General features: G+C 41.4%; 1 protein-coding gene across 3 annotated transcripts; it reads left to right on the top strand.

Moving 5' to 3' along the window:
* Positions 1–3,451: 3,451 nt before the first annotated feature.
* On the top strand, positions 3,452–50,309 carry ZNF682 (zinc finger protein 682). 3 transcript variants are annotated; one of them, XM_003817713.5, is made up of 7 exons: positions 3,452–3,931; positions 9,372–10,275; positions 12,075–13,180; positions 13,971–15,063; positions 30,596–30,722; positions 31,886–31,981; positions 47,448–50,309. In XM_003817713.5, exons 4-7 carry the CDS (start codon positions 15,061–15,063, stop codon positions 48,716–48,718), a joined length of 1,497 nt encoding a protein of 498 aa, XP_003817761.2. In that variant the 5' UTR covers positions 3,452–3,931; positions 9,372–10,275; positions 12,075–13,180; positions 13,971–15,060; the 3' UTR covers positions 48,719–50,309. The 3 variants fall into 3 exon arrangements, with proteins under 3 accessions (XP_003817761.2, XP_014198029.2, XP_034800040.1); XM_014342543.3 differs by lacking the exons at positions 3,452–3,931; positions 9,372–10,275; positions 12,075–13,180; positions 13,971–15,063 and adding an exon at positions 15,071–15,232; XM_034944149.3 differs by lacking the exons at positions 3,452–3,931; positions 9,372–10,275; positions 12,075–13,180; positions 13,971–15,063; positions 30,596–30,722 and adding an exon at positions 38,854–38,922 and having other exon boundaries at positions 31,913–31,981.
* The last annotated feature ends 266 nt before the right edge of the window (positions 50,310–50,575 follow it).

Genomic DNA, 50,575 nt, shown 5'->3' with positions numbered 1-50,575 from the left:
GCCTGCCTCAGCCTCTCAAAGTGCTGGGATTACAGGCATGAGCCAACGCGCCAGGCCTCATTTGTATTTCAATAGGGTCTCATTCGGTCAACCAGGCTGATTTGCAGGGCTCACTGCTGCCAGAACCTCCCAAACTCAGATGATCCTCTCATTTCAGCCTCTCAAGTAGCTGATTTACAAGTATTTGCCATCACACCCAGCTAGCTTTTTTGTATTTTTTTGTAGAGACAGAGTTTTCCCATGTTGCCCAAGCTGGTGGTGAACTCCTCAGGTCAAGTGATCAGCCCATCTCGGCCTTCCAAAGTCCTAAGACTACATTTCATTTTATTAAGTAGTTTAATTAATTTATATTTAAAATAATTTATTAAGGAAATGAAGTTATTATTACCAGTTATATTGTTATTGTTTTATGTGTTTCTAGTAGTTATATTTTTCTCATTTTCTGTTTTACTTGGTTTCTTTTTTTTTTTTTTTTTGAGACGGAGTCTTGCTCTGTCACCAGGCTGGAGTGCAATGGCGTGATCTCGGCTCACTGCAATCTCTAACTCCCGGGTTCAAGTGATTCTCCTGCCTCAGCCTCCCGAGTAGCTAGGACTACAGGCACGTGCCACTAAGCCCAGCTAATTTTTGTATTTTTAGTAGAGACAGGGTTTCACCGTGTTAGCCAGGATGGTCTCCATCTCTTGACCTTGTGATCCACCCGCCTCAGCCTCCCAAAGTGCTGGGATTACAGGTGTGAGCCACCACACCCAGCCTGTTTTACTTTCTTAATTTTTATTTAATTTTCTATTGGCATGCTTTGATTGTATTTTATTTTGCATACTTTCTATAAATATTATCTTTGTAATCATCTTGAAAACTGAAGATTACACACACCTTTTTTTTTTTTTTTTTTTTTTTTTTGAGGTGGAGTTTTCCTCTTGTTGCCCATGCTGGAGTGCAGTGGCGCTATCTCGACTCACCGCAACCTCTGCCTCCCAGATTCAAGTGATTCTCCTACCTCAGCCTTCCGAGTAGCTATGATTAAGGCATGCGCCACCATGCCCGGCTAATTTTGTATTTTTAATAGAGATGGGGTTTCTCCATGTTGGTCAGGCTGGTCTCGAACTCCCTACCTCAGGTGATCCACCCACCTCGGCCTCCCAAAGTGCTGGGATTACAGGCGTGAGCCACCGCGCCCGGCAACCTGATGGGTTTCAAATGACCCCCCGGGTGCTCCACATCTCAAAAGTTGCTCCCACGAATCTGGAATGCTATCTGTTCCTTGGGGATCAGGTCCCACCTGTGTCTCTGAGACACTGACTTGAGATGAGGCCAATGAGTTCAAGCATAAATTGCCTAAATCATCATCAGCTTCATGTTGTGTTCTGGAGCTTGTCCACTTAAGAGGGTTGATTAAAAAATGGCTCACAAGACACATGCCTGGGAAACGGAGTTTTCTCCTTTGCTCTTAGCAGATCTTGGGCAACCCAATAATTAACCTTCTTGATTTCTCAATTTTCACATTTGCGAAAAAGGCGCTAATGCCCGTGACATTTCCCTGAAGACACAGTCCTTGTCACCCCCTACAAAGCTCTGAAGTTGTGCACAGGTGGGCCAGGTGGCTGATTTCTCTCAAAAGCAGCTGAGCTCGCGCTCTGGCTAGAGAAGGCAGAGGGCTGCGGCACAACGGACATTGTCTCAGACATCAGGACAGTTTCCATTGCAGTTTAGGAAAGAAGGCAGCTCCCTGGGCTGGAAATGACGCAACACTCTGGAAAGACCCTTGGGTGCGGGTGAGAGAGGCAACCCAGCTGCATAGGGCCAATGAGAGGAGGCCGAACCACCCGATTTGGACAAAGGTGAGGTATATTTCCTAGCCTAATACCCTCCTCAATGCCCAGCCCAGACCTACCCTTCACGTCCCTAGCTGTATTCACTCTCCCTGGCAACGGGGCGGCATGGAATTGGCTGCCAGCAATGCTTTGGACACCGGTAAGTCCACACCTCTCTGCCCCTACCTCCAGGACTACGCACCGCCCCGATGCATACTGGGATTGTAGTTCTGAAGCTACCTACTCATTGGCTAAAAACCGTGAAGAGACTACAGCTCCCAGCATATCAGGCGCGGCGCGCACCGCCCTGCCCCTTCCTCTAGTGCTGCGAACTGCTCCCGATCCTGGTACAGGCTGGGATTGTAGGTCCCGTAGCCTTGTGGCCAAAAGGCTGGGAGTTGCCATGAGACTACATCTCCCAGAAAGCTCAGCGAGGCGCGCGCCGCTCTGCCGCTTCCTCCAGTGATGCGCACAGTCCCTGATCCCTGTGCGCGCTGGGATTGTATTCCCGCAGCCCTGCCATCGCTGGCCGGCATTGGTTAAGATTTTAGCTCCCGGCATGGTGGGCGAAGGCTCCACCTTCAGCCTCGCTCCTCCATGCCTTCAGAGCAGTTCCGCCCTGCGAAGGGGGAGCCTTCCTGTTCTTTAACCTCTCCTACCTGACGGGAGTGAACGTAGCCAAGGCAGCTTGTCTCAGCAAGTAACTGTGATCCCGCCTCCCCCAACGTGCTGGTTTCCTGACTTCCAAAGTTTGATTTCTCACAAACCCTCAAGGGTCTGGGATCGTTTCCCAGCCTGCTCAAAGTTGCCATGGTACTCACCCTCTGGGAAGTTGGAACACTCAGTGACACCATGTGTTCCTTGAAACTAATCTGTGTCACCTTTTAGGCTTTTGAGACCACTTGAACTCTGACTTTGGCATTTATTACCAAATCTACTAAAATGGGTCAACTGTCTGATTTTACCTCCTTTTCCACACATGTTGGTTAGGTAATTTGTTGATTAGACATGGTTTCCTCCAAAAGGGGATTATCTCTTCCTGATTGCCTCCAAGAGAAGGATGAAAGGGTTGGGGGCTCTAAGGATCTATTTCCCAAATTTGAGATTCCACATTGATCATTCCTGGGCAAAATGTGGCATTCTTTTCCATAACCACAACCTTAGGCCAGCCTGAGTGCCATCGCAGCCCAATAGGGCTTATGGGACTCCAACTTAGTTCTGGTTAAGTTTTATGTAAATATCCTTGTCTGTATTTCACCTGGCTCTACTGGATAAAATGTCTAGGAGAAAGTAGGAGGTAAGAAGAATATGGGTGAAATTATACGTAATGGAATAGGACACACTGGTTCTGTGGAGGTAGAGAGAGAACAACAACCTAAAACCCAGGGAATGAACAACTTACCTCAGAAGTTATGGAGAATGAAGGGGCATTAATAAGTTTTTGTCTTTCTGAATTACTCCTTGTGCAACCCAGAAAAGAGTATGGGAATCCTTTTGGGCCAGGATAGGAGTAGTATTTGTTAGACCAGAAGGTAAGGCAGAGGCTGTGAATTCATCTCCTCCTTTTGGCTGCCCATATTACCCTTAAGAATCCTTTGAGACTATTCTATCTCTCTGTGATGTAGATGTGGAATTCTAGTGGGCAGCGTGCACACTCAATGCCTAGCTGCCTGAGACCACAGTTCCTTCAAATGATGGATGATATGGTTTGGCTGTATCCCCACCCAAATCTCATCCTGAATTCTAGCTCCCATAATTCCCGTGTGATATGAGAGGGACCTGGAGGGAGGTAATCGAATCACGGGTGTGCGTCTTTCCCAAGCTGTTCTCGTGGTAGTGAATATATGTCACGAGATCTGATGGTTTTATAGAGGGCAGTTGGCCTGCACATGCTCTCTTGCCTGCCACAGTGTAAGATGTGACTTTGCCTCTCCTTGCCTTCCTCCATGATTTTGAACCGACCGCCCACCTCCAGCCATGTAGAACTGTGAGTCAATTAAACTTCCTTCCTTTATAAATTACCCAGTCTTGGGTATGTCTTTTTATTAGTAGCATGAGAACAGGCTAATACTATGGAGAACAGCTGCTTTTTTCAGAAGAGACTCAGTCCCCCATAGGTAAGCTGAAGCTGGAAGCTAGGCAGCATTGATTACATTTTCTCCTTCTGTGAACTGGGGCTTCTCTTTCTGAGAACTGGGGCTCCTCCTTCCCTTTTCCTACCACTTAGAGATGAATCTGTATTAGTCAATATTTGCGTAAATTAGAGACATAGGTAAGGGAATCTTAGACAGCCCCCAGCATAGCTTGACTCTTGCCTATTCTCTTCCCACTTTATGAAATCAATTATGTTGGCACAGAGAGATACCTTAAGATGGGGTCTCTCAGGAGCAATTAGAGCAGCATACTTCTAGAGAAGCTGATAAGACAGAGCAGGTGTGCCAGTGAGGATCAAAGCTTTTGTCCACATTTTTGAGTCAATCTGTGTGTGACAGATGACTTTGGGAAAGATCCCAGATCCCTGGAAGGAACCATTAAGAGAGGATTCATGTAGATCAGAACACTTGGGCGTGTGTTCATCAGTGACCTGCTAAGTCAAATTCTCAGGGTTAAGTCTGGTAGGGCTGCAGAGCAATGCTTCCCTGTGAAAGCTTCTGATCATGTGTAAAATTTGTGGCTCTGGCACGGGGAGACATCTTTATCTGACAGAACATCATACTTTCGTGGATGTGGGATTCTTTGTCCTTCCTTAGCAGTGCACCACTGACTGACTGTTTGATAATCGTGCATACATAGGCCTTTTTGTTTTGAATTTCTTAAATATTGGAACAGGAAAAAACATTTTTATCCACTTTCAAATTGAGTAAGAGCGTGAGCAACTTCAGGGAAAATGTCACAGGAGGAAACTCTGGGGCCCTGCCCATCCCCAGAAACCTCCAAAATCCTGATACAACCTGTAGAATTCACCTTATCAACACCAATTTATTTTTCTGTATAGATTTATCTTTCATTGGACCTTTATTTTCTTCTATGTCATGAAGAATGAGTCATTTCTTTCCTTTGTGATAGGAACATCGGTTTTTCACACGTCAAGTATTAATGATGCCATCCTCCACTAGTTTTTCCTGCTTATTAAATTTTTGCTGTGGTTTAAGTATTTGTGTCCCCCTCCAAATTCATATGTGGATAGTATTAGGCATGCGACCTTTCGGGAAGTGACTAAACCAAGAGAGCTTCATCTTCCTGAATGGAATAAGTGAGGTTGAAGGGAGTGTCCTTGTCTCTTTTGCCATGTGAGGACACACCAAGAAGGTATCATCTGTGAGGAACTGGGCCGTCACCAAACACCAAATTTCTTGGTGCCTTGATCTAGCACTTTCCAGCCTCCAGAACTGTGAGCAATAAATTTCTGTTATTTTTACATTACCCAGCCTAAGTTATTTTGTTACAGCAGCCTGGATGGACTAAGACAGTTTCTTAGGCACTTTAGTCTATTTCTGAATTTTTAGTTCCAATGATCTATTAGCTTTTTTAATCAATCAAGATTTTTCCCACGGCTGGCCAATATTATCTGTGTTTTGTTGTGTGTTTTTTTTTTCCACAGTTTTCTTGGCTTTTCTTGGCTTTTCATCTATATGCTGTTTTATTTATTTATTTATGTATTTATTTATTTTTGAGACAGAGTCTTGCTTTGTTGCCCAGGCTGGAGTGCAGTGGTGCAATCTCGGCTCAGTGCAACCTCTGCCTCAGAGGTTCAAGCAATTTTCCCGCCTCAGCCTCCCAAGTGGCTGGGATTACAGGTATCCACCATCATGCCTGGCTAATTTATGTATTTTTGTAGAGACGGGGTTTCACTATTTTGGCCAGGCTGATTTTGAGCTCCTGACCTCAGGTGATCCACCCGCCTCAGCCTTCCAAAGTGCTGGATTACAGGTGTGAGCCACTGCACCCAGCCTATATGCTATTTTATAGTAAAATGCCTACCTCCAATATCTAATGATATCTATATTAGAACAAAATTAAATTTCTAAATTACCTTAAAGACAATTGATATTGATAGTATATTGAGTTTTTCTGCCTAAGAACATGTAAGTTTTCTATTTGCTTATGTCTACATTCATATATTGTATGAACATTCTGTCTTTTCTGATATTCTGTAAACGTTTTTGTAATATGGATTCCTAGATAGTTTATTTTATTCTGCTAAAAAGTAATCTGAGATGCAATAAAATTGTAAAGAGTTTGAGTAGGAGCAATTGATTAATTATAGGACACCAGTCTAAAAGAGGTTTAGTGTTTCATTGACAGTGTAAGAGGCAACTATTTATTGGGAAAATGTAGAAACAAAATAAATTATTCAATTAGTGGTAGTTAGAAACTTGTTTCTTCTCAGTTTTTGGTTTCTTTGCCTTGTTGAAAAGTTCCTAGCTATATAAGGTTGTTGGCTACTTCTGATTGGTTGAGATTCATTTCTGTTTTTCTTTAAAATAGGCAGCTACAAGAAAGAATTCAAGTTAAGTTTTGCTTATGTTTGGAAATCAAGCAAGGTTGAGGTTACTTATGAGGCCTAACTGATTTGGTCTGCTCAGGAATTCTTCAGGCCTGACCTCCATTTTAATTTACCTTAACAATCTTTTTGTCATTTTATTTTCCATTCCAACTGAAATTTACAAATTATTATTGTTGTACATAGGTTGGTGCATGTTGTGTATTTCTTGAAGGCATGTCCTGCTTTCAAACTGATTTGTAGTATGTTATTGAATTTGCCACATTTATTGGAATAATAAACTGCTATCCCCCAGTTACAGCAAGAGCTATCAGTTCTGGGGAGATCAGGTTGAAGATGAAGCAGAAGCGAAATCAGCTCTTCAGGCCAGGTGCCATGGCTCATGCCTTTAATCCCAGCACTTTGGGAGGCTGAGGCAGGTGGATCACTTGAGATCAGGAGTTCAAGACCAGCCTTGCCAACATGGTGAAACCCCATCTCTAGTAAAAATACAAAAATTAGCCAGGCGTGGTGGTGCGTGCCTCTAATCCAGCTACTTGGGAGGCTGAGGCAGGAGAATCACTTGAGCCCAGGATGGGGAGGTTGTAGTGAGCTGAGATCGCACCACTGCACTCCAACATGGGCGACAGAATGAGACTCTGTCTCAACAAATGAACAAAGAAGGAAACAGAAAACAAAACCAGATTTTCAACCCACACATGCAGTAAAAAATTCCATGTGGATCAAATGAGTCATTATCAAAAGTTTAAAATACTCTCAAAACATTAATGTTTATCTCATCACTATGTAATATGGAAATTATAAGACCAAAAAAACAAATACCCAAATACTTTTTATTTTATTTTATTATTTATTTTATTTTATTTTATTTTTTTGAGACGGAGTCTCGCTCTGTTGCTCAGGCTGGAGTGCAGTGGCGCGATCTCGGCCCACTGCAAGCTCCGCCTCCCGGGTTCACGCCATTCTCCTGCCTCAGCCTCCCCAGTAGCTGGGACTACAGGCGCCCGACACCAAGCCCCGCTAATTTTTTTGTATTTTTAGTAGAGATGGGGTTTCACTGTGTTAGCCAGGTTGGTCTTGATCTCCTGACCTTGTGATCCGCCCGCCTCGGCCTCCCAGAGTGCTGGGATTACAGGCGTGAGCCACCGCGCCCGGCCCCAGACTTTTATTTTTTAAATACAGATAAAGTCATTTATATGATGAAACACTGCATTATTTCAGTGTAAAATGCCAATAGAAAATATACAAAATTAAAGAACATAATATATAAAATAACAATGCCGGTATTAGATTTAATATCCTACAATAAAATAAGATCAATTGAACCTATAAAATGGAAGAAAGTTTAAAATTAGGCAGATATTATGAACCAGGTGAGGAATAAATACATGTGTCACTAAGTACTTAATGTATCTTGTCTTAGATTTTATATTAAATAATAAAAAGTAAAAAAAAGTAGCATGGTAATTTCACCATGATTTTATCAAACTGCAAAAAATAGAAACACTTCTCTATTAGAGAATGCTAATTAGTTTGTATCCACTAATTTGTGGATATCCGTCCTCCCTGGACTCAGGCTGAGAGAGTAAAGAGCTTCAGCTTTTTCTGAATTTAAGGGGGAGAATATAAATATACATATTCATTTTGATACATTGTACAATATACAAACATATATGCATGATTACATGCTAATTTTTTTTCTGATTATAAAGAAATGCATAACTGTCATAAGGTATCCAAAGGACATCAAATGTCTTACATGAAATATAACACATGAAATGTCAGTAGTCTTGGCCCTCAAGAAAACCCAGAGTTCGCCATTCTGAGTACACTGTTCAAGTTTTTTTCCTAGGACCACCACAGGTTCTGTCATTTACTACTACAATGAGTGTAAAAGTGTCTGAGAAGTAGCAGATCTTTATTTTTTCTGCAGGAGCTACATTTTCTGTTTCCAGAGTATTTGAAATGTTTGTTTTTCAGTGCCGTAAAGAAATAGCCCTTGAACATAAATTTAATTTATTTAGTAAGGGCGTTTTTACTTCCTGCAGAAAGGGTATACTCGCCAGCAGTTTTGCCGCAAGAGTACATCGAACAAAAGAGACAGGGTTATTTATAACCTGACGTATCCACCCTACTGCTGGAATGGGACCTCACATTCTGCATTTGTCCCGATTGGCTAGCAACTTAGAACTTTTTAAAAGAGACAAAGGCAGAGGAGAACAAAGGAAGCAGGAAGTAACTTGTGGAATGCTGAGAAAAGTAAAAACACCTTCAAATAAGGAAGAGGAACAGGCTATGACCTAATGCTTGCTTGGACCAGTATAAGCATGCCAGGGCAAATATTTAGGAGCACAGGTCTTTGAATAAATTTTGCTTCTAAGAGAAGTTACTATTTATTCATAATTAGATGGGGAGGAAAGTCTTTGAAGAGGAACCTCTACTTTACTTTTTACACAGAGTCCAGGATCTATAAGGCCCTAGTTGCTAAAATAACTCCCAGTTTCCTTCCCAGGGAAGACTGTGTTAATCCATCCTCTGTTTCTCCTCACCTTGGAAGAGTCAAATTCTTGCCTAACCTAGCAGTGCTGTTTCTGGCTTTGAGTTTAGTTTCTTTGGCATTACCCTCATTTGGATTGGGCTGCGGTAAAGAGGAGTTTAGGTGACTCTCCTCTCTCTAGGCACAGAGCCCCATAGTCTATCCCTAACCTGTATTTGTGGGTCATTCTCTCAGCTGAGGCTCTTCAGCCAGTGTCAAGAATGAACATGAAGAACATAGCTCTTGGGGATGATTGCCACATTTCTCAAAGCCCCCTGAGGGCTACAAGCCATTTCCCATCCTCAATCTCAAAATGAAACCCAAAGATGCAGATTAGTATCCCTGATCACACACCAACGAAACACATTTATTTTGTAATTTATTTTCTCCTGATCACCGTTATGGTTGAATGCCTCTTTATGCTAGAAAACTCCGTTTGTATTTCTTTTACTATGGCATGTTTTTATAGGTTCTGTCTTATTTTTATTAAGTTCATGTTTTTACTCTTCATTATCAGGAGTTCCTACCATATTTTATTTGCAAGCCATTTCTCCCACATTATTCTGGAAGGCTGAAGCCTGTCGATGCATCCAAAAATAGATCTGTCCTGGATCTTTTCTCACAAGTCAGCCAGCTGTCAAGACACCTGAGATGTGATTCTTTAACCTGGCAGAGCCTCTCGTCAAAACATGAACTGAGCTTCCTCTTATCTTATGGACAGCTGATGCGTGGAGGTGGATTTATGAATTGGCCTCATGCTGCACTCAAGCAGTTTGGCCAGGACTCAATGCTCATTGCCAAGATGAAAATCAGCAAACTAGCAGTTTGCTTTTATGATGTTCTCCAGCCTGCAACCAAGACACTTATCCTGGCCACTTCTTCAACTCTGACATAAGGTTGTGCTGATATAAATGCAAACCCAGCTCTATGTCTACCAAACACCTATACGGCTAGGACTGCAAATGGAGCATTTAAGCACCAGGCAAGAGGTCTTCCCAGTTTCCAACCAGACTTTGTAGAATTTCCCCAAAATACTGACTTGGCCTCTTTCAGACCCTATCTCCCAAAGAGAATCAGAGAGGGGCTCTGGAAGCCATTTAGACTGTCTGGCCTCTTCCCTAGTGAAAATGGACTTGGATACAAAAAGGCAACCTACTGACCTCAAAGATACCAGCCCAGATACTGAGCATGGACCTCCTGCCTCCCCAGGACAGACGTCATCTAAGCCAGATCAAAGCCCACACTGTTCCTCCATGTGCACCTTTCAGACATGTTCCTGAACAGCCCTCCAGAATTGTCTGGAGATGGGACAAGAGGTGATGGAGCTCCAGGTTCAGAATGGCTGCCTCATCCCTCCCTCCTGAAAAGTCTATACCTGCTGATTAGAGCTCTCACACCTTAAGGGGCTTAGCCCTCCCCAAGTAAGTGTTCCCTAAAAGGACCTTCTGGTCTTTTTCTACTCTGAGCAGAGTGCTCAGGAATGACACCCTCTATGCTAGGGAATATATGACCTCCACTCCCACACAACTTGGTTGACTGATGAACTGATGCCCTGAAGAGGATAAAGAAGCAGGAACAGCCTGTTTCCCCAACCGTGATGTCTGTTGGAGGAACCCCAAATAATATTGGGTGGTAAACACACAGGCACTGCCTAATAAAATTAAGGAAATTTAAGTTGAATGTAAAGGGAACTTATATGTCATATACAAAATTTAAGTTAGTGAATTTTAGAAGAAAACTTTGTAAGGGCATTAACATATAATTTTAATATATAATTTTAACTTAATTAAAATTAATAAATTTAATTTTAATAACATAATTTAATAGGAAGCTATAAAAATTATCTGCACTTGCTGTGTAAACAACTGAATTTTGGGTAACTATGTAAAGGCCATCTATGGGCTTCAAAAGGTATCTGCTACTTAATGTTATAAGACATTTACTTTCAAATATTTGCTATTTTTAACCAGTGCCTTCCCATGATATGAATTTTCTTCTTTTTTTCTTTTTTTCTTTTTTTTTTCCTGCGATGGAGTCTCACTCTGTCACCCAGGCTGGAGTGCAGTGGTATGATCTCAGCTCACTGCAAACTCCGCCTCCCAGATTCAAGAGATTCTCCTGCTTCAGCCTCCTGAGTAGCTGGGATTACAGGCACCTGCCACTGTGCCTGGCTAATTTTTGTATTTTTAGTAGAGACGGGGTTTCACCATATTGGCCAGGCTGGTCTTGAACTCCTGACTTCGTGATCCACCCGCCTCAGCCTCCCAAATTGCTGGGATTACATGCGTGAGCCACTGTAACCGTTCCTATATGAAAATGTTTTATTGTGAGGGAGCATTTCTATGAAAACAATAGTAGGAATTTTGCCAATTTGCATTATTAAAATAATAAAACTTTTTGGTGAGTTTATATTTTTCTTAACCAAATGCTCCTACAGATAGCATATTGCACAGATGTTTTGATTTGTCCTTTCACCTTAGGTCAATTTTTCTTAATTTTATTCATCCAATTGTATTTACTTTAGATAAAAGAGACTCTGTAGTTACCATGTGCTCTATGGATCCGTACTTTGTTAGAAATATGAATTCTCAGTCCAAACTCAGACCTATTTTATAAAAATCTAGATTTTAAATAATACTTTGAGGTAACTTATGGGTACATTAATGATTGTTAAGTGGAGTAATTCTGTTCTTAAAAGAGGAGATGTTTATATGAGTGAGTTGATTTGTCCAAAAGGTACAGTTAAGATCGTACCTTTCAATGTATATACATTTTATCTTAAAAAAAAACTAAAAAATTAATAAAGGGATGGGAAATGGGTTGAAATATCAATGAAACAAAAATGGCACATGTCAAGTTGCTGTTAAAGCTGGGTGACAGGTCTATTATACACCTTCTTTGTATTTTGGATATGTTTTTAATGCTTTATAATAAAACACTTCTACAAAATGACAAAGTTGATCTACACTTAGCTCTTAAGCTCTTACTTTTGTGAAGAGAAGGAGAAAGTGACTGTCGGGCATGAGCAAGTCTGATTCTATTTCTTGGTTACACGAGTTTGGTCTGTAATAATTCATCAAGTTTTCCATAAATGTTTTGCACATATATTTATGTATGCATGCTATACAGCAATCAAAATTTAAATATTACATGTTTGCATAATAGTTATAAATTAATATTTGAGAATAATAGTAATGCTTTATTTTGTTTTCTTTTAAAGGCAGACACGTGGCTGGGTGCAGTGGCTCACGCCTGCAATCCCAGCACTTTGGGAGGCCGAGGCAGGCGGATCACCCAAGGTCTGCCCAACGTAGTGAAACCTCGTCTCTACTAAAAATACAAAAAATTAGCTGGGCGTGGTGGTGCATGCCTGTAATCCCAGCTGCTGGGGAGACTGAGGCAGGAGAATCGCTTGAACCTGGGAGGCAGAGGTTGCAGTGAGCCGAGATCCGCGGCACTGTACTCCAGCCTTGGCGACAGAGCAAGACTCTGTCTCAAAAAATAAAAATAAAATAAGGTAAGATAAAATAAAATAAAATGGACATGTGTGCTTAGGGCACCATCAGATGTATATTAATATTCCAAGTTATTGATTCATGTTCTAACCTTTGGGTGACCCCCTAGGTCTTTTAATTTTCACCTCAATTCGGTAAGTAGCATGGTTTTTTGTTTTTGTTTTTGTTTTTTTTTTGAGACGGAGTCTCGCACTGTCGCCGGGGCTGGACTGCAGTGGTGCAATCTCGGCTCACTGCAACCTCTGCCTCCCAGGTTTCAAGGATTCTCCTGCCTCAGCCTCCCAAGTAGTTCGGATTACAGGCGCCCGCCCCCACGCCCGGCTAATTTTTTGCATTTTTTGCATATTTAGTAGAGACGGGGTTTCACTACGTTAGCCAGGCTGGTCTTGAACGCTTGACCTCGTGCTCCACCCGCCTCGGCCTCCCAGAGTGCTCCGATTACAGGCGTGAGCCACCGCGCCCGGCCAGTAGCATGATTTTAACTTTTTGGGATGTGATTTTGTTTTCAGCAAGGTTCTCCCCCGAGAATGATGCTCACCGGGACCAGGGCACACAGCACAGTGCCCTGTGCATAGTATGCACTGAGCACACATGGAACCAGGTTCAATCAGGAACAAAGCGAGTAGCAGAGGTTGGTTCTGCAAAGTATAGTAAGTGGGAAATGAGTTAAGATTGCAAGGTCACAACTCAGTAGCAAACGTTTTTACATGCATTTGAAAAACCATTTATAACTAATTCATCAAAACTGTTGATGAAGGCCAGGTGCGGTAGGTCACACCTGTAATCCCAGCACTTTGGGAGGCCGAGGCAGGTGGATCACGAGGTTGAGAGATCGTGACCATCCTGGCCAACATGGTGAAACCCTGTCTGTACTAAAAATACGAAAAGTTAGCCGGGCGTGGTGGCAAGCGCCTGTAATCCCAACTATTTGGGAGGCTGAGGCAGAAGAATTGCTTGAACCCGGGAGGCGGAGGTTGCAGTGAGCCGAGATCGCACCATTGCACTCCAGGCTGGGCAAAAAGAGCAAAACTCTGTCTCAAAAAGAAAAAAAAAAAGAAAAAGCTGTTGGTGAAAAGCAATAGTTTGGGTACTTGGCTACACACTGTAATCACCCTGAGAGCTTTAAACCATATTGTTGCCCAGATCCAACTCCAAGGATTCTAATTTAATTGGTCTGTTGCAACTTGGGCTTCAGGGATTTTAAGTTTACATCCTGCCCCGCCCCTCCAGTCATTCTCCACACCCCCTGCCGCCACCACCACCCTCCCCACGAAGTCTCACTCTGCAATGGCGCGATCTCTACTCACTGCAACCTCTGCCTCCCACGTTCAAGCCATTCTCCTGCCTCAGCCTCCCGAGTAGCTGGGATTACAGGCGTGTGCCACCATGCCCGGCTAATTTTTGTATTTTTAGTAGAGATGGGGGGGGGGGGTTTTCACCATGTTGGCCAGGCTGGTCTCGAACTCGTGACCTCAGGGGATACGCCCGTCTCGGCCTCCCAAAATGCTGAGATTACAGGCGTGAACCACCGCTCCCAACCCCGCAGGTGATTTTTATTTGCCAGGGGTAAGAAGCACTGGATCTGATGAGGAATGCATTAGCTGTGAGTGATTTTCATGTATGCTGCGGGGATTTGCCCCATGGCAACTCTGGAGACTGGGGTTTTAGAAAACATCCTTGCCCTGTTAAAAATTAGAAGATGACTTCAAGACATACTCAACTGCTTGGCTAAATTGCAGAAAGAGAAAATGCCTTCTTCAGAGATCTTTTTTTTTTTTAACTTGGTTTCACTCTGTCACCCCGGCTGTAGTGCAATGGTGTGATCGTGGCTCACTGCAGTCTTGGTCTCCCAGGGTCAAGTGATCCTCCCGCCTCAGCCTTCTGAGTAGCTAGGACTACAGGCGTGCACCACCAGACTTGGCTAAATTTTTAATTATTTTTTGTAGAGATGGGATCTCGCTATGTTGCCCGGGCTGGTCTTAAAACTCCTGGCCTCAAGTGATGCTCCCGCCTCAGCCTCCCTAGTAGCTAGAACTACAGGCACAGGCTACCACGCCTGGTTTCTTTTTTAAAATGTGGCTACTAGAAAATGTAAAATTCATATGTGCTTCACAGTTTATTTCTTAGAGAATTGTCTCCCTTGCGACATCTTAGGCTGCCTGCTCAAAAGACTGGAGGCTAGGAAAATGATGAAATCTGAGATTTTAAAATAATTGTCCTTATATTGTTTCCATTTGTGAATAACATATGTATACTATTCACAAATAAAGATAACTTTATATACAAAGTTAAATGCAAATGTTCCCCAGGAAGGGCCAGTTTCCAATTCAGGAAGGAAGCGCGCCAGAAAAGGGTTCACGAAAAACCTGTAACTCTTGCCTTATTCAACGCATTCTCAGATCACGCCTCCTGTCACTTATGACCTGAGGGGGCGGGGCATGGAATTGTATCCAATCATGGGCGCTGGAGTGGGAACTGTCCAATCAGGTGCGCAGCCAAGGTAGAGGGGGCGGTGTCCTGGAGCTGGCGGGGCCTTTGTCTCGCTCCAGCCAGAGCTCAGGGTCCATCTTCATTGCTTAGTATCCTCTGCTCTAGTAGGTCCCGGTGACTGTCGCAGCCTCTGTTGCCCTCTGACTTGCAGATGCTGTGAGATCCAGAGCTAAGACTCCAGGACATCCCGGAAGCCGAAAAATGGTGAGTGTGCCAGGCCGCGCATCCCGAGGTGGGGGCAGGGCTGGTTGAAACCGGCCGGAACCGGCAGTGACGGGACCGGGGCCTCCCAGCTGTCAGCTCCGGAGTCTGCGGACTGGAGTCCCGGCAGGCACAGCTCGGCCCTCGGTCACCTCCGGGCACAGGATGCGAGGTGGGCCAGCAGCCGGGACCCTGGGCGGGCATCCCGTTCCGTTCTCCCGCTTCCCGCCGGGAGCCCACCCTGAAGCGCCCCGCGCGTTCTTGCGTCTGCCCCGACTGCGGGGACAATGGAAGCGTCCTCAGGGCAGAGTCCAGACCCCGTGTGTGGTTTGTGCGTGGGAAGTGCTGTGATCCCGGGGGTCCTCAGTCTTTTCCTTCTCCTGTTTAAAAACAATGGGAGTCACCTTTAAAATGGTGAAAACTTATTGAAGTTAACAGTGATTCATGCTCAGAGAGCACCCAGCCACGGTTTGTGGTTGGGGGTCCAGCCGAAGGGCTTGAAGGAAAGTTTTTTATAAAGTGCAGGATGAAGCAAACCGAATTCAGTAACTGACTCGTTCCAGTTATGTAGTCATCTTATTTAGACTATTCAGGTTGTCATTGCCTGGTTATGTAATCAGAAGTTAATTGAAGGTTTGTGGTTGCTTAAATCTGAAAAATCTGAATTTTGTTTCCCCCTAAGGTAGCAATTTACAAGAAATGTATTTGCCTTTGATTTTTTTTTTTTTTTTTAATGTAGGAACTCAGGGCACTAGAGCCACCTCAGTCTAACTGCCTGCTATTTATTTAACACTCCACAGAAGTGGTTTTCTCTTGGATTTTCCAAATGTGTGACAAACACAATCTCAAATCTACCACTTTGTTGCCCCAGCCTAACTCTGACTTGCAGCTGAATTTTAAATTTTCAGTTCTTTCCTGACATTCTTCAACACCAACTTCCCCTCTCTAATTCACAACATTATCAACTATTAGTCCTTTTTTGTACATTTCAGATAGTATTTTGATTGATCATTATTTCAAAGAGCAGCGGATGGCACTTTTTAGAAAAAAGAATTGTTTTTCATTTGCAAACATTTTACAGGAGATGAAAGCAGAGAATAATCCCAACACTCCACCATAAAAAAAAAAAAAGACCAAAAAACAAAAACCTTTGTGCCAATCTCCCTTTAATCTTTCCTAGGCACAGACTCCTTATCAGAATGTTTTTGGGTTGAGGTTCCACTTTGGAAACTTCACAGGGCAATGTACCCTCAGCCACCCTGTGTTATTTTCCTGGTTTTGAGTTTCAGAACTGTCTGGGGATGACATGAGATGCCCACAGTGGCTGTGTCTCCTGAGGTGTCTAGTGAATATCAGCCCCTGGGCCATCTCCTCTCAGGGGCAACCCTGCGAGGTATGGGAATGTGGCCTCTCTGTGGAGTAGTTGGTGCATTGTGCCTGGGAGAAATCAGGTATACCTTTCCTCTGAAAGCAAATCCATTAGGACATTAAGATTTTCTTCCCCAACTCCCAGTTTCCATTTCTTAGAGATACAGTGCTGGCCAGGCAATTTGGATGCTGGTATTGAGGAGAAAATTTTCTCAGATTGGTGAAGAGAGAAAAAAAATATCCCCAAGGACAAGGAACACCCAACCCAGTGAGGCAGTGCAAAAACCTGCAAAGCAAAATGCATCTAAGGGACACAGTGGGGCACAGCACAGTGGCTCTTGGTAGAATGGTTATTGTCCACTTCAGTGAGCAGGATGGGGGCGGGAAAATGTCCCAAATGATAGAATGGCTTGACTTGACATCTGAGTCAGATATGTCTGTGTTCCAATCAGCATTGCCGCTTCCTGAGTTTGTCACCTTGGAAAGATTTCTTTGTTTATTTTAACTTCAGTTTTTAATTAAGTGTAAATTGCATTTTATCAGTAGAGCTTGAAAGGTAGTCTGTACTGGCAACCTGGTTTTTTCACCAACCCAGGCTTCTGTGCCACCTGATTATAGTCTCATCTGCCTGCATGGACACAGGAAGAAGTCAGAGCATAGCCTCTCCTGGGACACAATCTATAGCATGAACCAGTCCTTCCCTAACCCTGCACTGTCCCACCCATGGCTTCTAGATAGCAACTTTCCCTCGTTTGCCTTTTAGTTCCCCCACAAACCCTTTTTTTATGTGCACACAGTGTGCCCAACGCCACCCCTCAGTTGTCAGATGTCCAGTAGTTCAAGACCATGGGCCTAGACCTACCTTTTGCAGAAGCAAATACAAATTAGAAATAAGGGGCTTCATTCCCCCACTTGAAAATGAGGGAAGACATTTTGTTCTTTTGCCTTTTCCTGAAGGATATAATTTAGAAAACTTTTATTATTGATTGATTGATTTTTTTGAGACAGAGTCTCACTCTTTCACTTAGGCTAGAGTACAATGGCATGATCATAGCTCACTATAACCTTGAACTCTTGGGCTTAAGCAGTCTTGCTACCTCAGCCTCCCAATTACCTAGGACTATAGGCATGCACCAATTTGCCTGGCTAATTTTTTTTTTTTTTTTTTGATAGAGACAGCATCTCATCATGTTCCCGGAACTGGTGTCAAACACCTGGCCTCAAGTGATCCTTCTGCCTTGGCCTTCCAAAATGCTGGGATTACAGGCATGAGCCACCATGCCCGGCCTAGACAACTTTTATATGTACCATTTTTCTCTGCTTCTTCAAAATATATGTAAATCTTTTTTTTTTTTTTTTTTTTGAGATGGAGTTTCACTCTTGTTGTCCAGGCTGGAGTGCAGTGGCACAATCTCGGCTCACTGTAACCTCTGCCTCCTGGGTTCAAGCAGTTCTCCTGCCTCAGCCTCCCGAGTAGCTGGGTTTACAGGCGCCTGTCACCACACCTGGCTAATTTTTTGTATTTTTAGTAGAGACAGGGTTTCACCATGTTGGCCAGGCTGGTCCTGAACTCCTGACCTCAGGTGATCTGCCCACTTCACTCCAGCCTGGGCAATAGGAGCAAAACTTTGTCTCAAAAAACACGAAGGATAGGATTTAATTCAGCAATCCAGAAAGCTAAAGGGTCACAGATACAGAAGGGTATCTCTTCAGTATCTGGAGAGATAAAAACGATAGGTGTTTTCAATAGAAAACTGCTGCTCCAAGGTAATTACTAATATGTGCAGACTGAAGGGCTTATGCTGCGATAGCAAGACCAGCTCAGAGTACGCCCTGTACCTTGGTTTCTATTTATATTTTAAGAACAGTTGGCATAGTTATATGTACTCTTGTGTAGACAAACTGCATCCATTTAAATTAAAGAGTATTTTTTCGGCTGGGTGCAGTGGTTCACACCTGTAATCCCAGCACTTTGGGAGGCTGAGGTGGGAGGATCACCTGAGGTCAGGAGTTCAAGACCAGCCTGGCCAACATAGTGAGACTTCGTCTCTACTAAAAATACAAAAATTAGTTGGGTGTGGTGGCGAACGCCTGTAATCCCTGCTACTTGGTAGGCTGAGGCAGGAGAATTGCCTGAACCTGGGAGGCAGAGGTTGCAGTGAGCCAGGATCACACTACTGCACTCCAGCCTGGGCAAGAGAGTGAAACTCCATCTCAAAAAAAAACAAACAAACAGTATTTTGTACAATAGTGTGAATATAACAGCACAATATTTATTTTGGACAAACTGCTTTAAAATAATGATTTTAATATTCTGTAATCTTTTGAAATATAAATTATTTTAACTGAATTAATATTACAGATAATTTTCTAATACTACGTACATTATGACTAATATGTTAAAATTGTTTATCCTAAGATATTTATATCTTATATCAAAAGAAAATCGGCCAGGTGCGGTGGCTCACACCTGTAATCCCAGGAATTTAGGAGGCTGAGGCGGGTGGATCACGAGGTCAGGAGTTCGAGACCAGCCTGGCCACCATGGTGAAACCATGTGTCTACTAAAAATACAAAAAGTTGCTTGGCGTGGTGGTGGGCGCCTGTAATCTCAGCTACTCGGGAGCCTGAGGCAGGAGAATTGCTTGAAACAGGAAGACGGAGGTTGCAGTAAGCCAAGATCATGCCACTGCACTCCAGCCGTGGCAACAAGAGCAAAACTCCGTCTCAAAAAAAGGAAAAAATATAGTAACAAATTGTTACAATAGATATTAACCCCACCTCTGTCACATCAATTAATATGCTTATTAATTAATCCAACAGGTATGATTATAGGTCAGCATGATTTTAGTGTCTATATGTATATATGTATTTGAGACAGAATTTCAGTCTGTTGCTTAGGGTGGAGTGCAGTGGCATGATCTCCGCTCATTGCAACCTGTGCCTCCCAGGTTCAAGCGATTCTCATACCTCAGCCTCCTGAGTAGCTGGGATTACAGGCACGCACCAACATGCCCGGCTAGTTTTTGGATTTTAGTAGAGACAGGGTTTCGCCATGCTGGCCAGGCTGGTCTCGAACTTTGGACCTGAGGCTATCTGCCCGCCTCAGCCTCCCAAAGTGCTTGGATTACAGGCATGAGCCACCGGGCCTGACCTTATTTTTTCTTTTCTTTCTTTTTTCTTTTTTTTTTTTGAGAGGGAGTTTTGCTCTTGTTGCCCCAGACTGGAGTGCAATGGCACAATCTTGGCTCACCGCAACCTCTGCCTCCCAGGTTCAAGTGATTCTCCTGCCTCAGCTTCCTGAGTAGCTGGGATTACAGGCATGCGCCACCAAGCCCGGCTAATTTTTTTAGTAGAGAGGGGGTTTCACCATGTTGGTCAGGCTGGTCTCAAACTCCCAACCTCAGGTGATCCGTCCGCCTCGGTCTCCTAAAGTGTTGGGATTACAGGCGTGAGTCACCGCGCCTGGCCCTATTTTTTCATTTTACTAACTTAGGCATGCAGCATTTACAGAACTAATAAATGCAACGGATGCAGTCACCCACCCATGGATATAATAGCTCTTCAGTTAGCTATGCCACAAGCTCAGATATAATTCCAATATGTGAACAACGTTGGTTTCCTATTCCTCATCAAAAGATGCCGGTGGATGTTGTTAGATGGCTTCCAATATAAATCCCTAGTCCAATGGCCAGCGGATGAGACAGCAGCAAAGATGGAAGAAAAACCTCTAGAAATTCTGGATAGAATATGTATCTGTTCTTCAGAATGCGTGTGTTTCTCATGCTGAGAGTAGCTGTGCACTTTGGTTCTTTAAAGAGAAACATTGGGGGGAATTTTTTCTTGCTCACTTAACCAATCCCGTATCTAATCTGAGTATTCCTTCAATATGCTTTCAATTTCTTTCTTTCTGTCAATATAATCTTCCACAGACTAATAACTGTTTTTCTCTCCAATGCCTTGGGTGTTTCAGAAGCTCTGTTGGTTCCTTGTGTCTGTGAGTGAGGTGGGCTGTCGCGGTGACAACTCGTGGAGCAACTCCATCCAGACTTCTTGCTGGGCATCCAGTAGTACTTTTTCCATGTCATCGTTGTCAGTAGAAACTGAGGCTGGAGGCCGGGCGTGGTGGCTCATGCCTGTAATCCCAGCACTTTGGGAGGCCAAGGCAGGAGGATCACTTGAGGTCAGGAGTTTGAGACTAGTCTGACCAACATGGCAAAACCCTGTCTCTACTAAAAATACAGAAAATTAGCCAGGCGTGGTGATGGACGCCTGTAGTCCCAGCTACTCGAGAGGCTGAGGGAGGAGAATCACTTGAACCTGGGAGGCGGAGGTTGCAGTGAGCCGAGATCACGTCCCTGCACTTTAGCCTGGGTGACAGAGCGAGACTCCGTCTCAAAAAGAAGAGAACCCCAGAAACTTAGGCTGGAACACCACTTTCATTTCCATTATTGTGAAAATACAATTCTAACCAGGAGTGCTCCAGGCCCTCCTCCTGCAGCCCAGGGCTCTGCTCTGTGGCATGGTGCTGGAGCGCAGATGCAGCAGTGAGGGTCTGTGTGGGCTGCAGGCTGTAGGCTAAGCTTCACGGGCAGAAGCACCATGGCCCAGTACTCTGAGTCAGGAACCATTGATTTAATATATAAATAGCCAAGAACATAGATCCCTCTTCCACAGTTTCTTTTTTCTTTTTTTGAGACGGAGTCTCCCTCTGTCACCCAGGCTGGAGTGCAGTGGTGTGATCTCGGCTCACCGCAACCTCTGCCTCCCAGGTTCAAGTGATTCTCCTGCCTCTGCCTCAGCCTCCCAAGTAGCTGAGATTACAGGCGCCCACCACAACGCCTGGCTAATTTTTTGTATTTTTAGTAGAGACAGGGTTTCACCACGTTGGCCAGGCTTGTCTCGAACTCCTGATCTCAGTTGATCTGCCCACCTCGGCCTCCCAAAGTGCTGGGATTACAGTAGTGAGCCACCGCACCTGGCACCACAGTTTCTACAGAGAAGTAAAACCCTACCTTCAGCAGGTACCTGAATTTGGCTCCAAGTTGCAAAACTACCTCCTGTCATGAAGATGTGGGAAGTTTATCTTTCATAGAATATAATCAACTGACCTCCCCAGTTCCCAGGTGGGTTTAGGATAAACTATCTACGACAAGTGAGTGCTGTCACGTGGTCTTCTTGAGGACTAATTATGACAACCTTCTTTCTATCTTTGCAATCTCTTAGCAAATTGCCTGCAACTAATGTCACATTCTGGCTTAATTGTGTAATCATATGGTTCTTGCTTTGTGTTCTGCCATTGTGGAGAGTTTTTCTGGGGTTGGAGATGATTGTGCTTTTAATTACATTTTTGAAAACACTGTCTGAAATGACCAGGTATGATATAAACATGTAAGGTACCCATCAGACTTCACCCTAGAGGGTCTTTCCCTCTTGGGCTTCAAGTCACAACCCACAATTGTGCAAACCCCAAATTGCAGGCAAAATGGTCTCTCTGCCTATTTGTGATCGATAGTCCCTTGTAGAGCAGTCAGATCAGATTTCTACAAAAATAACCTTACAGGGCAGCAACCAACCATTCCACCTCTTTCAGTGTCCCTGGCATCTTCAAATCTGAAATGAATTCAGAGACAAACCCTGTCAGGGTTACACATATGCATTGATTAGACCTAAGAATTTAAAATGTTCTTTTCCTCCTCCTGTACAAATGCCTGAGAATGTGCAGAGGGCACCTGCTACTTTCTCATACCTCTGAAACCTAAATCTGAAACCCCCAAATTTGAATCCAGGCCCTGGGATTTGAGAAAGTAAAAGAACTTTTATCTGAGGGATGCAAGTTCTGTTAGTTATCAGGCTCAGAGAAACATTAAAATGAATCCAGAATTATGTCCTACTTCTCCTTTGAGCAATGTATTCATCTCTTGAAACTGCTTGTTACTGCCACACATAGCTATAAATTAATCTAATAATGCCACACAGGACACTATAGCCCACACCTTCTAGCTTAACCCTGTATGGCCAATCATTAATCAATGTTATTCCTGTAAACTAATGAGAATCCTTGACAAATAACTTTTTATCAGCCCACTTTCTATTCCCCTTTTTTACCTTTAAAAATCTACCTCTTGACTGGGCGCAGTGGCTCACGCCTGTAATCCCAGCACTTTGGGAGGCCGAGGTGGGTGGATCACTTGAGGTCAGGAGATCGAGACCAGCCTGGCCAACATGGCGAAACCCCATCTCTACTAAAAATATTAAAAAAATTAGCCAGGTATGGTGACGCATGCCTGTAATCCTAGCCACTCAGGAGACTGAGGCAGGAGAATTGCTTGAATCAAGGAGACAGTTTGCAGTGAGCTGAGATCATGCCACTGCACTCCAGCATGGGTGACAAAGTGAGACTGTCTCCAAAAAAAAAAAAAAATCCGTTTCTTATTGCTGCTATTCAAAGTGTACATTCAAGCCAACTTGAATCTATGCTCCTGGGTTGCTATTCTTGCTATTCTCAAACGTGGCACATATAAACTCTCTCTACTTATATTAATTTTACCTCTTTTTTTTTTGGTTGACATATCATTTATTTATTATTTATTTATTTATTTATTTTTTTGAGACAGAGTCTTGCTGTTGCCCAGGCTGGAGTGCAGTGGCGCAATCTGGGCTCACTGCAGGCTCCGCCCCCTGGGGTTCATGCCATTCTCTTGCCTCAGCCTCCCGAGTAGCTGGGACTACAGGCGCCGGCCACCTCGCCTGGCTAATTTTTTGTATTTTTAGTAGAGATGGGGTTTCACCGTGTTAGCCAGGATGGTCTCGATCTCCTGACCTCATGATCCGCCCACCTCGGCCTCCCAAAGTGCTGGGATTACAGGCGTGAGCCACCGTGCCCGGCCGACATATCATTTATAATGTGTTAGAGCAGTCTCCATGACAGGATCTCTCCTCTGGTTTTGCGCAGCGTGCTATAACACCCAATAATGCACAGCCAGGTTGATGTCACTAGAATCTGCATATAAGCACTGGCTTCTGGGACTCATGAGACAGGACCTGACTTTGGATTGAGAATGTACAGAAAGCCCATAGGAAACATTTTCTGCATCGTGACAGGACAACATCGACATTTTAGAGCCCCACCCTTCAAAGTGTGGTACTTGAAAATTTCCAGATCTTGTCCTCTGACCTGCTGCAGTTGTGTGAGAGGCTCTTGGTGTAAATAGAATCTGATGGCAGAATCACCCCAGCAGTGGGGGGTCCAGGCCACAAAATATCTACAGCCATGACCGTAACAACCACACCTACCTGTAAGCTGTGATACTGGAGTAAAATATTCCTGTCATTCCTCTTACCCAAGCTAACTGATTAAGGACAGGTGATATCACATATGGGTTTAGGATCTGAAGCTCTACCAGGGAAGTTCCATTGTCTATTCTGTTCCCACAGAATCAGTCTCAGTGTTTCCTGTTTGCATTGCCATGGGGACATCAACCCAGAGTGACTGTAGACCCTCTTCCCAGCACCTGAGAGTCTTTGAGACATTTGAGGTTGTTGTGTGCAGACTGGGGTGAGGCTGACAAGAGGGTCTAATTCTGCTACCATCTAAGAGGGAGGGGAATAAGTCATTCAGTGTTTCTTCTCTTTCTCACAAAAATAATCTCTTTGGTTGGTTCCTAGATGGGAGTTGTTCCAGTTTTCACTTGGGTGAAAAACAAGGAGAGCTGGAGACTGATCAACCAATTACTTTCATTTCATATGGCGATTAGAAAAACAGATGAGGCAATCATAATCTCTGCAATCCAGGAACTGTGTCTGTGGCAAATAAATAAATGGCTGAATTTCACACCATGGAGTCAGTACAAAAAAGGGACGTGTGCAGGGGATTTAGGGCCACTTTCCTTATGTTGGGAACTCTGATGTCACCATCTGAAGGGCCACTCATGAACAGAAGAGTTGTTATTATAGTTATTTTTTCTTTTCTATTTTTTGAGGTGGAGTCTTGCTCTGTTGCCCAGGCTGCAATGCAGTGGTGCAATCTTGGCTCACTGCAAACTTCGCCTACCGGGTTCTAGTGATTTTCTCCTGTCTCAGCCTCCTGAGTAGCTGGGATTACAGGCGTGCACCACCACGCCCGGCTAATTTCTGTATTTTTAGTAGATATGGGATTTCACCATATTGGCCAGGCTGGTCTCGAACTCCTGACCTTAGGTGATCCACCCACCTCGGTCTTCCAAAGTACTGGGATTACAGGCATGAGCCACTGCGCCCAGCCCTATAGTTATTATTTCTATTGCTTTTACCTTGTGAAGACTAAATATTTAGCTTCTAATATACATGTCCTAGAAAACACTATGCATTTTGGTTAAATTCCTTGTTACTGTATGTTATAAAATAGACAGGGAATTGGGTGAAATAGATTAAAATCACACAAACTTGGGGAGTCAAGTTTCTCTTGGGCAGGCTTAGAAAACACAGAATTGGAAATACCCCAGTGACACAGAGATCAGAATTCTACCTAGGGCCCTCTCCCTGTCCCAGCCTTACCCACATTTCACCTCTTCTGAGGCCTCCTTCAGGTCTGGCTCCACCTTGGAATCTCCATACAGAATTGATTAAAGGAGATCAGAGTTTGGCTCCTGCTGCCTCTCCACAGTGGTTGTTCACAATTCTTCCAAACCCAAAAGCAGATAAATGGAAGCAAATAACTAAATATTTTTGGTCTTTAATTTTTTTTTTAATTAGAACCAGTGTTTCTAGAGGCATACCACCTAGCAAACCATTTTCTATTCCTGCATATCCAGCAGTTGCTCCAGGAATCACAAGAAAGTAAATATAAACCCAATGCTGAGAAATCCCTTTGAACTACACTTAATTTTCCCGTTCTGTATTTCATTCTTGGGTCTATCTTCAGCTTTTATTTCAAGCTTTTTTATTTTTTTTAATTTTTTTTTTTTGAGACAGGGTCTCACTCTGTCACCCAGGCTGGAGTGCAGTGGTGTGATCTCTGCTCGCTGCAACCTCTGCCTCCCAAGTTCAAGCAGTTCTCCCACCTCAGCCTCCCAAGTAGCTGGGGCTACAAGTGTGTGCCACCACACCCAGCTAATTTTTGTATTTTTAGTAGAGATGGGGTTTCACGATGTTGGCCAGGCTGGTCTCAAACTCCTGACCTCAGGTGATCCACCTGCCTTGGCTTCCCAAAGTGCTGGAATTACAGGCATGAGCCACCGTGCCTGGCCTATTCCATGCATTTAAAAAAAAAAGAAAACAAAAGAAAGGCTGGGTGCGGTGACTCACGTCTATAATCCCAGCACTTTGGGAGGCCGGGGCATGGGCAGATCAACTGAGGTCAGGAGTTCGAGACCAGCCTGGCCAACATGGCGAAACCCCATCTCTACCAAAAATAGAAAAATTAGCTGGGCATGGTGGCAGGCAACTATAATCCCAGTGACTCAGGAGGCTGAGGCAGGAGAATTGCTTGAACTGGGGAGGTAGAAATTGCAGTGAGCCAAGATCATGCCACTGCCCTCCAGCCTGGGCAACACAGCAAGACTCTATCTCCAAAAAAAAAAAAAAATCAGTGATAGAACAAGAAGAAATTTAAATGCTGGGCTTTTCATATAAATCTAGGGAATTATGGGACAGTTAGTACCCACCTCCCAGGGTGTTATGAGGATAAATTCACATTATGTCATCTTCCCAGCACAATGCTCTATAGTGTGCTTCTGAGCACACAGCGCATGCTCCATAAATATCGCATTAATGCATGTGCGCATGTTGTTTTCCAAATGCAGACTTACTCAGACATGAGCTGCCTCTGGAAACTTTAAAGGACCAACAGAGAATGCCATGTTTTAGAATAGTGATTGGTGGTTTTTATTTTGGACCAAAAGCATTTGTGTTCGAAGAAGAGTGTAGATATAAGGGACTGTGTGCTGTGGCACTTTGTCTAGTTGAATGCTGTTATAAGTGATCTAGGGCAAGCAGGGTCAGCATTAGCTGTGAATGAAGCCAATCCATGGACCCCTTTCAAGCCTGCAGAATTGGCTGGGCACGGTGACTCACACCTGTAATCCCAGCACTTTGAGAGGCTGAGAAGGGCGGATCACCTGAGGTCAGGAGTTCAAGACCAGCCTGGCCAATATCGTGAAAGGCCATCTCTACTAAAAATACAAAAATTAGCCACCCGGGCATGGTGGCATGTGACTGTAGTCTCAGCTACTTGGGAGGCTGAGGCAGGAGAATCACTTGAGCCTGGGAGGCAGAGGTTGCAGTGAGTCGAGATCACGCCAGTGCACTCCAGCCTGGGTGACAGAGTAAGACTCTGTCTCAAACAAACAAACAAAAAAACCTGCAGAATCAAATTAGTCTGGGGCTTGAAATACCAGATGATTTCTCCGAATATTAAAGTTTAAGAGGCAATTCTTAGCTAAGTGATTGTCAGCTCATCACATTCTAGTTAGGATTAAATGGCCAGTTTGAAGAAATACCCTTACCTGTGTCCTCTCGACGGATTATGTTGGCCTGGGTGGAAGCATCCATATTGTTTTAATTAAGTGTCCCATGTAATTGTAAGATAAAGCCAGAGGCAATCATGAGGGCTCCCAGACATAATGTGAGAATTGAGTTCAGCCTTTTTGTGTGTGTGAGACAGTCTTACTCTGTCACCCAGGCCCCAGGCTGGAGTGCAGTGGCGCGATCTTGGCTCACTGCAACCTCTGTCTCCCGGGCTCAAGTGATTCTCCTGACTCAGCCTCCCCAGGCTTTGTTTTTTTTCGTTTTTGTTTTTCTTTTTTGTTTTTTTAGATGGAGTTTCGCTCTTGTTGCCCAGGCTGGAGTGCAATGGTGCGATCTCGGCTCACCACAACCTCTGCCTCCTGGGTTCAAGTGATTCTCCTGCCTCAGCCTCCCAAGTAGCTGGGATTACAGGCATGCGCCACCACACTCGGCTAATTTTGTATTTTTAGTAGAGACAAGGTTTCTCCATGTTGGTCAGCCTGGTCACAAACTCCCGATCTCAGATGATCTGCCTGCCTTGGTCTCCCAGAGTGTTGGGATTACAGGCATGAGCCATAGCGCCTAGCCCCCAGGCTTTGTTTTAAAGAGAGGTCATGGGGCCTGCTGTGCTTGGTTTTCATGGGAGCAGGGGAGTGGGGCCCTATGGGCCCTTTGCTGCAGCAGAAATTGCTGCCATCTCTGGCATGGAAGGGCATCTAAAGGCAGGAAACTGGAGACTCACATTTTAGTCTTTAGGTAGAAGCTCACTGTTCCTGAAATTCTCCTGTGACAATGACAAAGGACAAGCAAGTGTGGCCTTTTCTGCGCCTTTAAGGTACATCTGCCTGTGGGTGTGGTGGTAGCAGGTGAAGGGGTTTTGCTGATGCTTTAAAAGGCGTATTCTCAAGTTACAGATGTGATTTTCCAGATAATATCACCTGAGAAGGAATCCCAAAGGAGGAGCAAGAGGAAGAAATGGCTAGTTCTCAGGTGAATGTGTCCCAGCTCAGGGGTGATGTTCTCTTTTCGTTCTTGAATGTCTTGGCTTTAGAACTTACAAACTTTTACTTCTCTACTTCTGATGTTCCTACCTAACCAGTTTGTTTTAGATACTTTTTTTCCTCCTTTTCTTCTTATAAATATTACTTCTTACTATAGTAGTTAAGAGGCACTGAAAAATACTTCTCTTTTATATATCAGAGCCTTCTCCTTTATTCTTTGTATCCAGGCTTCTTACATACCATGACCGGTTCTCACCATCGAGTGTATGACCTGCAAGAATAAAAATGTTCTCTTTGTGACTGGGCACAGTGGCTCATGCCTGTAATCCCAGGACTTCGGGAGGCTGAGGCAGGAGGATCGCTTGAGGCCAGGAGTTTGAGACCAGCCAGAGCAACATGGCAAAACCCTGTATCTACTAAAAAAATCCAAAAAATTAGCCAGGTGTGGTGGCACGTGCCTGTGGTCCAGCTACTTGGAAGGCTGAGGCAGAATCGCCTGAACCCAGGAGGCGAGGTTGCAGTGAGCCGGGATCATGCCACTCACTGCACTCCAGCCTGGGCTATAGAGTGAGACTGTCTCAAAAATAAATAAATAAATAAAGTTCTCTTTGTGTCACATCAATGTGGAAAGGTGTAGATACCTAAGATCTCTATTAGGGATGGTATAGGGTCCTCAGATATTAGTGAAGAGGGGAATGTGTATTGTTTAGGTTCCATCTGGATGTTCCATCAGCTCTATGCAGAAACAGGATGTTTTTTTTTTTTGAGACGGAGCCTCGCTCTGTTGCCCAGGCTGGAATGCAGTGGCGCGATCTCGGCGCACTGCAAGCTCCACCTCCTGGGTTCACGCCATTCTCCTGCCTCAGCCTCCCGAGTAGCTGGGACTACAGGCGCCCGCCACCACACCTGGCTAATTTTTTGTATTTTTTAGTAGAGACGGGGTTTCACCATGTTAGCCAGGATGGTCTCGATCTCCTGACCTTGTGATCCACCCGCCTCGGCCTCCCAAAGTGCTGGGATTACAGGCGTGAGCCACAGCGCCTGGCCAGAAACAGGATTTTAAAAATGCACATTTAAAGAGGATGTCACTAATTGCCCAGAATAACTCAGAAGATTGTGGAAAAGAGAATAGTTAGATAAGACTTGCTCTTTAAAATGCTGAGGAAAGACTATTTAAATACATTATTAGAGGTTATAAAACCTGGGAGATATCTGTAGCTTGAACTTTGCATAAAGATGTTTCTTTATGCTTAGATTCAGGTTATAATTTACTTTTTGTTGCCAATAATATCATAGCTCTGATGATTGTCTGCCCATGTGTGTTGACACCGTACATCAATTTGTTCTATTGTAGTTCATGTTAATTTCTTTTTTTTTTTTTTTGAGATGGAGTCTCGCACTGTCGCCGAGGTTTGAGTGCAATGGCACAATCTTGGCTCACTGCAATCTCTGCTTCCCACGTTCAAGCAATTCTGCTGCCTCTGCCTCCCGAGTAGCTGGGATTACAGGCACGTGCCACCATGCCCAGCTAATTTTTTGTATTTTTAGTAAAGATGGGGTTTCACTGTGTTAGCCAGGATGGCCTCAATCTCCTGAGCTCGTGATCTGCCCACCTTGGCCTCCCAAAGTGCTGGGATTACAGGTGTGAGCCACCGCGCCTGGCCCAATTCATGTTAATTTCAATCACTTGGTTAAGGCTTTCTGTGACAGATTTTTTTAAATTATAAAGTTAATTATTTTTATCTTTATTATTCGTAAGTACCTTGGGAGATTTACTGACTGATGTACATAAACCATCACATTTAATCTGCAAACTTCCCTTTCTTTTTAGATTCTCTTTGCTTAAAGCTTGCTTTGGAAAATGAAGGCTCATCTTTGTTTACTAGTCAGATAAACTGGGGCTCAACCACTTTGTGTTTGACAAAATATTCTTGATTCGGACGCCTTGGTATCACTGGCTAGCTTGTAGAAATTCAGAAACTCAGGCTTCACCTGACATCACCTGGATCAGTCTGCATTTTAACAAGATCTGTAGTTCATTGTTACATACATTAAAATTTGACAGATACCTTCTAACCCATCATGACTTCTCTGTATGAATTATATTTACAACTTATTCTATAATCTGTAGACATAAAACTCAAACTGTATATGCCTGTGTTGATGCCCTTAATTTTATAGTGATTATTTAGAAAAGTATCTACATTGGTTTTGTGGATTCTGTTTTCCTTTTTGTTTGTCGCCCAGGCAGGAGTGCCATGGCATGATCTCAGCTCACTGCAACCTCTGCCTCCTGAGTTCAAGTGATTCTCCTCCCTCAGCCTCCCAAGTAACTGGGATTACAGGCGTGCACCACCACACCCAGCTAATTTTTGTATTTCTAGTAGAGACAGGGTTTCACCATGTTGGCCAGGCTGGTCTCAAATTCCTGACTTCAGGTGATCTGCCTGCCTCGGCCTCCCAAAATGATGGGATTACAGGCGTGAGCCACCGAACCTGGCCACGTGGATTCTGTTTTCTTTCCTCAGTGTTAGAGAATACATCAGAGAATATTTTTGTTAAAAATACCAGATTGAATAATTCCAGTAACTCTCATAAGTCACAGCAATTCTCTCTTTTCACATGGAGTCAAGAACTCTGCCCATTGACAGTTGGTCACTATGTTTTGTTTTGTTTTTCAGGAACTGTTGACATTCAGGGATGTGACCATAGAATTCTCTCTGGAGGAGTGGGAGTTTCTGAACCCTGCTCAGCAGAGTTTGTATAGGAAAGTGATGCTAGAGAACTACAGAAACCTGGTCTCTCTGGGTGAGAATAACTTCAATACACAATTTCTATTTCACACAAAAGATTTTATTTTCTTCCTCTGTAGAATGTTTGGTGGGGATTTCTGCTTTGTATAAATGAGTTTTAGATCTCTGCTTTCAAGGAAAACTTGGGGATTTGTTGGGATAGAGAAGAAAATTTTCAAGATGTTTTATATTTACATTAACTTTCTTCTACCTTGAGGTGATGGGCATTTTTCACTCTAGTTTAGTGGTAATTCTATTTTTTTATTTTATTTTATTTTATTTTTTGAGACAGAGTCTAGCTCTGTTGCCCAGGCTTGAGTGCAGTGGTACAATCCAGCTCACTGCAACCTCCACCTCCTGGGTTCAAGTGATTCTCCTGTCTTAGCCTCCTGAGTAGCTGGGACTACAGGTGCCCACCACCACGGCCAGCTAATTTTTGTATTTTTAGTAAAGAGGAGGTTTCACTGTGTTGACCAGGCTGGTCTCGAACTCCTGACCTCACGTGATCCACCCTCCTTGGCCTCCCAAAGTGTTGGGATTACTAGTGTGAACTACCCTACCCAGCCTTTAGTGGTAATTCTTGGAATTCCATTATAAAAATTCCTTTATAAAATATTATTGACCAGACCTTAAAATCCAACTTCTACCACCAATTTTTGATTAAGTAGTATTGGGTAGGGAAGCTAAAGACCCACAAATATAAAATATTCTAAACTTTCTGTTTAGAAATATTTTGTTACTAATTTTCTTTTCTTTCTTTCTTTTTTTTTTTTTTTTGAGATGGAGTCTCGCTCTGTTGCCAGGCTGGAGTGTGCAGTGGCGCAATCTTGGCTCACTGTAATCCTTCTTTGCCTCCTGGGTTCAAGCGATTCTCCTCCCTCAGCCTCCCAAGCAGCTGGGATTACAGGCACGTGCCACCACACCTTGCTCATTTTTGTATTTCTAGTAGAGATGGGGTTTCACCATGTTGGCCTGGATGGTCTCGATCTCCTGACCTCATGATGTGCCCGCTTTAGCCTCCCAAAATGTTGGGATTACAGATATGAGCCAACGCGCCTGTCCTTATTATTAATTTTCTAGAATCATCTATAATATTCTCTCTTCTCTACAGAGCACAACACTAGGTTGGTAATTGGAGAGTCCCAGCAAGAATCACATTACTTTTTTCTAATAAAACAGGTCTTACTGTTTCTAAGCCAGAACTGATTAGCTGTCTGGAGCAAAGACAGGAGCCCTGGAATGTGAAGAGACATGAGACCATAGCCAAACCCCCAGGTAGGTTGGATGAATGAAACACATGCCACAGGTGAAAGCTCCAAAGGCCAAGAAGGAAGACAGACTTCAAGAGTTATTTGAGAAGCTCTGCTCCAATGGAGATGATTTTTGAGGAACGTGATTGTTTCTTCTTGCTCTTGTACAGAGGCATCTTCTGTCTAATGATCCTAAATTCTCTAAAAAGTAACCTTCCTTTGAGGTTATAGTGAGAGCCAAAGTCCTCTTCATGGCTTATAAGAGACTTTATTATCTGACTGCCCTTTCATTGTCTTGGGGCATACAGAAATATATGTGTATTTTTGAGGAACTCTATGTTAAACTATTTTTTTCTTTTTTTTTGAGAGAGAGAGTTTCGCTCATGTTGCCCAGGCTGGAGTGCAATGGCTCAATCTTGGCTCACCATAACCTCTGCCTCCTGGGTTCAAGCGATTCTCCTGCCTCAGCCTCCCGAGTAGCTGGGATTACGTGTGCCACCACGCCCAGCTAATTTTGTATTTTTAGTAGAGATGGGGTTTCTCCAAGTTGTTGAGGCTGGTCTTGAACCCCCGACCTCAGGTGATCCACCCACCTCAGCCTCCCAAAGTGCTGGGATTACAGGCATGAGCCACCATGCCTGGCCTTTAAACTATTTTTTAAGGTTTTTGTTTTGTTTTGTTTTGGTTTGGTTTTGGTTTTTGTTGTTGTTTGTATTATGTCTGAAATGTGTGAGAGTATTCGTGATAATGGTATTTGGTTCCAAAATCCCAGTAACACCACAAACAGATGTGGTGTATTTTCTGCTTTATGATTTCTTATGAAGTTTCTTTCTTTCTTTTTTTTTTAATAATTTTTTTTTTTTTTTTTTTTTTTGCGACGGAGTTTCACTCTGTCACCCAGGCTGGAGTGCATGGCGCCATCTTGGCTCACTGCAACCTCTGCCTTCTGGGTTCAAGCAGTTCTCCCACCTAAGCCACCCAAGTAGCTGGTATTACAGGCGTACACCACCATGCCCAGCTACTTTTTGTATTTTAGTAGAGACGGGGTTTCACCATGTTGGCCAGGTTGATTTGGAACTCCTGACCTCAGGTGATCCACCCGCCTCGGTCTCCCAAAGTGCTGGAATTACAGGCGTGAGCCACCGTGCCCAGCCCCTTATGGAATTTTCAAATGTGATTCTACAAAAATTCCTACTCAGTAATTTTGTTATAATGCTAAGCATCTCCCTAAATATAAGAAAATCTAATGTTATTTTATTTCTACATTTTATATTTTTAGTGTGAACTAAAATTGGTAATTTAAACTTTATTTTCCCAGATTCTTCAACTATATTAGTTGAGGTGTGTATACATATACACACAAATATACCCACACATATACGTGTGGGGACCGTGTGGTTACTTTTCACAAATTAAAAGTATATAACTATTTATTATGTAAAGTGTAATGATTTTGTATATGTAAACATTGTGAAGTGATTAATACAGTTAAGTTAATGAATGCATCTGTTACCTCACAGAGTTTTTTGTTGTTGTTGTTTTTTGTTTTCTTTCTTTTTTGAGACGAGTCTCACTCTGTCACACAGGCTGGAGTGCAGTGGCGCAATCTTGGCTCACTGCAACCTCCGCCTCCCAGGTTCAAGTGATTCTTGTGCCTCAGCCTCCCAAGTAGCTGGGATTACAGGCTGGTCTCAACCCCCTGGCCTCATGTGATCCACCCTCCTTGGCCTCCGAAAGTGCTGGAATTAAGCCACCATGCAGAGTTTTCTTTTGTAGTGAGAACACCAAAGGTCTGCTGTCTTACTAAAATTTAAGCATATGGAGCACGTTTGTCCAACTCATGTCCTGCTGGCTGCATGCAGTCCAGGATGGCTTTGAATGTGGCCAAACACAAATTTGTAAACTTTGTTTAAACATGAGATTTTTTTAAAGCTAATCAGTTATCATTAGTGTTAGTGTATTTTATGCGTGGCCCAAGACAATTCTTCTTCCACTGTGGCCCAGGGAAGCCAAAAGATTGGATACCCCTGATATAGAGCATTATGATTAACTATAGTCATGATGCTATGCATTAGATCCCCAAAACTTATTCATTTCAGGACTGGAAGTATGTACTCATTGAACATCTTCCCATTTTCCCCACTTCAAGACTGGGTCAACCAGCTTTGTACTCTCTGTTTCTATGAGTTCATCCTTTTTAGATTACCCATAGAGCTGAGGGTCATGAATTATTTTTCTTTCTGTGTCTGGCTTATTTCACTTAGCATAATGTCTTCCAGGTCCATCCATGTTGTTGAAATGTTGGCAGGATTTCATGATTTTTTTATGGCTGAATAATACTCTATTGTGTATATATGTCATATTTTCTTTATCCAGTCAGTGTCCACAAACATTCAGGTTGTTTTCATGTCTTGGCAATTGTGAAATGAACGTGGAGATGCAAATATTAGAAATACTGATTTTATTTCCTTTGGTTACATACACAGAAGTGGGATTGCTGGATTATGTGGAATTTTTTTTAAATTTAATTTAATTTAATTAATTTATTTATTTTTGAGATGGAGTCTCACCCTGTCACCCAGGCTGGAGTGCAAAGGCACAATCTCAGTTCATTGCAACCTCCGCCTCCCAGATTCAAACAAGTCTGCTGCCTCAGCTTCCTGAGTAGCTTGGATTACAGGCGCCTGTCACCACGCCCAGCTAATTTTTGTATTTTTAGTAGAGACAGGGTTTCACCATGTTGGCCAGGCTGGTCTCGAACTCCTGACCTCGTGATCCGCCTGCCTCAGCCTCCCACAGTGCTGGTATTACGGGTATGAGCCACTGTGCTTGGCCTAATTTTATTTTTTAAAGAACGTCCATACTGGTTTTCATAATGACTCTACCAGTTTACAACACACCAACGGTGTACAAGATTTTTTTCTTCACAAACTTGTCAACACTTGTTATCTCTTTTTAAAAATGTTTTTATGCTTAAAATTTCTTTTTTTTTTTTTTTTTTTTAAGAGAGGAGGTCTCACTGTGTTGCTAGGGCTGGCCTTGAACTCCTGGGCTCAAGCAGTCCTCTTACCTCAGATTCCCAAAATGCTGGGATTACGGGCATGAGCCACCATACCCAGCCCTATTCTTTTTGTCTGTATGAATTTGTGGGGTACAAGTGCAACCTTGTTACACAGATAGATTGCATGGTGGTGAAGTCAGTGCTTTTAGGGTATCCATCACCCAAAAAATGTAAGTGTCTCTTGATAATAGACATCCTAACAAATGTGAAGTGATATTTTATCATTGTTTTAGTTTGCACCTGCCTGATGACTGGTGATGTTGAGGTCCTTTTCTCATACCTGTTGGCTCTTTGTCTTCACTGGAAAAATATCTATCCATTCAGTCTGTTTTTCAGTTTGGTTCTTATTATCATTCTTATTATTGTTTTGCCTTTGGTTTGTATGAGTTCCTTATATATTCTGGATATTAACTTCTTATCAGGCGTATGGCTTGCAAATATTTTTTTCTATCCTGTAAGTTTCCGTCTTTTATTTTCTTTGCTGTGCAGAAAATTTTCAGTTTGATGCAGTCCCACTTATTTATATTTGCTTTTGTTGCTGTGCTTTTGGTATCATACCCCAAAAAATAACTGCCAAGAACAGTATCAAATAGGATTTTCCATGTTTGCTGGATTATATAGTAATTCCATTTTTAATATTTTGAGAAACCTTCATAGTATGTTTTTTACAGTAGCTGCATCATTTTTGCCTACCAGTGGCTCAAAAGGCCTCTCAATTTTCCATATCCGTAACAATTTTTTTTGGGGGGGTGGTTACAGTTGTTAATGGCTCTCCTAATGGGTTTGAGGTAATATTTTACTGTGATTTTACTTTGTTTTGGTCTAAAAGTTAGCAATCTTGAGCATCCTTTCAAATGCTTACAGGCTATTTATGTATCTTCTTCGGAGAGATGTCAGTTCAATTATTTGTCTGTTTCTTAATCAAGTTGCTCACTTTTTATTGTTGACTTTTAGACATTGTTTATATATTGTGAAAATTAACTCCTATCAAATATGTGATTTTCAAATATTTCACCCATTTCTGAGGCGACATTTTCACCCCACTAAATTTTTCCTTTGATGTGCAGAAATTTTGAAGTTTGATGTAGTCCCATTTCTCTATTATTTGTTCCTTACGCATTTGATTTCAGAGCTAAGAAAGTGACATCAAATTCTTGGTCTTTTGTAACAAGAAATTAGTGCGAAGTCCAATGTCATATTTTCCCCCATATACTTATCTAGGAAGTTTGTTATATTTTTATGTTCAAGTATTTAATCCATTTTAAATACTGTTTTTATATGGTGCATGTAACGGAAGGGCTCAACTTTATTTTTTTCATGTAGATACTCAGTTTTCAACATCATTTGTTGAAAAAACTGTTTTCTTCCCCATTGTGTGGCCATAGCAATCTTATGTAAGGTTATTTGATTATGTACACACGTGCTTAATTCTGAGCTATTTTGTTTTATCATCCATTTATTTTTCTTTGTGCTAATACCACATTATTTCTATCTTTATAGCTTTGAGTAATGTGTTATAAAACCAGGAAGTGTAATACCTCTTTGTTGTTCTTTTTAAAGGGTGTTTTGCTAGTTATAGCTCCTAAAAGAATTTGAGAATCTTAAATATATTTCTGCAAAAAAATAAAAATAAAAACTACCATGAAGATTTTGATAGATATTACATTGAATTTGTACGTGGCTGTGCATGTTGACATCTTAACAAAATGAAATTATCTGATCCTTGAGCAAGAATATGTTTGAGTGGGTTTAATTTCCACATTTTTTGGATTTACGGTTTTACTTCTGCTTCTGATTTCTAGTTTCATTCCATTTTGGTCAGAAAATATACACTGTATGATTTCAGTCTCCTTAAATTTATTAAGACTTGTTATGTGTCCTAACAGAATGCTCTGTGTGTAATTGAGAATATTATGTATTCTGCTGCTTTTAACTGGAACGTTCTGTATATGTCTCTTAGGTCTAATTGGTCTGTAATGTTTTAAGTTTTTTATTTTCTTATTGATCTATCTGATTTTTTTATATTCCTGATTGAGAATGAGGCCGTGAAGTCTATAATTATTGTGCTGCTGTGTATTTCTTGCTTAACTTCTGTCAATATTTGTTTTATATATTTGAGAGTGCTATGTGTTATAGTTATATAACTGTTATATAACAGTTATATGTGTTATAGATTCCCGGTAAATGGATCCATTTTGCCATTATATAATACCAATCTTTATCTTTTGTAACAGTTTTTTACTTAAAGTGGATTTTGTCTAACTATGGCCACCCCACCCACTTGAGCTTACTGTTTGCATGGAATATATTTTTGTATCCTGTCACTTTCAGCCTGTTTGTCTCCTTAAAACTAAAAGAGTCCCCTAAAGACGCATATTGTAAGATTTTGTTTTTAACTCATTCAGCTATTTTACTTTTTTAAAGGGTTCAATCTGTTCATATTTAAAATAATACCAGAAAGAAATAAAATTACTAGTTGCATTTTGTTTTCGATTACGTTCTGTGCTTGTCATAAATACGTTTTCCCTCATTTCCTCTCTTACTGCCTTTGTTTTTGTTTTGTTAATTTTGTAGTGGCATACTTTGATTCCTTTTTCATTTTCTTTTGCATATCTTCTATAGGTATTTTTGTGATCACCTTGAAAAATGAGAGTTTATGAAACATAACAATATGCTTAAATCTCATCTTTACTTCAGTTGAATATAAAACTATACCTTTTTACATCCTTTGTTATTAGTGTCACATTATATCATTTCGTATTGCGTATCTATTAACAGATTTATGCAAATTTGTGTTTTGGTTTATTAAATTCTATTGCAAGATTTTCAGTTTTATGCATTATTATTATAGTAGAGAATTATAGATCTGTGTATATATTTACTTTACCATTTCTTATAGAACTATACACATGGTGACAAAGACTGACAGCTTTCGTTTATCTTATAAAGTCTTTATTTTTTATCCTTATTCTAGAGGTAAATTTTTCCAGGTAAAATTTTCTTTGTTGGCAGTATTATTTTGCTTTTATGACTCAATATTTATAAGTGGAATGTCTTTAATTTGCTGATACCATCTATTACCTCATTAAGTTATCTGTTGTGGCTCTGTAATAATTTTTTTAACTTAGTTATTGTATTCAGTTCCACAATTTTTGTTTTTTTAAAAAATACTTTTAATAGTTTTTTAAATCTCTGTTGATATATCATTTCCTCCTGCACTATTTTCTTGATTCTGTTTAGTTGTCTACATTCTATTTTTGCTCATTGAACATGTTTAAAATGATTATTTTGAATCCCCTGTCAGATAATACAAGGATCTTCATTTCTCAAAAATTGATTTCCGAAGAATCATTTTATTCCTTTAAAGGAATATTATTTCCTGTCTTCTCTCTATGCCCTGTGATCTCTGGATGACATTTGGAAATTTATAAAATAAATATTTATAGACTGGCTCTATAGACCGACTCTGCCCCCCAAGTAGCTGAGAGTACAGGCGAGTGCTACCACGCCTGGCTAATTTTTGTATTCTTTCTAAAGACGGAGTTTCACCATGTTGTCCAGGCTGGTGTTGAACTCCTGAGCTCAAGCGATCCACCCGCCTCAGCTTCCCAAAGTGCTAGGGTTACAGGCATGAGCCACCATGCCCGGCTTAGTTTGTATAATTAAGTTGCCTGCATGTAAAAAGCTTTCTTTGCATTTTCATCTATATTCCTCAACGTTTATCTGAATGATAGCATAATTTATTCCTAATTCATGATCAGTGTTTTATACCGTATTTTACAATATTTATATTGTTCTTACAGTAAAAGATGTAAGTCTTTTCTTTGCTTCTGCAGGCTAGATTACAGCCTTACCATTTTGTGTAAAAAGAAGAGCAACATATTAATAAGTTTCTCTAGTATTATGTAAGTGCTTATTTCTTAAAAATTATTTTCTCAAAGCTTTTTATGAATAATTATAATGGGGTTTCTGCGAAATATTAATGCTCTAACTGTATGCTCTTGATTCAAAAATGTATGCTTTTTATGGATAGCCAGTCATGGTTGAAAATTGTAGCTATCTAGAAGGATTCTTCATCAGTACTCCACTATGTTTATTCAGAATTTTATGGGTTACAGTTTCTTTTAATTTTGCTTTGCAATTTTATGTTTATTTGTTACAGTTTTTATAATAGGCCATTTGACATTCATTATATTTTTTAGTTTTTATTCATATATTATAATTTTGTATGACAGTATTCAGCTCTGTACATTTTAAGATAGTGTGAGGCAAAAGTCAGATATGAATCAGCCATATGTTTATTACCAATTTAATTATCTCTGTGTTTGACTGAATAAGTATTACCCCATTTTGTTTGTGACTCTTATATTTTCATTTTTGTTGGTCATCAATGATGGTTTCATCCTGTTTAGATGAGGAGTCATGAGAATTGTTGTAAATTCAACATCTATTCATTGGTGAATGTATATTTTCTTTTTGTGAGAGAAACACTTGTGATTTGAAGGTAATTTTTGAAAAGCTTTATAACTTTATTTTAGGTGTAATTGTTTATTTTTAATTGTGCAAAATACATAACATAAAATTTAGAATCTTAAATATTTTCAGTTATACAGTTCTGTTGTGTTGAGTATATTGACATTGTCGTGCAGTGTATCTCCACATGTTTTTATCTTGGGAAACTCAAACTCAACATACATGAAACTACTCATTTTCCCCCTTGACTGACCCTTTACAAACACCTCTCTATTTTGTTTCTGAGTATAACTACTTTAGATGTCTCATATAAATGGATTTATACAATCCTGTCTTTTTATGGCTGGCTTACTTTACTTAGCATCATGCCATCAGATTTATCTTTATCGTACATGTTAGAAGATTTCCTGCTTTTTTTTTTTTTTTTTTGAGATGGAGTCTCGCTCTGTTGCCAGGCTGGAATGCAATGGCGCAATCTCGGCTCACTGCAACCTCCGCCTCCCAGGTTCAAGCGATTCCTCTGCCTCAGCCTCCCGAGTAGCTGGGACTACAGGCACGTGCCACCACGCCTGGCTAATTTTTTTTTTTGTATTCTAGTAGAGATGAGGTTTCACCATGTTGGCCAGGATGGTCCCGATCTCCTAACTTCATGATCCGCCCACCTGGGCCTCCCAGAGTGCTGGGATTACAGGCATGAGCCTACACGCCCAACCCAATTTTCTGCTTTTTAAAAGCTGAGTATTATTCCATTATTTGTATATTATAAATTGTATTTTTCTATTCATTTGGTGAGAGAAGTTTGGGTTTCTTTCACCTATTGATTTTTGTGAATAATGCTACAATTAATATGGGTGTGCAAGTAACTATTTGACCATATACATGAAAGATAATATCTGTGCTACATTCTTTTTCATTGGTCTAATTGTCTGCCTTTATGCTAGTACTAAACTGCATTTATTACTGTAGTTTTGTCATGTGTTTTGAAATCAGGAAGTGTGATGTTTCCAACACCTTTCTTTATTTTAAAGATTATTTAGCTCTTCATGGTCTCTTGAGATTTTATTTGATTTGGGCATTGCTTTTTTATTCCTGCGAAAAATGAAATTGGGAATTTGAAGGGGATTGCATTGAATCTGAACATTACTTTGGGCACTGTAAAGATGTTGTACAGTATTAATTCTTCCAGTCCTTGAACACGAGCATGCTTAAGAATGTGTTTAATTTCCATATATTTGTGGATTTTTTTCTATTACTAATTTTTAGTTTCATTCCATTTTGGTCATAATAATAGTCTATAAGATTTCCATTTTTAAAAGTTTGCTAGGCCAGGCGTGGTGGCTCACACCTGCAATCCCAGCACTTTGGGAGGCCGATGCAGGCGGATCACCTGAAGTCGGGAGTTTGAGACCAGCCTGACCAACATGGAGAGACCCCATCTCTACTAACAATACAAAATTAGCTGGATGTGGTGGCACATGCCTGTAATCCCAGCTACTAGGGAGGCTGAGGCAGGAGAATCGCTTGAACCCCAGAGATGGAGGTTGTGGTGAGCCGAGATCGCGCCACTGCACTCCAGCCTCGGCAACAAGAGCGAAACTCAGTCTCAAAATTAAAAAAAAAAAAGTTTGCTAAGAATGGCTTTGTGCCCTAACAAGTGGTATATCCAAGAGAATGTGTTATGAGCTATGGAGAAGACTGTGTATTCTGCTGTTGTGTGGAGTGTTTGCTATATGTCCGTTAGGTGTAATTTTTAGAGTGCTTTGAAGTCCTCTGTTTTTATATTTAATATTCTACCTTGCTTTATAACTTATTACTGAAAGTGGGATATTGAAATATCTTACTATTATATTGCTGTGTATTTCTTCAATTTTGTTAATGTTTACTTTATATATTTGGGAACCCTGATGATAATATATATGTTATAGTTTTCTATAACATATATAAATTAATCTTTTTATTATTATATAATGTCCTTCTTTGTCTCTTGTGAGAATTTTGACTACAGTATATTTTATAACAGGGTTTGACCTAAAATGTATTTTGCCTTATGTAATTTTGACCTAGTTTCTTCTCATTTGGTTAACATTCTAATAGAATGACTTGTACCATTCTTCTTTTAGTCTATTGTCTTCTTCAGATTGAAAGTGAGTATCTTGTAAAAAGAATGTAGTTGAATCTTGTTTTCACACCAGTTTATGTCTTTCGATTGGGAAGTTTATTCCATGAACCATGAATATTTAGTTTTCTGATAGAGAAGGGGTTATTATTGCCATTTTATTGATTGTTTTGATTTTTGTTGCTGTTTGTCCTTCTTTTTCTCCCTTTTTAATCTCATTTTTTCATGTTTCTTGGCTGCTTTTATGTCTTTTGAGAAATGACCATGTCCTTTGACCACTTTTTAATGAATTATTTCTGTTTTTCTTGTTGATTTAAATTTCTTTTTTTTTTTTTTTTTTGAGACGGAGTCTTGCTCTGTCGCCCAGGCTGGAGTGCAGTGGCGCGATCTCGGTTCACTGCAAGCTCTGCCTCCCGGGTTCATGCCATTCTCCTGCCTCAGCCTCCCGAGTAGCTGAGACTACAGGCGCCCGCCACCATGCCCCACTAATTTTTTGTATTTTTTAGTAGAAACGGGGTTTCACCGTGTTAGCCAGGATGGTCTTGATCTCCTGACCTCGTGATCCACCCGCCTCGGCCTCCCAAAGTGCTGGGATTACAGGCGTGAGCCACCACGCCTGGCTTGATTTAAATTTATTATAGATTGTGAACATTAGTCCCTTGTCAGGTGCGTAGTCTACAAATACTTTTTCCCAATAGGTTGTCTGTTTAGTCTATTGATAGTTTGTCATTTTTGATTGTGCTTATTGGATCCTTTTTTTTCTTTGTTAACTTAGCTAGTGATCTAGTGATCTTGTTTATCTTTCAGAAAAATGTATTTTTTTGATTATTTGAATGGTTTTCTTGGTTTCAATATTATTTTGTTCTGCTCTGATTTGAATTATTTCTTTTCTTCTTCTAGCTTTGGATTTACTTTATTCTCGTTTTTCTCATTTCTTTATGCATGGTATCAGGTTGTTAACTTGAGATCTATCTTCTTGATATAAAAGTTTAGCACTATAAACCCTCCTAACACTGCTTTTGCCACATTCCAAGGTTTTGTTACATTTTGTCACTGTTTTTTTTTTATTTTGAGATGGAGTCTCACTCTGTCACCCAGGCTGGAGTGCAGTGGCGCAATCTCCGCTCACTGCAACCTCTGCCTCCTGGGTTCAAGTGATTCTCCTGCCTCACTCTCCCAGGTAGCTAGGATTACAGGCACCTGCCACCACGCCCGGCTAATTTCTTGTATTTTTAGTAGACACGGGGTTTCACTATGTTGGCCAGGCTGGTCTTGAACCTCTGATCTCGTGATCCGCCTGCCTCGGCCTCCCAAAGTGCTGGGATTACAGACGTGAGCCCCCGGGCCTGGCCTCATCACCATTTTTATTTGTTTCAAATAAGTTTCTGATTTCTGCCTTAATTTCATTGTTTACCCAAAAGTCATTCAGGAACAAGTTTAATTTTCTGTATTTGTGTAGTTTTGAGGGTTCCTCTTGCTATTGATTTTTGAGTTTATTTCACTCTGTTTCAAGAAGATGATTTCAATTTTTCTGAATTTTTGAAATCTGTTTTGACTGAGCATGTGGTCAATCTTAAAGTATATTCTGTGCGCAGATGAGAATGTATGTGTGTCTTCATTAGATGAATTATTCTGTAGATGTCTATGGTCAAGTGCTGAGTTTAAGTCCAGAATTTCTTTGTTAGTTTTCTGCCTTGATGATCTGTAATGCTATCTGTAAGGTGTTGTCTTCCGCTATTATTGTGTGGCTGGCTAAGTCTTTTTTTTAGGTCCAGTAATAATTGCTTTATAAACATGAGTGTGCCAATGTTGAGTGCATACATATTTAGGATAGTTAAATATCGTTGATTTATCTATTTATTTATTGAATCCTTTATTATTATGTAATGTGTTTGTCTTTTTTACTGTTGTTGGTTTAAAATCTGTTTTATTAATATAAGAATAGTGACCACTGCATTTTTTTGTTTGTTTTTTTCCCATTTGTGTGATAGATGTTACTTTTTCCCTTTACTTTGAGTTTATGGGTGTCATTATACGTGAGATGAGTTTTTCAAAGCCAGCAGAAGGTTAAGTCTTGGTTTTTTTTAAATCTGATTTGCCACTTTGTGTCTTTTTTTTTAATTAAAAAAAATTTTTTTTCTTTTTTGAGACAGAATCTCACTCTTTGGCAGGCTGGAGTGAAGTGGCACGATCTCGGCTTACTGCAACCTCTGCCTCCTGGATTCAAGCAATTCTCCTGCCTCAGCCTCCCTAGTAGCTGGGACTACACGTGCACACCACCACGTCCAGCTAATTTTTGTATTTTTATTAGAGACGGGGTTTCACCATGTTGGCCAGGATGGTCTCGATCTCTTGACCTCGTGATCTGCCCGCCTCGGTCTCCCAAAGTGCTAGGATTACAGGGGTGAGCCACCGCACTGGCCAGTTTTTTAAATTTTTAAATATTTTTTTGAGACAGAGTCTCGATCTGTCACCCAGGCTGGAGTGCAGGCGTGATATCAGCTTACTGAAACCTCTGACTCCCAGGTTCAAGTGATTCTCCTGCCTCAGCCTCCCGAGTACCTGGGACTACAGGCATGTGCCACCACTCCTGGCTAATTTTTGTATTTTAGTAGAGACGGGGTTTCGCCATGTTGGCCGGGCTGGTCTCAAACTCCTGACCTCAGGTGATCCACCTGCCTCAGCCTCCCAAAGCGCTGGGATTACAAGCATGAGCCACTGTGCCTGGCCACCATTTTCTGTCTTTTAAGTGGAGCATTTAGACTGCTGTGTTCAAGGTTAATATTGATATCTTAGTTTTTGTTCCCTTCATGCACTCTGTAGTCTTGATTGTACAGTTGCTTTGTAGGGTCTGTGGGCTATGTACTTATGTGTGTTTTTGTGGTAGTAGGTATCATTCTTCCATTTCCATATTTGGAACACTCTTAAGCACCTTGTGATGCCAGTCTAGTGGTAGTTAATTCACCTAGTGGTTGCTTGTCTGAGAAATATTTTATTCCTCCTTTGCTTATGAAACTTAGTTTGCTGGAACATAAAATTCCTGATTGGAATTTCTTTCTTTTTTTTTTTTTAATCTCTTTTTTTGTTGTCGTTGTTGAGATGGAGTCTCGCTCTGTGGCCCAGCCTGGAGTGCAGTGGTGCAATCTCAGCTCACTACAACCTCCGCCTCCAGGGCTCAAGCAATTCTCGTGCCTCAGCCTCCCGAGTAGCTAGGACTACAGGTGCACGCTACCATGCCAGGCTAATGTTTTGTATTTAATAGAGGCAGGCTTTCACCATGATGCCCAGGGTGGTCTTGAACTCCTGAACTCAGGTGATCTGCCCACCTTGGCCTCCCAAAATGCTCGGATTACAGGCGTGAGCCACTGCACCCGACCTCTTTCTTTAAAAATGTTAAAAACAGGCCCCTAATATCTTCCAGATTGTAAGGTTTCTGTGGGGAGGTCCACTGTTTGATAGAATTCATTTTTTAGGTAATATGGCCCTTTTCTCTAGTTGCTTTTTATTTTTTTATTTCATGTTGACCTTGGAAAGTCTGAATACTATGTGCCTTGAGGATGGTTGTCTTGTATAGTATCTCAAAGGAGTTCCTTGAATTTCTTGTATCTTTGTGTCAACCTCTCTAGCAAGATGGGAAAAATTTTCGTAGATTATATCCTTAAGTATGTTTTCCAAGTTGGTTACTTTTTTCCTTCTCTCTCAGGAATACTAATGAGTCATAAGTTTGACCTCTTTACATAATTCCATATTTCTCAGAAGCTTTGTTTGTTTGTAGTGAATTCTTTTTTCTTTACTATCTTCTGACTGGGTTGATATAAAGGAGCAGTCTCTGAGCTCTGAAATACTTTCATCTGCTTAGTCTATTCAGTTTTTAAGGCTTTCAATTGTATTTTGAAAGTCCTGTAGTAAAATTTTCAATTTTTAAAGTTGTGTTTGGTTCTTTCAAAGGAACTAGTGAGATCCTTTTGAGGTAACGAAACACTCTGGCTTTCTGTATTGCCAGCTTTCTTTCGCTTTCACATCTGAGGGAGCTGGTGCTTCTTTTCCTTTTGAATTTTCTGTCATTTGGATGGGGTGTTAAAATTTTTTTCTTTTTTTCCTTGAGGGTTTGGCTGTGGTGTATGTTGTGTATAATCAGTTGGTGTCATTTAAGGTTGTTTTCAGAGGGCAGAGGCTCTGTCTAGGTCCCTTGGTTGTAGATAAGTTCCTGCAGTGGATTTCATAGAGTGCTTCATGTTGAAGCAATGTATTCTTGTTTGGTGGTGTAATTCAGGCTGCAGTCCAAGTAGATGGCGCTTAAGAGTGCTCTGGGGAGGGAAGATAGTGTGTGAGAGATTATTTTCTTTCCAAATTTATTTTGGGGCCTTGGTGATATTCCCTTCAACTGCTGGCACTGCACCCAATTCCTTTGCTCCAAGGAGGGCTTTGGTGGTCTGTGCTTACCCTTCCTTAGGGACAGTTCACACTTTTAGGTCACCAAGAGACCCATGTTTATCAGGGGTCCTGCTGTTCTCCTTTGCTTGCAAAAGTAAGGATGGGTTATGGAATGTGTCTGTGAGTCGTTTGGTGATGCCGTGGCTCGAGGATGGAACACCAGGCAGGGCAATTGCACCATAGGTTTGCAACCAGTATTGCACCTGCAGCCCAGGATTTTTAGTCCAGCAGGTAGTTGTGGGGCCCACCCAGCTTGTGGTCCCCCAACTCAGCAGGTCTGTCTCCAGTGTCTTCCCTGGGAGCAGGCTGAATTGGCTAGGCTTGTCCCAAGCCATCTGCATTGAAATTGCTGAGTTCTTCCAGATGTTCTATGCTGCTAGGCTTCCTGGGATGGAAACCATGACTGGTCATCTGGCCACACCCTTCCCAGTTTATTCATGTGAATGAAGGGGAACTCAGCTCCCATGCTGGCTCATGATCCCATGCCACACTCTTCTCTGTGTGCTGACAGTGTGGGCTTCTACCCCACTTAAGCTCAGACCACATATATCAGCTTGATATTATCAGGCAGTGTGCTGAAGACCTGGGCAGTTGGCACTGGGCCCATGGATTTGTCCTCTGGCCCTTTGGGGTCAAGCGCCATCTGTGATATAAGTGGATGCCGTGCTGTGGGCACCCTTCTGCAGGACCAGCCAGGTAGGTCATCTTGGACGGTGCCAGCAGGCAAAGTGGTGCATGGATCAGATTCACCTCAGCCCCATGATAGCTACAACCCTGCTCTCTCTCAGCCTGGCAGACAGCAGCAGATGGATCCCCTCAGTGCAAGATGCAGAGCCTCGGAGGATGGGCACCTGTGGTCAGCTGCAGCTGCATAGCACAGTGAAAACTGCAGATTTCCACAAGAGTTTAAGCTGTGCCTCTGCCTATTCTCCAGGTGGCTCCCCCTGCCAGTTCACAGATGTATAGGGATCATATGAGAGTCTATAATCAGGAGCTCAGACTAGATTTAGCTGGGAAATGCCTTTCAAGGAGAAGGAACCAAAGTGAGAATCTCAGAGGTCCATGGCTAGACTGTGTTGCCATGGGGTTTCTTCACATATCCCTTCCATAAGCCTGGTCTGGATCTACGAGCCAGTCCTGGTGCCCAGTGACTTTGAGCAAGCTTCCCATCTTCCTCTTCAACCACAGTGTCTGCATTACCTCTGAATTAAGCTTTTTCTCAAAAGATCTGTTTAAAGTATGATGTTTTACTCAACATTTTGTTTTCTCTCCTTGGAGTGAGTGTTTCCCAGCTGCATCTAGTAAGTCATCCTGTCCTTTTCTTAATTTTCTATGTTAGATTTGTAAAGTATATGTATCTGAGTCTGAAAATAACAAGTGGGATATTTTGTTAATTTCATATTTCAGCTATGTCTTCTCATTACACTGAAGACCTTTTGCCAGAACAGGGCATGCAAGATTCATTCCAAAAAGTGATACTGAGAAGATATGGAAGCTGTGGACTTGAGGATTTACACTTAAGGAAGGATGGGGAAAATGTGGGTGAGTGTAAGGATCAAAAAGAAATTTATAATGGACTTAACCAATGTTTGTCAACTCTACCTAGCAAAATTTTCCCATATAATAAATGTGTGAAAGTCTTTAGTAAATCATCAAATCTAAATAGAGAAAACATAAGACATACTACAGAGAAACTTTTCAAATGTATGCAATGTGGCAAAGTCTTTAAATCTCACTCAGGCCTTTCTTATCATAAGATAATTCACACTGAAGAGAAACTCTGCATATGTGAGGAATGTGGCAAAACCTTTAAGTGGTTCTCATACCTTACTAAACATAAGAGAATTCACACTGGAGAGAAACCATACAAATGTGAAGAATGTGGCAAAGCTTTTAACTGGTGCTCGAGTCTTACTAAACATAAGAGAATCCATACTGGTGAGAAACCCTACAAATGTGAAGAATGCGGAAAAGCCTTTCACTGGTGTTCACCCTTTGTTAGACATAAGAAAATTCATACTGGAGAAAAACCCTATACATGTGAAGACTGTGGCAGAGCGTTTAACCGGCACTCACATCTCACCAAACATAAGACAATTCACACTGGAAAGAAACCCTACAAATGTAAAGAATGTGGGAAAGCCTTTAACCACTGTTCACTACTTACTATACATGAGAGAACCCATACGGGAGAGAAACCCTATAAATGTGAAGAATGTGGCAAAGCTTTTAACTCATCATCAATTCTTACTGAACATAAGGTAATTCATAGCGGAGAGAAACCCTACAAATGTGAAAAATGTGACAAAGTCTTTAAGAGGTTCTCATACCTTACTAAACACAAGAGAATTCACACTGGAGAGAAACCCTACAAATGTGAAGAATGTGGCAAAGCTTTTAACTGGTCCTCCATCCTTACTGAACATAAGAGAATTCATACTGGAGAGAAACCCTACAACTGTGAAGAATGTGGAAAAGCCTTTAATCGGTGCTCACACCTCACTAGACATAAGAAAATTCATACTGCAGTCAAACGCTATAAATGTGAAGAATGTGGCAAAGCTTTTAAACGGTGCTCACATCTTAATGAACATAAGAGAGTTCAAAGAGGAGAGAAATCCTGCAAGTATAAAAAATGTGGGGAAGCTTTTAATCACTGCTCAAACCTTACTACGTAAGAATTTTTACTAAAGAGAAATCCTACAAATGTAAAGAATGTGGCAAAGTCCATAAATCTTGCTCAAGCCATTGAAATCACAAGATAGTTCATACTGGAGAGAAACACTACAAATGTGAAGAATGTGGGGAAAGTCTTCAACCATTGCTCACAGCTTATTGCACAGAAGAAAATTCATGCTGAGAAAAATTCTGATTTTAAAGAATGTGGCAAAGCATTTAATAACTACTATGAACTTACTCATCAGAGGTTTTGTGCTAGATAAAAGCAATATAAGTGTAATGATACACATTACATTTATCTGTGGAAAGATGTCACCAAATAAAAGCCTTAGAGTACACAAGGTGTAATGATAGTGATACATTACATTTGTACATGGAAAGACTTCAAAAATATAAGCCTTAGAGTACACAAGAGTTTTTATACTGAAGAAAAACATTACAAATACAAAGATTGGTGCAATACTTTTACTTATGTTACAGATTTTGTTGTACATAGGAGAATTTATACTGAAAGGTAACCCTCTAACAGTTGCTCAAATTTTATTCCATTTTAGAGAATTCACATTGGAAAGAAACCCTACAACTGTAATGAATATGAAAAAATGTGTTTAAAAAGTACACCTTAGAAAACGCTAGTTTAAGGCCGGGCACGGTGGCTCACGCTTATAATCCCAGCACTTTGGGAGGCTGAGGCAGGCGGATCACGAGGTCAGGAGATCGAGACCACGATGAAACCCTCTCTCTACTAAAAATACAAAAAATTACCCGGGCATGTTGTCGGGCGCCTGTAGTCCCAGCTACTCGGAGAGGCTGAGGCAGGGGAATGGCGTGAACCCGAGAGGCGGAGCTTGCAGTGAGCCAAGATCGCGCCACTGAACTCCAACCTGGGCGACAGAGACTCTGTCTCAAAAAAAAAAAAAAAAAAAAATAGAAAACGCTAGTTTATATGAAAGCATTTAACAGATGCAGTAAATATAAAAAATTAAGTCTAAATGAACATCAGAAGATTCACAGTAGAAACCACTAAGACGCTAACACTTTCAATGTTATTCTGAATCAGGGCATTGATTATAAAGAGTAATTCAAGGTTAACATAATTTAGTTAGCCTAAACAGGAATAGGAGATTAATATTTTGAGACTTAAACAATTATATTCAAAGTACACTGTTTTTGCATTGAAAGAATTTTAGATTTTTACAAAGGCAAATTTTGATGTAATTGAACTCTCAAATTACTTGATGCTGTGTCTTTGTTCCTAGTGTCTGTATGAAAGCATGTGGTCAATTTCTGCTGCTCGGGGTTTGAGGTTCTATATTAGGATGTCATTTATATACTTTCAACAGAAGATCGAGGACACTGAAATATGAGGTGTGTGAAAAAAGTACACAGAAACTTTTGTGGTTGACTTATAAAACTTGTAAGTGCTGCATGAGATAGATGTTCAGAGTAATAGTCTTGTGCATTATTCAAATTTTAGTAAATTGTTTTACCAATTGCACATTAGATAGTATAGTGGATTTTGTAATGCTTTTCTTAGACTGTGTGAACTTAATTTGTTTCAATAAAACAAAATTATTTTTAATGTGTTAAGACAGTTGTGCATTGAATTAGGTGTTATCCTGCCACCAACATTAACCTATTTTACCTTACTCAAGTCTCTAGGTAACAGAAGGTAACAACATACTATTCAGTAATATAGTGGAATGGCATCTCTAGTGATTCTTATCCTTAGTGACTTTAAACGTCAAATACGTTAGAGAATATTGTTTCCATAGGTTACATTTTTTATTATTTTTCTTCTAATTATAGAGTCATTAAGATGGTTATTATGAAAATTACACAGGCATATAATCAAA

Source organism: Pan paniscus, chromosome 20, assembly GCF_029289425.2.
Source record: "Pan paniscus chromosome 20, NHGRI_mPanPan1-v2.0_pri, whole genome shotgun sequence".
Taxonomy (NCBI): Eukaryota; Metazoa; Chordata; class Mammalia; order Primates; family Hominidae; genus Pan; species Pan paniscus.
This window is presented reverse-complemented; position numbering and strand designations above follow the sequence as displayed.

Bases quoted from the DNA above. Each gene is read 5' to 3' on its own strand.
- ZNF682 (XM_003817713.5), top strand. The intron at 30,723-31,885 runs GTGAGAATAACT...CTAATAAAACAG, and splicing joins CAGAAACCTGGTCTCTCTGG to GTCTTACTGTTTCTAAGCCA. The intron at 31,982-47,447 runs GTAGGTTGGATG...TTCATATTTCAG, and splicing joins GACCATAGCCAAACCCCCAG to CTATGTCTTCTCATTACACT.